Raw genomic sequence first — 72,089 nt, forward strand, 5'->3', positions numbered from 1 at the left:
TAGAGTTCCGCCAATTGAGCTGCAGTGATCGATTCTTTGATAGGCAGAAAATGAGCCACTTTGGTGAGCTTGTCGATGACAACAAATATAGCATCATTGCCACGCTTGGACTTTGGAAATCCAGTCACGAAGTCCATCTCAATGTGGTCAAACTTCCATTCTGGAATGGCAAGAGGTTGGAGGAGACCAGCTGGCCTTTGGTATTCTTCCTTCACTCTTCTGCAGACATCACATTCATTCATGAGTTGAGCGATCTCGCGCTTCATTCAAGTCCACCAATAAGCTTGCTTAAGGTCCTGATACATCTTCGTGCTCCCAGGGTGGATGGAGAGGAGAGAATTGTGAGCCTCGTTCATGATCACTTTACGAAGTTCACCTTTGGGCACAACAATACGATCCTCGAAAAAGAGAGTGTCCTTATCATCAAGGCGGTAGCACTTGTACTTGGACTGACTCTTCGCAATCCCAATCTTCACCTTTTTCACCATAGCATCAAGATGTTTGGCTTGGCGAATCTGGTCTTCTAAGGTAGGAGAGACTTGAAGGTTGGCGAGGAGACCTTGAGGAACAACTTGCAGATTAAGTTTGCGGAAAGCTTCACAAAGCTCGGGTTGATAAGGCTTGAGAACCAGACTGTTGCAGTAGGCCTTTCTGCTCAAAGCGTCGGCAATCACATTGGCCTTGCCTGGAGTATACTCAATACTCGGATTATACTCTTGAATCATTTTGACCCATCGAGTTTGCCTAAGGTTGATATTAGGCTGAGTGAAGATGTACTTGAGACTCTTGTGATCAGTGAAAATATCCACTTTTCTTCCCAATAGAAGATGTCTCCAAGTCAACAGAGCATGCACAACTGCCGCCAACTCGAGATCATGAGTGGGGTAGTTCTTCTCATTAGGCTTCAACTGGCGAGATGTATAAGCAACAACTTTCTTCTCTTGCATCAAAACTGCGCCAAGACCTTGGAGAGAGGCATCACAAAAGACCTCGTACGGCTTGGATTCATCAGGCGGAGTCAGAACTGGAGCAGTGATCAATTTCTCTTTCAAAGTGTTGAAAGCAATATCACACTCCGGAGACCAAGCGTACTTGACGTGCTTCTGAAGAAGATTTGAGAGAGGCTTCGCGATCTTAGAAAAGTTTTCAACGACTCTTCGGCAATAGCTTGCGAGACCGAGAAAACTGCGGAGTTGCTTCACGTTCTGAGGAGGTTCCCAATTCACAATTGTAGACACCTTCTCAGGATTCACGGCAATGCCCTTGGCAGAGATGATATGACCAAGATAAAGAACCTCATCGAGCCAAAATTCACACTTGGAGAACTTGGCGTAGAACTGATGTTCCCTGAGCTTATCAAGAACCAAACGCAAATGCTTGGCATGATCTTCCTTGTTCTTCGAGAAAACCAGAATATCGTCGAGATAGACCAAAACGAAGTCATTGGTGTAGGCATTGAAGATGAAATTCATCATGCGAGAGAACGTCGGAGGAGCGTTGGCGAGGCCAAAAGACATGACAGTGTATTCATATGAACCAAAGCTTGTTCTGAATGCTGTCTTGGGAATATCTTCTTCACGAATGCGAATCTGGTGATAACCCATACGGAGATCAAGCTTCGAGAATATTTGGGCACCTTTGAGTTGTTCGAATAGCTCATTGATATTGGGAAGTGGGTATTTGTTTTTGATGGTCTTCTTGTTCACTGGACGGTAATCAACACAAAGTCGGTCCGTTCCATCCTTCTTCTTCACAAAAAGAACACCACAACCCCACGGAGAAGAACTAGGCCGGATGAGACCCATTCTTTCTTGCTCATCGAGTTGCTTCTTCAGCTCCTTCAACTCTTCAGGTCCGAGCTTGTAAGGGCGCTTGCACACAGGTTCCGTGCCAGGCTCAAGTTCAATAACGAATTCAACTGGCCGGTGCGGAGGCATTCCTGGGAGCTCTTCTGGAAAGACGTCTTGATATTCGCAAACAACTGGAATTTGCGAGATGGCATCCAATTCACCCTTCTCATTGAGAGAAAACAGACGGATAGTATTATCCCGAGCGGCAAAGATAATTACATCCTCAGACGAATGAGTCAATTGAATCTGCCTGGCTGCACAATCAAGCTGAGCCTTGTGCTTAGAAAGCCAATCCATCCCGAGAATAAGATCAATATCTGAGTTACCAAGAACCATTGGAGAAGCCAGAAACTTGAAATCACCCATCGATATAGAAATATCCGGAACTTCGTAGTTAGCAAGCAAGCATCTACCCGGAGAGACGACTGCTAATGGCTTATGCATAACTTGAGAAAACCACCCATGCTTAGATGCAAAAGGTCTGGAAATGAAGCAATGCGATGCACCCGTGTCAAAAAGAACTTTTGCGGGAATATCATTAACAGGAAGGTTACCCATGATCACATCTGACGAGTCCTCTGCCTGGGCTGCATTCACCATATTGACCTTGGCGTACTTGGGGTTATGCTTGACCACAGCTGTACTTGCCGATCTGACAGGAGGAGGAGGAGGAAGACGCCTCTGGTTGAAACACTTGTTGGCATAGTGACCCTTCTGTTGGCACTTGTTGCATGTGACCTCTGAAAGTGGACGGTGATACGGAGCACTCGATCTTGGAGCTTGAGACGAATTCTTGTTCTGAAAGCCAGGGTTGGGTGGGTGGGAAGAACCATTGCCACCTTTACTCTTTTGCTGATACGGCTGACGGAACGGAGGAGGAGGAAGCCAAAACTTCTGCTGCTTGGCCACTTGAGTAGAGGAAGAAGGAGTAACATCTCTGACTCGCTTCCTGGAAGCATCACACCTCAACTGAGCAGCCTCTTGCTTCAGTGCCATGTTGTAGAACTCATCGTATCTCAAGGGCTCGAAGAGGACAAGAGCGAGCTGAATATCTTCTCTGAGACCACCCCTGAACTGGTATATCATGCTCTTCTCATCAGGAACATCCTGCTTGGCAAAGCGGGCGAGCTTCTGGAACAACTTGTTGTAGTCATAGACAGACAAAGAGACTTGCTTCAGATTGCGGAATTCCTCATGCTTGCTTTCAACCACGCTCTGCGGAATATGATGAGCTCGGAAATCTCGACGGAAATCATCCCAAGTGATAACACGTCCACCTCTGGAATCCTTGTACTGCTGGAACCATTCTGCAGCTTGATCTTTGAGTTGGAAGGAAGCGAACTTGACAAAGTCCTCAGGCCTGACGTTACTGCACTCGAAATGCTTACACAGATCCACAAGCCAATCGTTAGCATCGGTTGCCTCAACAAGATTGCTGAAAGTCTTTGGCCCGTTAGCAAGGAACTGGTTGAGTGTAGCAAAGTGACTCTGGTTGCTGCCTTGATTCCCTTGACTGCCTTGATTGCGCTCTTGGAGAATTTGCATGATCAGCTGAGTGTTTGCATTGGTTGCGGCCATCACAGCTTGCCATGCCTCTGGAGGAGGTGGAGGCGGTGGCGGATCAGGATTCGGAGTCGTGCGCGTTGGAGGAGCCATCCTGAAGAGGTTGACCACCATTAGCACATTGACAGATAAATATTGAAGCAGAATCCAACGGAATGAAAATTGCAACATATAGTCTTCATATCCGAACAAATTCCTCTTCAAATGGTCACATGTCCATAAATTGTGAAGCCACGTAAAATTAAGGTAGTGAAATAAATCAACAAGGTACGGATCAAGAACGAATAATCGGTAAGAAATCCCAATCTCAAACCAATATCCGTGGAAGAAGAACTAGAGCTACTAGAATTCTCACCTATGAAACTCCCGAACCTTTCCGGTTATGCAATCAGGTGTTGGGGATACAGGGGAAGCATAATATCTCACCCAAACTAGCAAATCCTACATCCAGCTGTATCCATCCTTCAACACATAACCAAGAAAACTTCGGAAACCATCTACCTCAACCTTCGAAAAGCATCCGTTATACAAGTTATGGCGATACTCCCGAACTCCCGCCCCAGTACTGGGTGGCGTCGAGGTTATCTCACCAACGAACTGCATAAAAGATATTTTCGATGTCGGCGGACATATCTCAAGTATTCCAGAATTGCAACGATAAAATTATGATGACAACACCTCAGAGCTCAACTCCCCGGGACACTTCCACTAAACCCCTGATAGGAGGCACCAAGACAGTGTTCTCATCATAAGCCATCGGAACGATTCCAAGATACTCGCGTGATCCTAAAAAAAAAATTTGTGAAATTTGAGAAGAGAAGAGTCAAAACTCTACGTCAGGATGCCTTACCAGAGCGATGAGGAGACTGGGAAGTAAAAAAGAATTCCTAAGCTCTCCGATATATAATTCCTAAAGACTCAAAACATTTTTCTAGACACAACTCGACTGCTAAAAAGATCAAGCAATGGGGCTCCTAAGGTCGGGGAAGGCTCTGATTACCAACTTGTAACACCCTCGATGCGACTATAGCTCCCACGTGTCGAGGCACGACTTAGAGACATAATCGCATTGAAGGCATATGTCGCAAGTTAGACAATCTTCACAACATCCCATGTAATATGAATAATAAAGGGGAGAACATAGTTGGCTTACACTCGCCACGTCACACAAGTACATAAATAACATTACATCATCCAAAACACTCATGGCCCGACTACGGCGCCAAAATAGAAGAAAACCCAACATGCGACACGGTCCTAATCACCCCGACTGGGCACCACTACTGATCATCGGGAAAGGAAACATAATAACGCTGAGAGTCCTCATCGAACTCCCACTTGAGCTCGTAATCGGCACCTGGAGCGGAATCACCTGGACCTGCATCTGGAGTTATAGTATCTGTGAGCCACAGGGACTCAGCATTCTCGCACCCTCACGATCAAGACTATTTAAGCTTATAGGTATGGCAAGGTAAAATATGAGTGGAGCTGCAGCAAGCGACTAGCAAGTATGGTGGCTAACTTATTCGCAAAAGAGAGCGAGAAGAGGAGGCAAAGCACGAGCGAGAATCTAGAAGAACAACCTGCGCAAGCATTACTCCAACACCGTGTCCACTTCCCGGACTCCGCCGAGAAGAGGCCATCACGGTAACACACACAGTTGATTCATTTTAATTAATTAAGGTTCAAGTTATCTACAGCCGGACATTAACAAATTCCCATCTGCCCATAACCGCGGGCACGGCTTTCGAAAGTTCAATCCCTGCAGGGGAGTCCCAACTTAGCCCATGACAAGCTCTCACGGTCAACGAAGGAATAGACCTCCTCCCAAGACGATCCGATCAGACTCGGTATCTCGGTATCTCAAGACACTTCGACAGGTTAAAACAAGACCAGCAACACCGCCCGAATGTGCCGACAAATCCCGATAGGAGCTGCACATATCTCTTTCTCAGGGCACACTCGGATTGTCTAAACTTCCGGTAGGCCAGCCTAGAGTTTCCCCTGGTAGCCACCGGCGGCTGACGATTTGGACCAACACTCAGAGGAGCACTGGCTCGGGGGGGTTAAAATAAGATGACCCTTGAGTCTGCAGAACCCAAGGGAAAGAAAAGGCTAGGTGGCAAATGGTAAAACCAAGGTTGGGCATTGCTGGACAAGCTTTAATCAAGGCGAAATATCAAGGGGTTCCCATTATAACCCAACCGCGTAAGGAACGCAAAAATCCGGGAACATAACACCGATATGACGGAACTAGGGCGGCAAGAGTGGAACAAAACACTAGGCGAGAAGCTGAGCCTTCCACCCTTTACCAAGTATATAGATGCATTAAGATAACATAGCAATATAATGATATCCCAACAAGTAAATAAAAGATGTTCCAACAAGGAACGGCCTCCAATCTTCACCTGCAACTAGCAACGCTATAAGAGGGGCTGAGCAAAGCGGTAACATAGCCAATCAACGGTTTGCTAGGATAATGGTGGGTTAGAGGTTTAACATGGCAATTGGGAGGCTGACAAGCAAAAGGTAGGCATCGTAGCATTGGCATAGCAAAGAGCGAGCAAACTAGCATAGCAAAGATAGTAGTGATTTCGAGGGTATGATCATCTTGCCTGCACAGTTGTCAGAGTTGACTGGATCCTCACAAGCAAACTCAACGGGCTCCTCGTTAGCGAACTCGTCTCCCGGCTCTACCCAAACAAGACAAACAAGCAACAAGGATACAATCAACCACGTGCAAGACCAAGCAATATGATGAAATGATGATATGCTATGCGGGATGCGATGCGGGATGCAAAATGCAAGATATGACAGGAAATGCATGAACCTTGCCTCACCTTGGAATTCCAAGGGTGCCACTGGAAAGATGAGATTAAATCGCTTGAAAACGATATAAAGAACGCCGGAATCGGAGTTACGGTTTGGAAATGGCAAGCGATTCAAAATTGACTCCGGTCTGCGATTTACAGCAAGTAGGCATCTAAATGCAATGAAATGAACATGCTACAGCTACCAAACATGACAGAAAAATACATGGAAGGGATGCAAACAAGATGCTTAACAAAAGACTAGCACTGAGACACGGCCAATTCATCCATTATGAGGTTCAAACAAGCATGGAAAAAACGCAAATGCAAAACAGATTCCAGACTTAGTGAAATTAACACTTGTCTGAAATTTCAGATCACGAAGCCCTCTTTGGAGCAGCAAAACAACATGATATATGACCTGATTAAGACAAGTAAGAACATGGCATGGAGCTACTCAACAAGCTTAACAAAAGACCCAAAGTGACATAGGGTCAAAATGGTTCACAAAATATACTAACGGGCACACGAACATAGCAAAAACATAATCAGTTTTCAGACTTAGTGAAAACTGAGACATGCTGAAATATAACTCACGAAGGCATGTAAACGAGCTCGGTGCACTCACCATGGTGCAAGTCATGGCAAGGCAAACATACATCCATAAAGAAGGCACAAAATTCTAGCTAGACATGGCAAGAACAATGGCATATCATGCACGGATCAACTATAACAACGCCGGCAAAATCGCAAACGAGTTGACGATCTGCCCAGATTCACCACGAAGCAAAAGTAGAGCTCGATTGACTCAAGATAGGGTGCTCCATAAATTCAAACAAAGACATGGATGGATAGATCATAACATGATTAACAAAACTCCTTTACTGATCATCCTTAAAAGAGGCACGGATTACTAGAAAACAAGCTGAACATATGGCATCATGAACTAAATAATCCCAGACTTAGTGAAAACAACTGTCTCTGAAAACAGATTTCCCGGGTGCCTCACTTTGCAAGCTTGCACAAGTCACCACACACATCCTAAAAATGCACGGGTTGCACCTCTGGAAAGAAGACAAAATGCTTAACAAAACATATGAAGGACTCACAGGCATATCATGCACACATTAATCATGGCAAAAATGACAAAAGTCTAAGATGAACTACCAGATCTGACAATTAACTCACGAAGCCTCCTTCTAACAGCATTTTGGGCATCAATAGGAGCTCAAATGAAAATGATGCAATGGAATGAAATGATGTACTCGTCGAGGCGAACATTTTGATATACTATATGTCCAAATCGGAGCTACGGATGCAAAGTTACGGCCGGTCAAAGTAGGCATAAAAAATTAGGGTTCGGAGGGAAAGTCAACCGAGATTTTTCCAGATCCAGATCTGCACTGTTCACCGGCGCGAAAAACGATGATGGCCGGCGTTGAGGACGGCGGCGGCCCGAGTAGGAGGGGTCGCCGGGCGAGGAGAGGCCGGCGCGCGCCGGCCGGAGCACCGAGGCGCGGCGAGGAGGAGGCGGCGGCCGGGCGGTGAGGCAGCGGTGGACGGCGGCAAGGCGGCGCGGCGAGGTCCGGCCGGCTCTGGGCGGCCGGAGATGGCGGGGCGGCGGCGCCGGCCACCGGGCGCGAGGATGAGGGGCGGCGGAGGCGCGGGTGCCGGGCGGCGGCGGCTCGGGCTCGCGGGGGCCTCCCGCGGGCTCGGGCGGGCCGACGGCGGCGGCGGTGGCGCCTGCCACATGTCAGCACGCGAGAGGGCGGCGGCGGTGTCCGGCCGGGTCGGACAATGTCCGGCGCGGCGCGGGGGCGATTTTAGGGTTTCGTGGGGGGAGGAGAGATCCAAAAATTCGGGGGGTCTATTTATAGGCATAAGTGGAGCTAGGAGAGTCCAAATGAGGTGCGGTTTTCGGCCACGTGATCGTGATCGAACGCTCTAGGACATGGAGCAGAGTTTGGTGGGTTTTGGGCCAAATTGGAGGGGTGTTGGGCTGCAACACACACGAGGCCTTTTCGGTCCCTCAGTTAACCGTTGGAGTATCAAACGAAGTCCAAATGATACGAAACTTGGCAGGCGGTCTACCGGTAGTAAACCAAGGCCGCTTGGCAAGTCTCGGTCCAATCCGAAAATGTTTAATCCCCACACACGAAAGAAAGGTAGAATTAACCACCGGAGGAGAACGAAACGCCGGAATGCAAAACGGACAATGGGGAAAATGCTCGAATGCATGAGATGAACACGTATGCAAATGCAATGCAAATGATGACATGATATGAGATGCATGACAAAGACAACAACACACGAAGACAAAGACCCGAACCCGAGAAAATAAATATAACTTAACGCCGGAAACGGCAAGAGTTGGAGTACAAATTGGGAAAGTTACCTCCGGGGTGTTACAACCCGCCACCGCTGCGCCCTCCGGAATCAAACTACCACAGCCTGCGGCTTCGATCCGCCGCGTACCAAGAAGCATCTCCAAGAAGGCATGCGATGCCGACGACGCTGCTGCCCAGACGAGTCCCAGGGTTTCCCCCGACACGTGGAGGGAAGTGGGGTATGGCTACCACCGACACCCTCCAGGAAGGAATGGTGGCACCCGCCGGTGTCACCGCATCGGAGCCAGACGAACCGGCAAGGATTTCTCCCACACTTCAAACCGCACTACCCAACCGGAGCTGTCCAGCCAAACCACCGCCCAACACCATGCGCCATCATTGTTGCGCCGCAACCCACGTTGTCTCACGGTGAGCACCACCACGAGGCCAAGAAAGACCGGAGAGCAGTGCTAAGCGATGGGAGCAGCAGCACCGAAGCCGAGCGGGAGGGAATCACCTCCACCGTAGTCGTGCGAGAGGCTCGGGCCACCGGCACCGTCGCGGTCGCGGTCCGGACACGGCAGCAGGGCCTACCAGGCCACCCCTGGCCCGGCCAGGCCCGAAACGGGCCCGTTAAGCCCCGCCGGCCACGCTGCAGCAGGCCGGGGTCGTCGCCGCCAGCACCCAGCACCCAGATGTTTGTTATGAAAAAGTTTTGGTACATTTTGACTTTTTCTGAATTTTAAAAAAATTAAATACGTAACCAGGTGTAATTACCACCTTGTTCCAAAGGGTATTTTCCCTTGAAGCTGCCGATACGAACCTCAGAGTCCAAGGAAGAATCCACCAACCATGCGCATCCTCTATAACACTAAGCTCCCTAGAAATGAAGGCATCTCATTCATTTGAGGTCATCAATATAAAATTGGGTCACCGATTTTGACCGGATCAGCAATCTCTCACTTAATTATTTTAATTCACTATGCTCTCTAATTTTAGAGCTCTCTCATTGCATTCTGAAATTCAATTGGATTTGTTCATGATTTCCCCGTATAGTACATGTGATACTTTAGCTCCAATATAGTACATGCAGCCACCACCGTAGAAAATTCCTCCATATAATTATGAGTTGATTAGCAGGCAACACAAAATCATACCGCGAAAGGCCCAGCAAAACACCGTGTTATATGAATAAAAAGTAAAATACACTCCATCGTCTTCCCCACTAACCAAACCAAATACTCACTTCATTCCCAAATATAAGGTATTAGTTTATTAAAAAGTCAAATTTCTTTAACTTTGATCAAGTCTAGAGCCAAAAATATCGACATACATAATATTAGATAAATAAAATATGAAAATTCATTCATTATGAATGAAAAAGCCATATTTGATATTATGGATATTGATATGTTTCTACTGAAATGTGGTCAAACTTACAGAGGTTTGACTTTTCAAAAATATTTTAAAATAGATGAAGTAAATAAATTATAAAAATCCAATAACATCAACGGTACAGCAAAGCGCGCACAACCCTTCTAGTACCATGATGGTGTCCGCCCCAACCACAACTGCTGCACAACCTCCTCTGGCAGTCACCAGTGTACTATGCCTACCTCGCAGCTCTCCTCAGTCTCATACCGGACTTGGCTCTTGGACCAGAACACTGTCGTGGGGTTGAAGTGCCTCACGTCAACATAGATAATTGATGTCTTGACACGCCTTGATCCAAAAGTTTGCACCCACCCATGGGCAATGAATGCAAAACTAGTGAGTTGCTCACTGAAATACTCAACCATATCGTTCCTCTATTGAATACATATCAACCCACTTAAATGTGAAATCGAACATTGTCAATTATAAGAAAATAACATTGATTTTCTCTAGCATGGCACAAAGTCTTGTTAACACTGAACATCATTAATAGAAGGATGTTGACCTCAGGCTGTCCATGAAGAAGCACATAAATGTCAAGCTATTCTCCGATCTTAGCAACTTTGCTAATTTCCTACTTAATGGCACTGGTGTGCTCCTCCTCGGAGATCATGAACTCTTGTCAGTGTTAGAAAAAATATAACTACCAACAAAACAACCATCCTCTTCTTCCCGACATAAGAGCTACACGAATCTGCCAAGAAACTAAAACTCTTGCATTGATCAGTAATGGTGGTTGCAGCCTAATGGGTTTTTATACAGGACTTAAGACAACTACAATTTCATTTAATTAAAAAAAGAACCACATATAAACTAATTACTTTCCTATGGACTGCTCAGAATATAATGGTGATAGTCTGATGCTTACCACTCGCACTCCCGCTTGCCCCACTCAGAACCTGGACTGGCTGGCGGACTAGTATCTGGATGGTTTTCTCTCCACGCTCGCCATGTACACTGTTCAGTTTTGACATGTTCAATGTTCATGCAATTGACTCCGGTAAGAAACATATTTGACTTGCGGTTTTAACTTTTAATAGAAACGAACACCAAAAATAGAATCGTACGGCTAACTGAATTTTCTTGGCACAAACCACATATTTACGTAGCAATAGAGATTCAGATCCAAGTTGTTGCCTTGAACATAATCTTTGATGGGCTCGCACCTCCTGACCATCTACATCTTGACAGAACTTGTTCATAAGGTGGAAAGGTGCAGCTACTTCTGGAATTGAACACTGAACACCTAATGATTTGTGCAATATGAGTCCAGTATTTTGTTGTTTTGTCTGAAGTACAACTTGTGGAATTGCTAAGTTGAACGGCTGGTAACATACCTAACTTGTCATTTCAAAATTCTTGTGATCTTGATCGAAAGGGTAGGTACCAACAAACATCGCAGAAAGGAAGGCTCCACATCCACACATCATCTATTGGCATACAAAGACAAATTAGTAGTGCTTCAGCAAATAAAACATAAAATATATAAACGGTTGCGCCTAAATGCTATGCACCACTCATGACAACAAAAGGTGGATGTAAGATTCAGAAAGCAAGTAAAGCTTTTATGGCCTAAAAAATGAAATAATCAGGCAACATATGGCAGAGTATGCACGAGACAGTTTAAAGCACAAAGAGAATGGATTATACCTTGCGACCATATAGATGAGAAATATATGCCAGAGTCCCAACAGTTGATGTTGGTTCGGAATGATGAACCCATGTGGAAGCCCATTAACATACAGTTGCAACATATACATTTTTCAGTTAACCTTCGGTAATTATTTTGCTGATAGTGGAACCCGGTCCATTGATTGGATCATAAGGAAAAAAGGAAAATATTTTGCTGGGTTCATTCTTGCTCACGATAGTCACGATTCTTCAAAACAAACGTCTGCATTCACATGAGAGCTAAACACTAAAACCCTGTGTATACGCAAATATTTATTTTCTTCTCACGTTCGCCCCAGCTAACCATATCATACTAATGCATATCCATGGTGGCAAGAAGAAACGATATTCATATTAGCAAGGTCATAAATAGACATGCATGTGGTGTCCTTCAACATCTTTAGCCATGTTTCCATCATAACAGGGAATAGAAACATCACCTATGACAGAAACAAGATAGTCCAGGGTTGCCATTTGGGTCGAGTGTTTTTTGGAAGATACACAATGTTAGGAAACTTTGTACACGGATAAAAAGCATCCTTGTGCACATACACTATGTTAGGAAACTTTGTATTCGACGCAGTTAATCTTTTTCACCATCATAGATTTCACCTGTAGCAATATATATCCGAGTGTGCCTGGGAAACAAGAGCTTTCATCACTAATATTGTTCTTCTATAGGTGTAAGTACAGTGTGTTGCTACGGAAGAAAGAAAAGTCAAATCGCAATGACAAACTACATGTTAGAGATAATTGGCTTCGCTCTCTGGCTGTGTTAGGCAAAAGGTTTTGACTGGATTAACAGAGCAGGCTCCTGACATTGTAAAATTAGCCATAAGTAAAAAGGTTAGAAGCCCTCCAATTGATCATTGAAAATCTCTTGTTTGAAGATGTCAAGTCGTCTGTATGTAGAATTCTTGCTCTCTTTCTCCACTCCCAAAATATTACTGCATGCAGACCAAGTTATTGTGGGGATTAATGCTAGCCTTGGTTTCCTCTGATTCAAAGACTCAAACTCTTCAGGATTACCATGCACTTTGGATTCAGAACCAACAAGGCTACATGGAAAATCGCCAACAAGATCCAAACTGAAAGCTTCCCAGCATACCACTGACCACCGCCAAAATTTAACCAATCTTATAATGGAGAGCACAGTTTATTGAGTGAATTGCAAAAAACATCGACATTGAAGGTTAGGATTGCAGAAACCACAATTCTACTGTTTTTTGCCAAAAACCACTAATTCCGAGGCTAATTTTTTGCATAAAACACTAGCCAATGGCTTAGGTCGTTTTGAGCATGATTATGACAGGTGGGCCCCGCTGTACAGGGTGATATGGCAAACAAAAAAATTAATTACATCCTGATATAATTTTCTTTCGCAAGAAGACCCCTGAAAAAAAGCAATAGGGTCCTCCGTGCTCTTCATCTTCCACTGGTCCGGTGGTGGACGCCGGCGGCCACTCCCTCCCCGTGCGCGGCCGGCGCATATGCTGCTAGCTCCGGCGGCGAGGCACAGGGGAGGTCCGGCATGGTCGGGGACGGGCAGGACGGCTCGATTGCCTGGCTGGCGGAGGCGAGGCAGTGGTCGGGTTCAAGCATCAGGGTTCGCTGGGCGGACCGTCAACGGCGGCGGTGGCTCGATTCCCGGCCGGATCCCGCCGGAACCGGTGCGGGTCGACACGACGAGGCTGGGGAGTGGCTGGTTTGGGCGTGAAGGTCCCTGGGTTGGTGGCGCCGGCTCCTTGTCCAGTCAACAACGGGGGCGGCGACGAGCACGACTGGAGTACGCCTGTGGAGGAAGGGTGCACGACGACAGCGGTGGGTGTCTCTGCGACGACGGACGGCGCCGGTTCCGGCTGCCAAGCTGGCCTCGACCCGCACGCCGGCGAGCTCGAGCGCGCCGGCTCCTTGATCCAGTCAACGACGGGGCAGCACGGCGACGACGGGGATTGGAGTGCGCTGGTGGAGCCAGGGTGTACGTCGACCGCGGTGGGTGGCTCTGCGGCGACGGACGGCGCCGGTTCCGGCTGCCACGGCGGCCTCGGCCCGCACACTGGCGAGCTCGAGCGCGCCGGCTGCGGAGGCCGTTGCTGCTCTGTGTCGCGAAGTCGCGATTCCCTCCTCTTTCTTTTTTCTTTTATGAAAGAGGTAATTACAGCAATGATGCCTAAACTTGTCATCAATGTTCAGTTTGGTGCATGAACTTGAAGAATACGCTGATTTAGTGTAAAAACTTGGTTCTTTGATGCAAATACGGTTCGAATCATGTTTGCATACGTCCACGCTGCTGACTAGGATGCCAACGTGGTCGTGGGACCCAATGTCAGCGAGTGCCATCGCGCACAGAGGCGTGTGGCCGCGCGGCTGGGTGAAATATTACGAAAACCCCCTTCGTTCTGTTTATTTTTTGCACATAAGCCGTGAACCTCGATCCCCTTTCCACCGCGGCGGCGCGCTCAAGTAGGCAAATAAAAAGGACGGCGGTGAGGGCCTCCTTCATGACCATGTTCTTCACCAGGCACACCGGTTGCGCAGCCGGCACGCCCTACGCCCTGCCGCGGTGCTCGAGGCATGCCGCGTTGAAGCCGTCCGTGCTCAGCGCCAGTGCGTCCAGGAGCATGTCCGCCGGCTGCCACAGCTCGTCCGCCGGCTTGTGCAGCGGCAGCACGTGCGCCTTTGCCCACGGCTCCAGTTGCTGCAGTACCTCCAGCCTCTACGAGGTAAGGTACCTCCTCCGTTCCTCCTCATCCTCCCGCCGCTCGGCCATTGGTCCTCCTCTGCTACTCACATGCTCCTACACCTGTCTCAAGGGCGATTTGTGTGGTAGTGTGGGCACAGAGATGCGCCTGCTCGAGGTGTATGCAATGAAGGTGTGACACAGGGTCATGGTTTTTGGTGTGACAGTATGAGGTAACATTGGATCTGAATTCAGGAGGTCCTCTTAATTTTGTGGTTTGTGATAATTTGAGTAGATCACATCAGTTATTACTGGAGCCTCTTATTAGTGTGTGAATTGTTTATTAACAGGATGAGAGAACTTGTGGTTATGCCAAATGGATCGACAAACCATGGCAGGGAAGGGAGAGAAGTGTGATTGCTAATCTTGCTAGCAAGAAAGAGGTTCTGGAGAAGAAGCTGAAGGAGAAAGATGGTGACATAGAAGCTGTGAAGGAGAAGCAGAGAATGGAGAAGAGAATGATTGCAATGGAGATCAGTTGCTATCCAGAGATAGGATGATAATGTTGTGCTATATTAATGTATTTTGGTTTAGTCGCAATCATGTTTGCAATGGCTGGCAGGTCCTGATGCATTTTGTTTTAATGTATTTTGGTTTAGTTGAGACAAAATTAGTATTTTGATGAACTTAATGAGATTTACTACTGAAATGCTTGGTCTGTGTATTGAAAGAAAATGGCAATTCGAGATGTTTTGTTTCCTGTACTGCAGTTTCAGATTAATGTCAATTTCATGTACAACAATCTCCTGTACCGAATCAATCTCCTGTATCAAATTGAAATTATTGTTCCATGTACCTGTACATCAAACATGATTGAATCAAATGATTCATGTACTACAGTAGTATATCATAACTAAATTTTTACAGCACCAATTGATATTCAGTGCCAAATTTTGACAACAATTGTGTGAACATCATAGCTAAAATTTGACAGCAACACAATGATATTCGGTGCAAAAATTTTAAATTTTGATAGCAAGAAAGTGATATTCAGTGCCAAATTTTGACAACATTTTTGTGGTCATCACAACTAAAGTTTGACAGCAAGACAGTGATATTCAGTACCAAATTATTGACCGCAACACTATAAATAGGTCTAGTACATAACATGACAGCCAAATACTTAAGTTCAAGGTACATCACATCCAAATGTTCATTACATTAATAATAACAAGTCTGGTAATCAAAATAGTCCTCTAAGCAAAAGATCAAGTTCATTGATGAACTTTGGTGCATTTTCATCAAGTTCAGACATGAATGGTCAGCTAGCTCTGCTTCATAGTCACATGATGTATCCTTCTCTCTGTGATCATCCACTTCTTTATCTATGTTTGTCTCGAACAAATCATCGTCCCCATCTCTATATCAAAGTCACTATCATAGAAATCCTCATCAGTCTCTGAATCTGCTGTTGCTGCGTCTACTCCACCTTCCTCCTCTATTTCTTCATCACCACAACCTGATGATGATCCTTCCCCAAATAACCTCCTTCCCCTCCTATCATTTGGCACACTTCTTTCCTCATCTTGGATATTTTTATCATTTAGCATAATGTCATCTCTCATAACTCTGTTAAGTGTCTCTCCATGGTCTACAATCAGCAACAAATTCTTGTGCTCTGTAGTTGCTGCTATCATTGCAAGGATGTCGGCAGCACACTTTATCTCTCTTAGTCCATCACTCAATGTCTTTCCCGGCTGACACCAAAACACATCAAGCTTTACACTCTTTCTGTCATACCCTAGCTGCTGTAGAAAATCATCAATCCATAAAATGGACCAAGTATCACTGTCACAGTTGTTAAACCAGTCAACTTCATAATCCTTGTATGTGTTGTTGCTGTCAGTTCCACAAAAGAAGCCTCTGCGGTGAATCTGAACTCAGAAAAGACCATCAAAAGCACCTGCAATGCAAAGAAGAAGTAATTAGTTCACTCTTACCTCAGCTTACAACACACAATTTAGTAAACAAAACAAAATTCAGTTAACTCTGAATGATGTTAACTTTAGTTAATAATTCATTTAGCATCAGTAAATATGGATAAATAAGTGGTAAGAACACTATCTTAACAGCATAGAATTCACTTCATAAAACACTTGCAGTAAACAACCCAAAATTGATAAAACAAACAAATTATTGGCAGAGAGTCTCCCGCTGTGTTGGTACGATAGACTCACACACGCACACAGGTTGCTCGGTGGAATTTCTGGAATAAACAAGGAAGATCTAGCAGAGTAAGAAACAGAGCACACATACACACGAGCAACCTTTGGTACGAATGCCTTCCGCTTTTTTCTGCCTACCAACTAATGGTTAGGGTCTGGGCAGGAAGAGATTCAGCTCGTCTATCAGGATGATTTTATGCCCCATGTCAATGAATGAAAGTCCGTTCTTTCGCAGATAATGAAAAAGAAAAAAGTGCCACAGGATGGATGGCTGTCATGGGGAGGAAGAGGTTCCTAGTGGTTCAGACGAGTTCTTGTCTTTACAGAGCAGAGTAGGGACATCTGAAGGCTGAGTGGCTCTGCAGCTATGAGCTACGGGTGTGATAAATTAAGGTAAGGCTCAATTGCATAATGCACACCAAAGATCTCTGTAAGCATATGCCAGGAGTTAATCTTCCATCATATAAAGAATGTGTACCAAAGATTTGAAGGCAACATCATATACGGGTGTGTATGTCTGCTCTGTTTCTTACAAAATTGTCCAGGCAACAAATGCCCTTTGCTTGCTGGCTGCTTACAGAAACTCACCCAACAAGTACTGACTAGCTTACACTATGCACGTACATACATGGTCACTGATCAAAATTGAGTGTGTACCTACTAGTCAAAATTCAGTTAAGCAAGTGTCAAAAAATTCAGTTAAGCGTCCAACATTCAGTTAAGCATCTGTCAAAAAGTTCAGGAATGCTACTGCCATCAAGTTTAGTAATGCTACTGTTAAATTTTCAGTATACCTACTTCATATTTCTAATAAGATCAAATCGACCATCCTCTATGTCATCAAATCTGCATTTTTTTGTCCATCACAAATACCAAAAAAGAGGTGCCTTTCTAACCCACGCATTACCTAAGAACAAACATCAGTTTCAAATCCTAAAGTGTCATCGCGCATTAGGGGAATAACCTAAACACAACTAAGAATCATCACAGCAGCACCATGACATACAGATCCTAGTTCCTGTCGCGCCATACATACATTTAAAACCCTACAGAAACCAGGAGACAGAGGGGCAGAGGAGACGACGCAATTCTCACCATATGGAGGAGCTGCATCGCCGAGAGCTCGCCGACGAGGCGCCGCCATTCGCGCCCGCGACGATCAATGGTGCCGTCACGATCCACCCAGGCGGCGGCACCGAACGATCGAACTAGGAGAGAGACGACGAGAAGAGCCCGGGGCAGATCATGACACAGGCGGGATGTTAGGATATGGGCAGGCTGCTGTGTCCCACCGGCTCAGGGGCTTATGTGCGAAAAATAAACAGATCAAAGGGGGTTTCTGTGATATTTCACCCAGCCGCGTGGCCACATGCCTCTGTGCGTGATGGCAGTCGCTGACATTGGGTCCCGCAGCCACGCTGGCATCTAGTCAGCAGCGCGGACGTGTGAAAACGTGATTCGGACTGTATTTGCACCAGAAAGCCAAGTTTTTGCACCAAATCGGTGTATTCTTCAAATTCGTGCACTAAAGTGAACATTGGTAGCAAGTTTAGACACCATTGATGTAATTACCTCTTTATGAAAAGATGATTTTATCTTTCTTATGCCCATTTACAGTTTAGTCTATGATGTTCTATCTATTTTGTGATCTGTTATGTCCTGCCACGTCACCCTGTCCATCGGGACCCACTTGTCATAATCGTGCTCAAAACGACCTAAGCCATCGACTAGTGTTTTTTGCAAAAAATTAGCCTCGAAATTAGTGATTTTTGGCACAAAACTGTAGAATTATGGTTTCTGCAACCCTAGCCTTCAATGTCGATGTTTTCTGCAATTCACTCCAGTTTATTAGTGGAGTGGATTTGGATGTGCCACTGATGCGTGAACCGCACAGTCACAATCACTACCAATAGTTGTTGCCATTCTACAGGGAACAAGTAAGAGAGCAATCATGTGAACAAGCAGGAGATCGAGCAATCATGTGAACAAGCATGGGAGCAATCGCGTAAGGTAGGAGCCTATGATCGTTACTTACTTTTGATGCCATCAGCTTGCTCCCTAACCATTGTGGCCCTCGCCACCGCGTCATGCATCATCTCGAACCCGCGCCTCTCCAGAACTTCTCCGTGTCAAACTGAAGGCTTCACAACGGTCAACGGGCCACCTGCAAGCCGTCGATGGTGGTGGCGTACGTTGATGTCTTCTCGTTTGCCATTGTCGCCGCATGCAGCACCAAAAGATGGGTCGGCGCCGCCATCAGATGGGCTCAGTAAGGGGATCAGCCCAGGCTGTTGCTGTGGCAGAGACGAGCAGATCGTACAAGGGCGGCGTGCATGGGCTGCGCGACGGCGACCGGGACGAGCGTCAGACGGCGATGGAGATGGATAGTTCATCGGGGCAGACGACTGTGAGGGCGAGGACGGCGGCGGGGGGATTTTTCTCATGAGATCGAGAGGAGGGATCGGGAGCCAGAGGTGGGCGAGACTGGGGATGTGGGACGTGGGACGGAAGTGGATCGTGGTTTTTTTTTTTTTGCTAAATCGCGTGAAGGAAGGCTGCGAGGGAACGTGGGCTGCTCCTGCGATCTTTTCTAGCGCGCGGTCGTACGAGGGAAGATAGAACCGTCACGACGTTTGATCCTGCTTTAATAGCAGAGATGTATAGAGTTTAACCGTGATTGATTCTTTCATATAAGGTCATTACTAAATAACTTGTCCCCGCATGAAAAGTTGTGACCCGTTCAGTTTTTTTTCCATTGTATGGGAAATTAGGCAAAAATAAACCAATGAGAGGGGGGTGGAAGGGGGACGGAAAAAAATCAACGAAAGTGGTGGGACGAAAATAAACCGTGGATGCTATTCACCAACTCAGACTTTTGGAGTAGAGGTTGGGCTTTTGCGTCACTGACACATGCATAATTTTAACCGAATTTTCATACTAATTTATATTTATATCCTGGATGCTTGTAGCCAGTCGGAGGTTGTGCGTGGATGGATACCCGAAAGGCCGGCCACTGGTAGTGGGGTTAGGACATGATCATGGCAAGTTCATAAGTGGAGAAAGTGAAGCCTCTGAATTTGCTTGCCAAGGAGCATATATAGCACGTCTGTTTGTTGCCATCAGCTTCAGACGTCCGGTCGTTCATTTCATTGCGGTGCAGCAACATGTGTATGGCTATGATCCATCTTGTAGGAGTACTACATGATAGTATTTGACCTCTGCGCTGCGGTACAAGTGTCTGGCGTGTTTCAGCTACCAAACGTAACGCGGAATTGCGGCCACTGTCCCCCACAAAAAGAAAAAGAAAACCACTGTCAGCACTGCACTTGGTGCCACCAGTTGGTCAGTAGTAATGCCAAGTGATTAGAGCATCTTCAGCCGTTGGCCTCCCAGGGGCGCCTAAAATCGCCCCAGCCGCCGGCTCCAGGGTCGCCCTCAGGCGCGAATAAATAAAGAAAAAGTATACCAAATTTCGGCATAGTTGGGCGAAGTTCGGCTAAACACGACAAATTTTGGTCAACTTGGGCATATATTTGAACAAAGTTCGCTGATTTTCATTACATAGCAAAATATATAATAAACTAATCTAAAAGAAAATTGCTGAACACCGAGTAGTCGCCGTCGTCGCTGCCATCCTCGTCGTCGGCCTTCTCCTCCTTGACGCGGGCGCCCCTGCTGGACCCGGCGTCGTCATGGCGGACTGGTGGCGGCGGCGCGTCGTCGTCGTCGTTGATGACGACGACGACTCCTTCGTCGCGGCCCCGGCGGCGCTCCGCGAAGCGCTGCAGGGCGGCGCACTGGCGCTCCATCGCCATCTTGAGGGAGTCCTGGCGTGCTCATTCAAGGGTCGCGTCGTCGTCGCGCTCGACCTCGCCGTGCTCCGTCTTCACAGCGGCGAGCCCCGGCTCTGCCTTCACCGGCGCGAGCCCCAGCTCCGTCTTTGGCTTGACGAAGCGCAGAGGAGGAGCCGACGAGGAGGCGCGCCGGCCGCCCTCGTTGATGACGATGCCGACGCTGCGAGTGCGCCGGCCGAGCGGCGACTCCGTCGCGGGCTCGGCCTTGACGCCGAGCAGCGCCGGAGTGCCGGAGGAGTGCGAGGAAGAGCGCGAGGAGGAGGAAGAAGAGGAGGAGCCGAACCTCCTTGGCGCCCATGGCCCGTCGCGTCGGTGGTGCGCCTGGGCGGCCGCCCTCGCTGGGGGTACGCCATCGGCGGGTCGTTGCCGCCCTCGAGGTGCGTCAGCACACCCTCGAGTGTGCGGCCGGGGACGCCCCACCACAGGCGGCGCCGCTCGCTGTTCTTCATGCCGCCGACCACCGCCGCGCCGTTGCTGGACGCCAGCCGCTGCTGCTGACGGTGCTCGAAGTACGCCGCCCAAGCCGCATGGTTGTTGGCGGCATACTGGGGGAGGGAGAGTTGGGCGTCGGTGAGGGAGGCGCGCACGACGTCGACCTCCTCGGCGAAGTACCCGGGTTTGGCCACGGTGTCGGGCAACGGGGGAATGGGCACTCCTCCGTTGCTGAGCTTCCAGCTCGTCGGCCCAACGCGCATGTCCGGCGGCGCCGGGATGTTTGCCTGGAACAGGAACCAAGACTCTTGTTCGCGGAGCGAGCGGCGGCCGAAGCCGTTGGCCGCCGCCTCATCTCCGAGGAAACGCTCGACCATCGGGAGAGGGAGGGAGAGCGAGGACTCGACGGCGGTGCTTGGGAGAGGGGGCTCGGCGGCGGCTCTCAGGAGAGGCAGAGCTCGACGGCTAGGGCGGCGAGGGCTAGGGCTGGTGTGGCGAGGGAAGCCGCCGGCTTTATATAGCCGTGCCGCGCCCGTGTGTACACGTGCGAGGGAGGGGAGGCGTCGGCGCCGCCCGTGAGGAATTAATGATAAGGCTGACCGGCGGCAGCCTTGCCATTGATTCCCCGCAGGAAACCGAGGCGTGGGGGAAAGACGACGCGCGGTATCGCTGATGCGGTAGGCCCGCGGCTCTTTCGCGTCAAAACCGCTCGCCCCGGCGTCCCCGAGCGCTCCAGTGCGCCGGGTTCGGCCTGAGTCCGCTCGCACTAATTTTGACTCAGGTCGATGAAAATCAGACTCTTAAGGACGCGACTGAGCTGATTTTTTTACACCGACATGAAAAAATCGCCTGAAAAGGCCTTTCTAAAGACGCAGCTGGAGATGCTCTTAAAAGCTCAATTGCTGGTGCTGGAGAGGTCCAGCAATGTCTACAGCTATAAAAGAAAACGAAATGACTTGAGTGGACACTCGGATAGATTCAATGGAACCTCAGAGAGAAAGTCACGGATTTAAACCACATCGCTCTCGCCGCACTGCACTGCCTCCTCTTCCCCAATAATTCATTCATTCAACCTCATCTTCCACAGCGATCCGTCCATCCCGTCGAGCGTGCTGCCTTTCTTTCTGACATCTACATCCACACCACATCGCTGAAATGTCTCTGTGGATGTGTGATCCGTTTTTCAGGACTCGGTCTTGTGATTTGAAGCTAGTTTTAATGTGTACTACAAGGTCTAGACGTGCATGCAGTTGTATCATCTAATCTACGGGTGTGATGGTGTTGCATCGAGCCTTTATGCGCTGTGCTGTTAGAGCATCTCCAGCCGCGTCTTCAATAGGTCCCTCAGACCATTTTTTCGACGCCGGTATCAAAAAACGTCTTAGTCATGTCTCAGGACGTCGAAAAACACCGGTTCGGTCCTTTTTTCCGCCCGGCAGTTACAGACCGAACCCGACGCACTGGGAGACAATTGGGGGCTCCGGCGCAAGGGAAAAGCGCGGCTAGCCCACGCCGTCAGGGGAAAAGTCAAGGTTTTCTTCCCCGACTAGCCTCCCACCCCCCATGCCCTCAGTCACCACTAGCTATATCCCGGCGCCGTCCGCCGCCCTTCACCGCTAGATAGCTATTCCCCGCCGGAAAAAATAGCAGAGCTTCGCCGCGGCAGCCCCTCCAACAGTAGCTGGGCGTTTCCGGCCGCGGAGGGGCAGTTTAGCGACGGGTACACGCCCAACGGGCGCAAAGTCTTCGGCGATTTGCCTGCCTCGGCGATGGACTCAGATGACGAGGAAGCGCTCGTCGCGCTGCTGGAGGAGGAAGCCGAGGCCGACGTCCAGGAAGAAGAGCATCTCATGGTGCTCGTCGCCCTCGCCCAGCTGCTGGCGAGCAATGAAAAGCCGCGGTGAGGTGGCTCGACGTCGGGGCGGGTGAAAGCAAAGAACCGGCATCATCTCAAAGGCTACTGCATGCTCTACTTCGACTACTTCGCCGATGCTCCACTTCACGGCGAGAAAACATTTCGGCGCCGTTATCGGATGAGCCGAAAGCTCTTCCTCAGGATTGTGAATTCCATCCGGGAGTTCAACAACTACTTTAAGTGTAAGATGGATTGCACCGGCGCCCTTGGATTCACCTCCATCCAGAAGTGCACGACAGCGATAAGGATGTGTAACGCCCTGAGACCGATGTGCCAGGTGTCTTCCAGTTATTCGTTGTTGTTGCCTTGTCATTGCTTGCGTGTCATGCATTTCATATCATGTCATCATGCACATTTCATTTGCATACGTTTTCGACTCATGCATCCGAGCATTTTCCCCGTTGTCCGTTTTGGAATCCGGTGTCCCTTTCTACCTCTTTTCGTGTGCAGGTGTTAAACGTTTTCGGATTGGACCGAGACTTGTCATGTGGCCTTGGGTTACTACCGGTAGACCGCCCGTCAAGTTTCGTACCATTTGGACTTCGTTTGATACTCCAACGGTTAACCGAGGGATAGAAAAGGCCTTGTGTGTGTTGCAGCCCAACACCCCTCCAAAGTGGCCCAAAACCCAACTAAACCCCCTCCATCATCTAGGCTGTTCGATCACGATCGCATGGCCGAAAACCGCACCTCATTTCGACTCTCCTAGCTCCCTCTACCTCTATAAATAGGTCTCTCCCCGAATTTTTCGCAGATGAACCCTAACCCCGCTCCTCTCATGCCACCGGACATGTCCGCTCGCCGGCGGACGAGTCCACCCAGCCGGCCACATCGCCGAACCAATCAGCGCTTGCCACGTCAGCCCTCCCGCCGCCGCCGGCCAATCCCGCAGCGCCACCTGGATTCCTCTCTCTCCTCCAGCCGCCGCGGCCCGCGGAGCCCGTCGCGGGCCCGGATCCCCGCCACCGCGCCCGTTCTAGGGTTCCGCTCGAGGGGAGGAGCCCCTCGACCCTGCAGCCTTCTGCCGTCCTCACCGGGGCCCGCTGCGCCGTCGCCGGTGACCTCTCAGGCGAGATCTCCGTCGCCTGACCTTCTTCCTTCCCCCACTCTCTCTCTCATGCCCTCTCTCTCCCTCGCAGGTCAACCACCGCCGTGGGTTCCTGCAGCCTCGAACTCCATCCCTCGCCCGCGGACGGGATCCGCCGGATCCGAGCCGCCGCGGTCCGTTCCCGCCATCCGCCGAAGTCCACCGCTGGAGCGCTGCCCCACCTCGCCGGAGATGCGCCGCTACCCCCTGCTTTCCCTCGATCCCCTCTGGATCGAGGAGGACGACGCCAGGCGCCATCTCCCGTGGGCCCCGCGTACGACCCAGTCAGAGCCAGCCCGATCTGCTTCCTCCCCCTCGTCCTGGCCCAAGGCCCATGGTGAGCTACGCCTCTAAATCCCGCCCGAGCGTCTTATAGCTATCCTCCGCGCATCCGATTCCGGTGATCTTTATATCGATTTCGACCGAAATCAACTCCTCTTTCCAGTGGCACTCTTGGATTTCCAAGTTGAGGCCAGTTTCAATCTTTTCTTTCCAAATCATGCATATGCATCACATATCGCTTCCCGCATATCCTACCATGTTTTGCATCATGTTGCTTGAGCATTGCACGTGGTTGATTGTGTTCTCCTTTGCTTGTGTTCTTGCTTTGGGTAGAGCCGGGAGACGACTTCGTGATCGAGGAGCCCGTTGAGTATGTTTACGAGGTTCAAGCTTTCGTTTTCTCGAAGAACTTTGCAGGCAAGATGACCATACCCTCGAAATCACTTCTATCTTTGCTTGCTAGTTTCTCGCTCTTTTGCTATGCCTATGCTGCGATACCTACCACTTGCTTATCATGCCTCCCATATTGTTAAGCCAAGCCTCTAACCCACCTTGTCCTAGCAAACCGTTGTTTGGCTATGTTACCGCTTTGCTCAGTCCCTCTTATAGTGTTGTTAGTTATAGGTGAAGATTGGAGCTTGTTCCATATTTGGAACATGGTTATTTTGTTGGGATATCACAATATCTCTTATTTATATTAATGCATCTATATACTTGGTAAAGGGTGGAAGGCTCGGCCTTATGCCTGGTGTTTTGTTCCACTCTTGCCGCCCTAGTTTCCGTCATATCGGTGTTATGTTCCCGGATTTTGCGTTCCTTATACGGTTGGGTTATAATGGGAACCCCTTGACAGTTCACCTTGAATAAAACTCCTCCAGCAAAGCCCAACATTGGTTTTACCATTTGCCACCTAGCCTTTTCTTTTCCTTGGGTAGGCCTGCCCAAGGGTCATCTTTATTTAACCCCCCCGGGCCAGTGCTCCTCTGAGTGTTGGTCCAAAATGGGCAGCCCGCGGGGCCACCTCGGGGCAACTCGAGGGCTGGTTTTACTCGTAGCTTGACCTATCCGGTGTGCCCTGAGAACGAGATATGTGCAGCTCCTATCCGGATTTGTCGGCACATATGGGTGGCTTTACTGGACTTGTTTTACCATTGTCGAGGATGTCTTGTAACCGGGATGCCGAGTCTGATCGGATTGTCTTGGGAGAAGGAATATCCTTCGTTGACCGTGAGAGCTTGTGATGGGCTAAGTTGGGACCCCCTGCAGGGATTGATCTTTGGAAAGTCGTGCCCGCGGTTATGGGAAGATGGGAATTTGTTAATGTCCGGTTGTAGAAAACCTGAAACTTAACTTAAGTAAAATGCATCAATCGCGTGTGTAGCCATGATGGTCTCTTTCCGGCGGAGTCCGGGAAGTGAACACGGTGTTGGAGTTATGTTTGAACGTAGGTTGTTCTAGGATCACTTCTTGATCATAGTTTCTCGACCGTGCTTTGCCTTTCTCTTCTCGCTCTCATTTGCGTAAGTTAGCCACCATACATACTGGTGCTTGCTGCAGCTCCACCTCATACCTTTTACCCTATCTATAAGCTTAAATAGTCTTGATCGCGAGGATGTGAGATTTCTGAGTCCCCGTGACTCACAGATTACTTCCAAAACCAGCTTGCAGGTGCCGATGATACCGTGCAGGTGACGCAACCGAGCTCAAGGAGGAGCTCGATGAAGATTGCGTTCGTTATGTTGTTCCGTTTTCCAGTTGATCAGTAGTGGAGCCCAGTTGGGGCGATCGGGGATCTGTAGCATTAGGGGTAGTCTTCTTTTACTTTGGTTCCATAGTCGGACCTTGATTGTATCTGGATGATGTAATATTTTATTCATGTATTATGTGAAGTGGCGATTATAAGCCAACTATGTCCCCTTTTCCTTATTCATTACATGGGTTGTGTGAAGATTACCTCTCTTGCGACATTGCCTTCGATGCGGTTATGCCTCTAAGTCATGCTTCGACACGTGGGAGATATAACCGCACCGAGGGTGTTACAAGTTGGTATCAGAGCCGACCCTCACGGTTACACGGATGGTTGCGGACAGGTGCGTGGTCATGTTGTTCATGACGTTTGTGACCCGTCGTGGCACACGGCATGGCACATGTACCGAACTGGAAGCACAGGCGTATGTGCCAAGAGGGAACGTTCCTGTGGCCCGACGAGGACGTCGGTTCCTCTGAGTGGGGGTGTATGTGATGGCCTGGCTTATTAGGGATGATAGACTACTCATGTCAATAAGGAATTCCTTCTTTTCCGGGAGCCCATTCGGACAGAACTCCAAAGTTAAGCGTGCTCAGCTTGGAGTAGTGTCAGGATGGGTGACCGACCGGGAAGTTGCTCCCGGGTGCACATGAGTGAGGACAAAGTGCGCAGAAAAGACTAGTATTGATCTGTGGGGCCAGTCTAGATCCCGCCAGGAGTAACGACCACCGGCGGGTGTGTCTGGGGCGTTACAGGATGCTTGCATACGGAGTTCCCGGTGATTCACTCGACGACTATGGGCGCATGGCCGAGTCCACCAGCATAGAGTGTTTCTACAAGTTCTGTCGGGCAGTGGTGGCCGTGTTTGGACCGCAATACTTGAGAACACCCAATGCGGAAGACACTGCTCGGATTCTAGCACAGAATGCAGCAAGAGGATTTCCTGGGATGCTTGGAAGCATCAACTGCATGCATTGGAAATGGAAGAATTGCCCATTTGCTTGGCAAGGGATGTACAAAGGCGCCAAAGGTGGTTGCAGTGTGGTACTTGAGGCGGTGGCCACACAGGACCTCTGAATTTGGCAATCCTTCTTTGGTATGCCAGGAACTCACAATGCCATCAACGTGCTGCAGTGCTCTCCTGTCTTTGCCAAGCTTGTTGAAGGTCATTCTTCTCTGATGAACTTCGAGATCAATGGGCGGCACTACAACAATGGGTACTATCTAGGTGATGGCATCTATCCGAGATGGTCAACATTTGTGAAGACGATCTCAAACCCTGTGCCAGGAGGCAAGAACGTCTGGTTTGCGAAGGTTCGGGAGGCTTGCAGGAAGGATGTCGAGCAAGCATTTGGTGTGCTTCAATCTCGATTTGCTGTTGTCCGGTACCCCGCTCAGACCTGGTCGAAAGATCAAATGTGGGAGATTATGACTTGCTGTGTCATCTTGCACAACATGATCATCGAGAGCGCGCAAGAAGACCCAGTGTTTGACACTGAACCATACTACAGGTAGGGTCCTCTAGCCGAAGTTGATCACTAGCTACCGGCAACCTGGACTACCTATCTCAGTATGTGTCAGAAGATCCGAGACCCACAGGTGCATCATCAACTGCAGCAAGATTTGATAGAGCACCTATGGAAGGCTCAAGGGCCACGCCGGGCGCGACGTGTGATGAAATATGAGTTTTTATTTGTTGAACTACATAATTTGTATTGAACTATTTGTTATTGAAGTATTTGATATTTATGTGATGAAATATGTAATAAAAAAATATGTGAATAATTGAACGCCGAACAACGGCGAACCACGTTAAATATAGGCCTATTGTCGCCCATATGAGCCCTTTATTCGTCGAAATAGGAATAAAAAGTGGGCCAACATCAACACCTGAGGCGAGCTGAAGACGATGACTGAATGCAAAATCGCCACAACGCCGATTGTATCACCGGCTTGCTCCAAGGAACGATTTTTTATGCGTCCTAAGGGGCGAAACTCGGCTGGAAATGCTCGCCCAGGGAGGAATTTATGTCCGACAACAGCCCAGCCCAGTTGTCGAAAAGGACAAACCGAGAAGATACAACTAACCTTTTCGTCATCACAACACTGGCAAATAAACTGAATTTTGCGTCTAGAATGTGTGGACACGACTTTCACTGAAAATTGGGGACCGGCCCAGCATCACACAGCCTCATGGACGGTGGCTCCTATTTGCCCCCTTAAGCGCGCTGCTTATAGCCATTTCTGGTTACATGGCACAACACTTCGTGGCAAATTGAGCCAGCCCATGTAGGATATTTTTTTCCACTGGTTTCCTTCCCATGAAGAATCTAGAGGTTTTTATTCTGTTTTTTTCTAGCATGGGTTTTGCTCGGTTTTCTATCTTTTTTTTTGTTTCCTTTCATTTTTTACTTTATTTTTTATTTTTGTTTTACGTTTTTTTTCTTTTCACTTCTTTATGTCAAATGTGTAAACTTTTTCCAATTTGAAAATAATTTTCAAATTTTTGAATATTTTCCAAATTTCATGAACTTTTTCAAATCCATGGACTTCTTTTTAAAGTTTTGTGATTTTTTCCTAATTCGTCTTTCATTTTTGTAATATTTTTTAAATTACGACCATTTCCAAGTCATGAACTTTTGCCAAAAAATTCGAACTTATAAACTTTTTTCATTGTCATGGACTTTTTAAAATTATGAACTTATCAAAGTCGTGATCTTTTTCAAATTCATCATTTTTTACAAAATTATGAAATTTTTCTAATTATGAAACTTTTCACATTGTGTGAACTTATTTAATTTTTTTGAATGTTTTTCATTTTCATGAACTTTTTCAAATTATGAACATTTCGAAGCCTCAAATTTTTGTAATTTTGTAATTCTTTTTCAAATAATGAACTTCTTTCATTTTCGCGAACAATTTTCAAATACATGTACCTTTTGTAAACCATTAAACCATTTTTTGAATTCTTCAATTTTTAAAAATTTCACAACCTTTTTTGAGAAAAGTCAACAATCAGTGGTCAATGCCTGCGACTCAACTGACCGGGTTTTACTTTTGTTACGAAAAGTGACCTGGCTTTAGTGAGCTAGAAAGGAAAAATGGCCACACGAGCAAACAACCAAAAGCGAACTATTGTTCAGTCGCGGCCAGCGTAAGCACACGAGCGTCAGCGTGCAATTGGGCACTGAAGGCACTGCATAGGTGCTCCCAGGGTAGGTCGAGAACTCCTCTTCGGCCAAATCAAAAAAATTAAAGAGCACTCTTTGCAAAAAGGTCACTTCCACCTTTCTATATGCATCACTTGTCGTAATCTGGGAGTTTTCTTTTTGTAGATTCGTTTATTCAAATCGTTTTATCTCTTAACCCATGTATCCAAATATCAAATAATTTTCACCATTGGATTCCTCGTGCCGAGATCTTCAAAACTAGATTTCATGTTGATAGATTTTGACGAACTTTTTCTTCACGAGAAAAAACCGAACGAAAAAACCAAATCGGGAGCATATTTTTTTCCTTTCCGGAAGAAAATCCATGCCTCCACGAGAAGTAAATATGTGCCTCTCGCGAAAAAAAGAAAAACCCGTTCTTCTCCGTTTTCGAGAGGCACGAGTGTGCCTCTTGCGGAAGGGAGAAAACCTTTTCCGTTTCCAAGAGGCACAATTGTACCTCTCCTAGAAGGAAATAAATGAGTTTTTTGCGCAAAATTTATCTTTCAAGGTTTTTTTTTCAAAACCTATGAAATACCGGAGGAAAACCAAAAAGGCAAAAAAACCCATCTACCTAGCCGAAAACGCGTGCAGAAATAAAGAAAATCAAAGATCGGAGGAAGCGCCCAGAGCGCAACATGTGGCGCAACTAAGAGAGCGCCAAGTGGCACGCTTTCATCCCACCCCAGGGTCAAACGATCGACTTAGATTTGAAATAGTTTGCCTGTTTGAAATGTTCAATTTTTTTCAAAAAACCATGTATTTTGGGAAAGTTTGCAAGTTTGAAAAACGTTCACGACTTATGGGAAAAAGTGCATGAACTTCAAAAACTTTAAAAAATTTCAAAGAAAAGTTGAAATTGATGAAGAAGAAAAAGGAAAAAAAAGAAATGTATAGGAAAAAACCGGCTGGAAAACAAGGTCATAAGTTTCCGGAAGATTGATAAAACCAAATTGTGTAAGCAAAAACAGGGCCAGGAGCTTCCGATAGGTGGGAGCAACTAGTTGGCGAGCGTTCCTCCAGGAGCCTCCCAACAATTACTTGGGGTGGGATGAGAGCGTGCCAAGTGGCTCACTCTCAGCCGCCGCCATGTGTCACGCTCTGGACGTTCCTTCTGAATTTATTTATTTTTATTTTTACGCACACGTTTTCAGCTTTTTAGATTGTTTTTTTTGACTTTTCGGTTTGTCACCGTACTTTCTAGCTTTTCAACCAAAAAAAACTCAGGAAAAAAAGTTTTGCGTGAAAAAATGTGTTTTTCTTTTTTTTTCTTCCGTGAGAGGCACGATATTTGCTTCCGCCAGAGGCATGGTTTTGCTTTCGCGAGGGGCACGGCCGTGCCTGTCGGAAAAAAAATATATCATGTTTTCTCTTTTTTTTTCATGAAAGGCACGGTTTTGCTTCCGTGAGAGGCACAGAAATTAAAAAGACGTGTTTTCTTTTTTTTCGTGAGAGGCACGGTTTTGCTTCCGCGAAAGACACGGCCGTGCCTCTTGAAAACGGGGGAAAACGTGTTTTCTTTTTTTTTCCAGGAGAGGCACGATTTTGTTTCCACGAGAGGTACAGCCGTGTCTCTTAGAAACGACTTCCGGAAAGGGAAGAAAAACATGCTCCCGGTTCGTGTCCGCTTTTTTCATGATTTTTTTCATTAAAATCTATCAACATGGTAATTTTAAAGATCGCAACACGTGGACTCCAATGGTGAAAACAGTTTGAGATTTCGACGCACGGTTTCAGAGAAAAAACATTTTAAATAAACAGATCTATGAAAAAACTTCTCGGTCGCGATAAGTGACGCACATGCACTATGCCACTTGTCGCAACAAGAGAAGTGGGAGTGATCTTTGAAAGAAGTACTCCTACTGATTTTCGAGATGGAGGTGGCATGTGCTCGCCTGCAGGAGTTTTATAGATAGGCCTGGCCTAACAGCACGAGGCTAGCGTCCTTCACGCACATATTCTTTCCTTTTCGAGCGTTTTAGTTATGTTTATATTTTTTATTTTTAGTAATTTTAAGTTTTAATTTATTTTTTTATTTCAAAAATATTATATTATTTCAATAATGAAAAAGTGTTTATCACCACAAGTAACAAAATATTCATCCACTATAAAAAATGTCTTTGTCAATTTTAGAAAAATATTCGTGCCATTAAAAAAATCGTCACCTTATAAAATGTTCATGCATTTCAAAAATATGTTCATGAAATTTATAAAAAATGTGTGCAATGTAAAAAGTTGCCTATTTTTGAAAAATGGTTTGGAACATTTAAAATAATGTCCATGGAACTTTAATAAAAATTTCATGCATTTCAAAATATATATAAGCAAAATTTTGGAAAATGGCTATACAATGTAAAAATGTCACCGTAACTTTTCTCAAAAGTTTTGATGATTAAAAAATAATTTTGTGACAAACACTTAACATATGTTTTGCATGTTTAAAAATAATCAATATCTGTTAAATAATTTCACCGTGTATTTAATGTTCAATGTGCATTTGATAAAATGTTCAATACGTAATTCAAGAAAAATGTTCAATGTGTATCTGAGAAGTGTTCAACCTTTAGACAAAAAAAAATGTTCAACCTGAATTTGGAAGAGGTCAACGTATATTTGAAATGTGAAGAAAAATGGAAACAAAAAAAATTAAAAGAAAAAAGGGAAAAACTAAAGACCAAACTAACTAACTAGTAAACACCGATAAAAGCACATAGAAATAAAGAGAAGATATAGCTGCTTGGAAGCTCTCAAAACTACTCTAGGAAGCTCCATTATTGGGCCAAGTTGTTAGCAGAGTGCCAGAGGCGATACATGGGTACTTTTCGTAGTAAGCGAGCTATAGCCCTTATGTTGTTCGTGGAATATCAAAGAGAGTGATTATACAATAGAGGACTAATGGACGAGAAGTGCATGAATGAACCCAAGTACATATGAACCTAATTTGAAAAACACATTTCTAAATTCTAAAAAAATCTGGAAAAAAATTGCACGGCTACGTCTTCATGTTCTATGTGTGTGCGTAAAGTTTTTTAAAAAATAACTTTTTTTGTGGCCTATGCAAAAAAGACAAAAAATTATGTCGTGGAACACTATTTAGATGCACTGAAATTTGTCTTTTTTGCAGAGGCAAAACAAAAAAAATATTTTTTCATAAAAGTTTGTGCCGCGTACACACATTTGCGAACATGTACGCGTGACATTTTCTTTTAATTTTTTTGACATTTTAAAACATGCTTAAAATGCATTTTATGAAAAGTGGGTGCATATGCCCATGGGTTCAGATGATGCCCTCTTACTAATGGACCTCACATAGCATACTCCTATCCCGCCAAGTTCCACCTAGCCTATTTTGGCCATTAAACACAATGCAACTAATCAGCGGGTGCCCCCCTCCCCCACTTCCTATGAGGGTGGAAGCTTAGCAACAAGGCACACATATAGTGTGATGGCGACACGTAAAGCGCATAGTAAGCCTAAGTAATGTGGGCACATGTGTACTTCACCTTGTACGAGCACGATTTTCTTAACGCATGTGGAAGCACATCTTAGTTTACTACGGACCATAGGTCACTATAGTTTGGGAGCACACACTACTATGTTAGTTCATTTTTGGAATATTGATGACCCATAAGTATAGGAGATCAAATGTAGTCTTTTTGATAAGTAAGAGTGTCGAACCCAGCGAGGAGCAGAAAAAAATAACAAGCGGTTTTCAGTAAGGTATTCTCTGCAAGCATTGAAATTATCGGTAACAAATAGTTTGGTCGCAAGGTAATTCGTAACAAGTAACAAGTGACAATAGTAATAAGTGTGCACCAAGGTAGCTCAATCCTTTTTATAGCAAAGGACAGGCCGGAATGTTCTCTTATAGTAAGCAAAGCGTTCTCGAGGACACATGGGAATTCATCTAGTCACTTTCATGTTTATTTGATTCGCGTTCGCTACTTTGATAATTCAATATGTGGGTGGACTGGTGCTTGGGTGTTGTTCTTACTTGAACAAGCCTTCCACTTATAATTACCCCCCCCCCACTCGTAAGCATCCACAACTATGAAAGAAGAATTAAAATAAATCTAACCATACCATAAAACATATGGATCCAAATTAGCCCCTTACGGAATAACACATAAACTAGGGTTTAAGCCTCTGTCCCTTTAGCAACCCATAATCTACTTATTACTCCATAATGCCTTCCCTTAGGGCCAGGTATGGTGAAGTGTCATGTAGTCGACGTTCACATGACACCACTAAAGGAAGCAACAACATACATATCATCAAAATATGGAACGAATACCAAATTCACACGATTACTTATTACAAGACTTTTCTCATGTCCTCAAGAACAAAAGTAACTACTCACAAATCATATTCATATTCAAGATCAGAGGTGTACTAAATATCATTAAGGATATGAACAAATAATATTCCACCAAATAAACCAACTAGCATCAACTTACAAGATGTAATCAACACTACTAGCAACCCACAGGTACCAATATGAGGTTTTGAGACAAAGATTGGATATAAGAGATGAACTAGGGTTTGAGATGAGATGGTGCTAGTGAAGATGTTGATGAAGATTGGTCCTCCCACGATGAGAGGATCATTGGTGATGACGATGGCTTCGATTTCCCCCTCCCAGAGAGAAGTTTCCCCAACGGAATCGCTCCACCAGAGAGCAAAAGTGCTCCTGTCCAGGTTCTGCCTCGAGAAGGCGGCGCTTCATTCCAAAAGCTTCTCTCTGATTTTTTTCTAGGGCAAGTGGCATCATATAGGAGAAGATGGGCCCCGGAGGACTGCGAAGGGGGACACAAGCTCGGGGGGGGGACACCAGGCTTGTTGCTTCCTGGTGGGTCCCCTGATGGTATTTCTTCCGCCAATATTTTTATATATTCCAAAATAATTCTCCGTGAATTTTCAGGTCATTTGGAGTTGTGCAGAATAGTTGTCTCCGTTGTAGCCCTTTCCGGTCTAGAATTCCAGCCGTCGGCAACCTCCCTCTTCATGTAACACTTGCAAAATAACAGAGAAAAGGCATCAGAATTGTATCATAAAGTGAAATAATGACTCAAAATATAATAAATAACATTAGGAAAACATGATGCAAAATGGAGGTATCAACTCCCCCAAGCTTAGACTCGCTTGTCCTTAAGTGAAAGCCGAAATCGATAATCATGACCACACATTTAGAGAGAAAGGTGTCGACAAAAACAAAATATGAACATGAAAGCATCATGATCATTATTATAACAGCAATGTATCATCATAAAACTTCTCATGAATAATCGTTCACAAGATAAAGTATGACTCAGAAACATCATTGAAAACTAACAAACTATGATCTCAGTCACTGAAGCGATTACACTTTATCATATTATCAGAAAGAGTCTATGTAAGAGCTTTATTTAGCAAGTTCACATACTCAACTATCATTTAGTCTTTCATGATTGCTGACACTCGCGGCATACTTATGGAGCAAAAGTTTCAGCCAGACACATAGAAAGATAGGGGCTTATAGTTTTGCCTCCCAACTTATTTACCTCAAGGGTAATGTCAACAATAATAACTTATGATCACCTACATTCAACTGGATATATATGCCTAGATCTTTCCCCACCACATGAAGCTTGCGAAGAGAGAAAATAAAATGGAATAGAGAGAAGAATACTATTGACTCTTGCATAAAAGTAAATACATAAAGTAAAATATAGACCCTTCGTAGAGGGAAGCAGAGGTTGTCATGCGCTTTTTTGGATGTGCAAGCTCTTAATGTAAAGGAACGTCACTTTATATTGCCCCTTGTGATAGCAACCTTTATTATGCGATATGTTGCTTTTATTTCTTCCCATCACAAGTTCTTACAAAGCTTATATTCCCTTACAATAAAATATCATACATATTTAGAAACATTTTTTATTGCTTTTGCACCGATGACATCTTACTTGAAGTATCTTATTCAATACATAGGTAGATATGATGGACTCTCATGACATGAAACTGGGTTTAAGGGTTTTGTGATGCACAAGTAGTATCTCTAATTAGTGCGGATTATTGGCTAGCAAAATATAGTGATCAAGCTGTAACGCCCTGAGACCGATGTGCCAGGTGTCTTCCAGTTATTCGCTGTTGTTGCTTTGTCATTTGCTTGCGTGTCGCATCTTGTCATGTCATCATGTGCATTGCATCATCATGTTTTAAAACCTGCATCCGTCCGGGTTTCCCAGTTCCTTCCGTTGTCCATTCTGAGCCTAGACACACTCGCACGCGCCCGCGGCATGTCCGAAATAGTATTTTATAAGTGGCCGGAAAATGTTCTCGGAATGGGTTGAAAGTTGGCATGCGGTGTTGTTATGTTGTAGGTAGGCCGCCTGCCAAGTTTCATCGCATTCAGAGTTCGTTTGATGCCCCAACGGATAACTATAGCGACATTATAGTCGGTCAAAACGTCGCACGTTTTCGGTCTTCGAAAACAGTTGCCGGGCTGCACTCTTCTCCTCTCATCTCAGCCCAACCTCTTTTCGCAACCCACTTGCAGCCCACCTAAATCCCCCCTCCGTTGCGGACCGTCAGATCACGATCGGAGGCTTCGAAACGCTCCTAAAGTCCCCCAAACCCACCAAAACCCTAGCCCCTTCCTATTTAAGCAACCCCCTTGCCATTTTGGGCCTCCCTAGCCCCTAAACCTTCCCAAACCCTCCTCCCACCTCTCAGCCGGCAGCCACCTACCCCCCCTCCACAATTTCAGCACCGGTCTATCCCGCCGCCGCCACTTGGCGCGCCCTTGTTGCTGCAGCGTCGCCGCGAGCCGTCTCCAGCCAACCCGCTCACAGAACCTCACCTCCCAGCCGCCACCTGCAGCCATCCCTAGCGCGCCACCTGTCCCCTGCCTCGCCCCCCGCCGCCGCGGCCCGCCCGAGCCCGAGGTCAGCCCGCCGAGCCCATCTGGAGCCACCGTGAGCCCGCTTCGCCTCCCCGTGGCTCCCGAAGCGCGCCCGCACCAGCGCGTTGCGCTCGCCGGCCTCCTCCCGCCGGAGTCGCCGCCGGCGACCCTCTCCGCTCGGGTGCTCTACATTGCCACCAGTTTGACCTCACCCTGACCCCGTCTCCTCCATCTCCGTTTCTCTCCCTGCTCCCTAATCTCCCTCCTCTCTCTGCCTCGAACAGCAGCGCTGCCGCCGCCTTGGATCTCCGGCGAGCCCAACTGGCCGGATCCTGTCACCCACGTCGCCACCGCGGGTTCCGCCGGCCGGATCTGGCCGGGAGTGGCCAGATCCGCCTTGCCTCGCCTGCCTGGCCTCCTCCAGCCCCGCCGCGAGCCCACTGCTGCCGCACCGTTGCGCTTTCGTTGCCGGAGTCGGCGACGCCTCCGCCCCCGCTGGCGAACCGCCTTGGAACGGTTCGTCCGGTTCACCAGCCCGGTCCACCTGAACTTGTAAACCGCTCCGGACCGCCCGGGGTTTTTATTTTGCAGACTCCACCGACCGTCCTGTAAGGCCCAATGTGAGCAGCCCAGTCCCAGCAGATCTGGCCCATGTCATGTTTTTTTCCGTTCCACGAATTTGTCCGTTTTTCCGGCGAATTACTGTTTTACAGAAAGCCCCCTAAACTTCATGCATGTAATAACTTCACAACCGTGCATCGAATCTAAATAATTTATACATGAAACTTGCTTAGAATTTTGTCTAGTTTCATAATATGTATCTTTCATCCATGTTTAAAATATTTAAAATGATGTTTGGTTAAATTTGCTCCTATGCCATGTTAAAATGCCTTAATTCATAACTTTTTAACCGTAGCTCCAAACCTAACAAATTTTATATGTAAATGGGGGTAGAAAAATGCCTAGTTTAACATGGTGGCATCACTTTGCATGTTTAACAACTCTAAAATATGGTTTAGGGCAGAACAGGACCAAACCTAATATATGCACATGGGGATTTACCGGAATTGTTGTTCGTTGTTTCCGGCCTCATTTAAACTTGCCTAGATAGGTAGTTTTCTTTTGCTTCACCCTCTTGCCATGTTTAACAACATTTAATATTGTTGGGTACATAAACGAGATCGAACTAAATAACTTGATGTGGTGTTTCGTCAATATGCAACCCGTTGCATATTGAGCCCCACTTAACTTGTAGGGTTGCTTGTGCATTTTGCCATGCCATGCCTCTTTAAACCGGACATGCATCATACTTGATTGAGCATCATGCCATGATTATGTGTTGGTTGTTTACTATGTTGTGTGCTCCTTTCCGGTGTTGCATTTTCGGGTTGGTTTCGGTAACGTCGCGTTTGTGAGGACCCGTTCGACTACGTCCGTTTGCCTTCTTCATGGACTCGTTCTTCTTCCTTGCGGGATCTCAGGCAAGATGACCATACCCTCGAAATCACTTCTATCTTTGCTTGCTAGTTGCTCGCTCTTTTGCTATGCCTATGCTGCGATACCTACCACTTTCTTATCACGTCTCCTATATTGTTGTACCAAGCCTCTAACCCACCTTGTCCTAGCAAACCGTTGATTGGCTATGTTTACCGCTTTGCTCAGCCCCTCTTATAGCGTTGTTAGTTGCAGGTGAAGATTGAAGTTTGTTCCTTGTTGGGACATGGAGATGTTGTTCCTTGTTGGAACATGTTTACTTGTTGGGATATCACCATATATCTTATTAAATTAATGCATCTATATACTTGGTAAAGGGTGGAAGGCTCGGCCTTATGCCTGGTGTTTTGTTCCACTCTTGCCGCCCTAGTTTCCGTCATATCAGTGTTATGTTCCCGGATTTTGCGTTCCTTACGCGGTTGGGTAATAATGGGAACCCCTTGACAGTTCGCCTTGAATAAAACTCCTCCAGCAATGCCCAACCTTGGTTTTACCATTTGCACTAACAACCTACCACCTTCCCTTGGGTTCTGCAGACTCAAGGGTCATCTTTATTCTAACCCCCCGGGCCAGTGCTCCTCTGAGTGTTGGTCCGAACTGAGCTACCTGCGGGGCCACCTCGGGGAAACTTGAGGGTTGGTTTTACTCGTAGCTAGTCTCATCTGAGTGTGCCCTGAGAAAGAGATATGTGCAGCTCCTATCGGGATTTGTCGGCACATTCGGGCGGTGTTGCTGGATTTGTTTTAACTTGTCGAAGTGTCTTGTAGAACCGGGATACCGAGTCTGATCGGAATGTCTCGGGAGGAGGTCTATTCCTTCGTTGACTGTGAGAGCTTGTCATGGGCTAAGTTGGGACTCCCCTGCAGGGATTTGAACTTTCAAAAGCCGTGCCCGCGGTTATGGGCAGATGGGAATTTGTTAATGTCTGGTTGTAGACAACATGAAACTTAACTTAATTAAAATGCACCAACCACGTGTGTAACCGTGATGGTCTCTTCTCGATGGAGTCCAGGAAGTGAACACGGTGTTGGAGTAATGCTTGACGTAGGTTGTTCTAGGATCACTTCTTGATCATAGTTTCACGATCGTGCTTTGCCTTCTCTTCTCGCTCTCATTTGCGTATGTTCAACCACCATATATGCTAGTCGCTTGCTGCAGCTCCACCTCATACCTTTTACCCTACCTATAAGCTTAAATAGTCTTGATCGCGAGGGTGTGAGATTGCTGAGTCCCCATGACTCACAGATACTTCCAAAACCAGTTTGCAGGTGCCGATGATACCGTGCAGATGACGCAACCAAGCTCAGGAGGAGCTCGATGAAGATCTTGTCCTTTATGTTGTTTCGTTCTAGTCGATCAGTAGTGGAGCCCATTTGGGGTCGATCGGGGATCTGTGTAGCATTTGGGGTAGTCTTCTTTTATTTTGGCTCCGTAGTCGGGCCTTGATTGTATCTGGATGATGTAATGCTTTATTCTTGTATTTGTGTGAAGTGGCGATTGTAAGCCAACTATGTATCTCTTTCCCTTATGTATTACATGGGTTGTGTGAAGATTACCTCACTTGCGACATTGCTTTCAATGCGGTTATGCCTCTAAGTCGTGCTTCGACACGTGGGAGATATAGCCGCATCGAGGGCGTTACAAGTTGGTATCAGAGCCTTCCCTGACCTTAGGAGCCCCATTGCTTGATCGTTTTTAGCAGCCGAGTTGTGTCTAGAAAAATGTTTTGAGTCATTTAGGAATTATATATCGGAGAGTTTAGGAATCCTTTTACTTCCCAGTCTCTTCATCGCTCTGGTAAGGCATCCTGATGTAGAGTTTTGACTATTCTCTTCTCAAATTTCACTAAATTTTTTTTAGGATCATGCGGGTATCTTGGAATCGTTCCGATGGTTTTGTGACGAGAACATTGTCTTGGTGCCTCCTGTCAGGGGTTTTGTGGCAGTGTCCCGGGGAGTTGAGCTCTGAGGTGTTGTCGTCATAATTTTATCGTTGCAGTTCTGGAATACCTGAGTTTAGTTTCGCCGACATCGAAAATCTCTTTTATGCAATTCGTTGGTGAGATAACCTCGACGCCACCCAGTACTGGGGCGGGAGTTCGGGAGTATTGTCATAACTCGTATAACGGATGCTTTTCGAAGGTTGAGGTAGACGATTTCCGAAGGTTTCTTGGTTATGTGTTGAAGGATGGATACAGCTGGATGTAGGATTTGCTAGTTTGGGTGAGATATTATGCTTCCCCTGTATCCCCAACACCTGATTGCATAACCGGAAAATTTCGGGAGTTTCATAGGTGGGAATTCAAGTAGCTCTTAGGATATATCTTTCCGACGGATATATGATATGAAATTGGGGTTCGACGTCTAGTGGTCCGCCTATCCACGGTCGGTTTTACAGTGGTCTCGTTGTGTCTTAAAGAGTCCTTGGCTATGCCGACTCGGGGACGCTTCGTATGTCATGTGCACTGCCTTGTATATGATGGTGCTGTACGATCGAGCCCGTGTAGGCCCCACCACGAAAACTTCGGACGAAATCTCTATCATATGTTTGTTCCGACTTATTTTGCAAGCCAATCCATTGTTTTGTTTTGAGTTGTGGTATTCGAGTTGCTTCAGAGACAAATGTGGATTCCATCCCTTTTCTAAGCGGTGTTCTCATATTTCTATGTGAATACTAATCCTTCATGATAATTGAGATTGTCATGTTAATCCTTTTCAACCGGTGTGCTTCTCTTTAAGTGGATCCGATCATTTCAACATCCGCAAGATCAAGTATCAGTTCTTCTCAATGGTGTTTGTTTCATCTGTCTCCAAGTTGCCTTTGTTTTTCCCGCCCACCCACCCTTTGTTTCTTCAAGGACTCAGATTTTGTTCATTAGGTATCCATTTTATTCTTGTGAAGTCTCTCCATTCTTTTCCTTCAATGTTCTTATCTGGTGATTCTCATGAAGATTCTAACGGAATCTCAAGTTCATCATTATTCATTCTCTTTCTTCTCCGATGGAACTAATTCAAGCTTTGTTGATCATATCCTTCCCTCATTTCAAATGCCTTCTCATACCGGTGCACCTCATAATATTTCATTTCTCGATATTCAATTCTTACGGAGTGCTCAAGATATCTCGAAGATTCATGTGTTCACTCTGCTTTCGTTCAAACTTTTTTTTTCGAGGATGTAATCTCATTCAAGCCTTTTAATTCAACCGGTGCTTTCTCTCTTTTAAATCGTTCTATAGTGTTTTCTTTTGAGTGGGCCCTAACCCACAGGTATTTTCCCAAGATCTTACCTGACTCTTCTTATTTTCCCGGAGGTAACCTCAATTTCATTTCGAAGTTTAACGTAAGAATGATATATCATCAGTCAAATGTCTTCTCCAAGATCTGTCAAAATCTTTTCATCGTGGGCTCAACTTTTCCATTCTTCATTCCGGAGTGCCTCAATAATTATTGGTGGTGTTTCTCATCGTAATTCTCAGATTTCGATGACCGAAGAAGAGTTTTCCTCAAAATCTTAACCATTCTCTCAGAGATGCGTAGTTCAAGCTTGTCGCCATCCTCTCATAATTGTTTTCCATTGTGAGATTTCTTTTCACTCATCCGGTGCAAATTCAGGAGTCTTTTTAGTCTGATTCTCCGGAGGCCATCATCTCATTATTATTCATTTCAGCTGGCAGCTCACATTCTCCAAATCTTACCGGGGCATCGTTCGAATATCCTCTAATCAGTTCATGATCTCTTCGTTCCCATGGATCTAAACCCTCTCATGTATCTTCGTTCATTTGCTAATTTTCCCGGTGTTTCTTTATCTTTACTTCGTTCATTTTCAATCCCACCGGTGTTTTGTTGAAGACCTTATCAAGTTGTCGATATCTCTCTTAATCCTTTTCAACGAGAATAAGTAGTATGCCAAATCCATTGCTTGCCATCAATCTAAATTGGTGAAGGATAAGCATAATGTAATTCTTATTCTTGTCTCATAGAGTTTATTCAATTCCCGTTTTCCGGAGTGGCTCATCATACTTATTCTTGGTTTCAAGTGCTCATCTTTCTTTCCCGGAGTTCCAAGCTCAAATTATCACGGAGATCCATCTAAATCATTACAAGGTTTCACCTTGTGTTTTCAACTTCTCTCTCTTTTCGTTATCTTTTGTTTACCGGAGTTCTTCATGAAGGTTCTACATGATGGTTCATCAAGGATTTATATTCCTTCTCTAAACGTTCATCAACTTTCTTTTCAGAGGAGCTCAAGCTTTCTTCATATTGTAATCCGGAGTGCATTTTTGTCTACTGTATCATTGGAGGTGGTATTATGTCATTCTTGATAATTTGAGTTCATGTTTTCATGATTCACATGTTGTCAAGATTGGGATATTTTAAATCCATCAATCTCGTCATTGGAGTCATCTGGGTTATATTTCACTAAAGCTTTCCCTAAGGATTGTTGCTATTAATGGTGATAATATATGATCATAGTGCTTCATCTATCCTCCCGGTGAAATAACTTTCTCGTCTCCTTGTCCATATCAATTCAATTCTTCTTCCCGTGAGTGGCAGGTTGTCACCTCATAATCTAAGATGTATTCCATACGACCATATCAAGATTATTCTTTTCGTTTTTGGTGTTCCAACAACTCTGTTCGACCCTTCTCCTAAGGATGCCTTCTCAAACTCTTTTTATGACAGAAGTTGGCATTTGCTTCTCCATTCTTTTATTTCAATTATCTATATTCTATTCTTTCGTTCTGGAGGCATTGTGATGTTGCTCTCTTCAACCCATCTTCTTGTTTTGTCAGGATCGTGTTCTTTTCTTGGTTTATCCATTTAACCGGAGTGTCATGCCCTCTTTTCAAGTTCTTCCCATTCTGTCAAGTTTTGGCTCCCTTCTCAACCGAAGTGCTGTCTGAAATCGTTCTTACCCCTTGTTACATTCATTCAATAGTTTTGGAGGCAGTGTGTTGTGATTTCATCAAGTATGTTCTCATCTGGCCAAGTTCTTATTCAATTTCTTTTCTTTTCAATCGGAGTGCTGCCCAAAGTTGCTCTTCCTTGTTTCTCTTTTCTGACGAAGACTGTTAACTTCATTCATCTCCATTGTATTCTTTTCTCAAATTGCCTTAACCTTTTCAAGGTTTTTTGGTTTCACTCGTTTGTCAAAGAAGCAACTTAGTTTTACCTCTTCTCTTTCTCTTCCGTTTTTCCCTCCGGTGCCATTCTAGATCTCGGGACGAGATCCTCTCGTAGTGGTGGAGTGTTGTAACGCCCTGAGACCGATGTGCCAGGTGTCTTCCAGTTATTCGCTGTTATTGCTTTTTCATTTGCTTGCGTGTCGCATCTTGTCATGTCATCATGTGCATTGCATCATCATGTTTTAAAACCTGCATCCGTCCGGGTTTCCCAGTTCCTTCCGTTGTCCGTTCTGAGCCTAGACACACTCGCACGCGCTCGCGGCATGTCCGAAATAGTATTTTATAAGTGGCCGGAAAATGTTCTCGGAATGGGTTGAAAGTTGGCATGCGGTGTTGTTATGTTGTAGGTAGGCCGCCTGCCAAGTTTCATCGCATTCGGAGTTCGTTTGATGCCCCAACGGATAACTATAGCGACATTATAGTCGGTCAAAACGTCGGACGTTTTCGGTCTCTGAAAACAGTTGCCAGGCTGCACTCCTCTCCTCTCATCTCAACCCAACCTCTTTTTGCAACCCACTTGCAGCCCACCTAAATCCTCCCTCCGTTGCGGACCATCAGATCACGATCGGAGGCTTCGAAACGCTCCTAAAGCCCCCCAAACCCACCAAAACCCTAGCCCCTTCCGATTTAAGCAACCCCCTTGCCATTTTGGGCCTCCCTAGCCCCTAAACCTTCCCAAACCCTCCTCCCACCTCTCAGCCGGCAGCCACCTACCCCCCCTCCACAATTTCAGCGCCGGTCTATCCCGCCGCCGCCACTTGGCGCGCCCTTGTCGCTGCAGCGCCGCCGGGAGCCGTCTCCAGCCAACCCGCTCACGCCACCTCACCTCCCAGCCGCCACCCGCAGCCATCCCTAGCGCGCCACCTGTCCCCTGCCTCGCCCCCCACCGCCGCGGCCCGCCCGACGCCGAGGTCAGCCCGCCGAGCCCATATGGAGCCACCGTGAGCCCGCTTCGCCTCCCCGTGGCTCCCGAAGCGCGCCCGCACCAGCGCGTTGCGCTCGCCGGCCTCCTCCCGCCGGAGTCGCCACCGGCGACCCTCTCCGCTCGGGTGCTCTACATCGCCACCAGTTTGACCTCACCCTGACCCCGTCTCCTCCATCTCCGTTTCTCTCCCTGCTCCCTAATCTCCCTCCTCTCTCTGCCTCGAACAGCAGCGCTGCCGCCGCCTTGGATCTCCGGCGAGCCCAACTGGCCGGATCCCGTCACCCACGTCACCACCGCGGGTTCCGCCGGCCGAATCTGGCCGGGAGTGGCCAGATCCGCCTTGCCTCGCCTGCCTGGCCTCCTCCAGCCCCGCCGCGAGCCCACTGCTGCCGCGCCGTTGCGCTTTCATTGCCGGAGTCGGCGACGCCTCCGCCCCCGCTCGCAAACCGCCCTGGAACGGTTCGTCCGGTTCACCGGCCCGGTCCACCTGAACTTGTAAACCGCTCCGGACCGCCCGGGGTTTTTATTTTGCAGACTCCACCGACTAGCCTGTAAGGCCCAATGTGAGCAGCCCAGTCCCAGCAGATCTGGCCCATGTCATGTTTTTTTCCGTTCCATGAATTTGTCCGTTTTTCCAGCGAATTACTGTTTTACAGAAAGCCCCCTAAACTTCATGCATGTAATAACTTCACAACCGTGTATCGAATCTAAATAATTTATACATGAAACTTGCTTAGAATTTTGTCTAGTTTCATAATATGTATCTTTCATCCATGTTTAAAATCTTTAAAATGATGTTTGGTTAAATTTGCTCCTATGCCATGTTAAAATGCCTTAATTCATAACTTTTTAACCGTAGCTCCAAACCTAACAAATTTTATATGTAAATGGGGTAGAAAAATGCCTAGTTTAACATGGTGGCATCACTTTGCATGTTTAACAACTCTAAAATATGGTTTAGGGCAGAACAGGACCAAACCTAATATATGCACATGGGGATTTACCGGAATTGTTGTTCGTTGTTTCCGGCCTCATTTAAACTTGCCTAGATAGGTAGTTTTCTTTTGCTTCACCCTCTTGCCATGTTTAACAACATTTAATATTGTTGGGTACATAAACGAGATCGAACTAAATAACTTGATGTGGTGTTTCGTCAATATGCAACCCGTTGCATATTGAGCCCCACTTAATTTGTAGGGTTGCTTGTGCATTTTGCCATGCCATGCCTCTTTAAACCGGACATGCATCATACTTGATTGAGCATCATGCCATGATTATGTGTTGGTTGTTTACTATGTTGTGTGCTCCTTTCCGGTGTTGCTTCTTCGGGTTGGTTCCGGTAACGTCGCGTTTGTGAGGACCCGTTCGACTACGTCCGTTTGCCTTCTTCATGGACTCGTTCTTCTTCCTTGCGGGATCTCAGGCAAGATGACCATACCCTCGAAATCACTTCTATCTTTGCTTGCTAGTTGCTCGCTCTTTTGCTATGCCTATGCTACGATACCTACCACTTTCTTATCACGTCTCCTATATTGTTGAACCAAGCCTCTAACCCACCTTGTCCTAGCAAACCGTTGATTGGCTATGTTTACCGCTTTGCTCAGCCCCTCTTATAGCGTTGTTAGTTGCAGGTGAAGATTGAAGTTTGTTCCTTGTTGGGACATGGAGATGTTGTTCCTTGTTGGAACATGTTTACTTGTTGGGATATCACCATATATCTTATTAAATTAATGCATCTATATACTTGGTAAAGGGTGGAAGGCTCGGCCTTATGCCTGGTGTTTTGTTCCACTGTTGCCGCCCTAGTTTCCGTCATATCGGTGTTATGTTCCCGGATTTTGCGTTCCTTACGCGGTTGGGTAATAATGGGAACCCCTTGACAGTTCGCCTTGAATAAAACTCCTCCAGCAATGCCCAACCTTGGTTTTACCATTTGCACTAACAACCTACCACCTTCCCTTGGGTTCTGCAGACTCAAGGGTCATCTTTATTCTAACCCCCCCGGGCCAGTGCTCCTCTGAGTGTTGGTCCGAACTGAGCTGCCTGCGGGGCCACCTCGGGGAAACTTGAGGGTTGGTTTTACTCGTAGCTAGTCTCATCTGAGTGTGCCCTGAGAAAGAGATATGTGTAGCTCCTATCAGGATTTGTCGGCACATTCGGGCGGTGTTGCTGGATTTGTTTTAACTTGTCGAAGTGTCTTGTAGAACCGGGATACCGAGTCTGATCGGAATGTCTCGGGAGGAGGTCTATTCCTTCGTTGACCGTGAGAGCTTGTCATGGGCTAAGTTGGGACTCCCCTGCAGGGATTTGAACTTTCGAAAGCCGTGCCCGCGGTTATGGGCAGATGGGAATTTGTTAATGTCCGGTTGTAGAAAACCTGAAGTTGACCTTAATTAAAATACATCAACCGCGTGTGTTACCGTGATGGTCTCTTTCCGGCGGAGTCCGGGAAGTGAACACGGTGTTGGAGTAATGTTTGACGTAGGTTGTTCTAGGATCACTTCTTGATCATAGTTTCACGATCGTGCTTTGCCTTCTCTTCTCGCTCTCGTTTGCGTATGTTTAGCCACCATATATGCTAGTCGCTTGCTGCAGCTACACCTCATACCTTTTACCCTACCTATAAGCTTAAATAGTCTTGATCGCGAGGGTGTGAGATTGCTGAGTCCCCGTGACTCACAGATACTTCCAAAACCAGTTTGCAGGTGCCGATGATACCGTGCAGATGATGCAACCAAGCTCAGGAGGAGCTCGATTAAGATCTTGCCCTTATGTTGTTTCGTTCTAGTCGATCAGTAGTGGAGCCCAGTTGGGGTCGATCGGGGATCTGTGTAGCATTTGGGGTAGTCTTCTTTTATTTTGGCTCCGTAGTCGGGCCTTGATTGTATCTGGATGATGTAATGCTTTATTCTTGTATTTGTGTGAAGTGGCGATTGTAAGCCAACTATGTATCTCTTTCCCTTATGTATTACATGGGTTGTGTGAATATTACCTCACTTGCGACATTGCTTTCAATGCGGTTATGCCTCTAAGTCGTGCTTCGACACGTGGGAGATATAGCCGCATCGAGGGCGTTACACAAGCACCATATATTAGAGGATTCATAACAATATAACTTCTGTGTGAATATAAGTAAACATAACTCATTACATTGTCTTCCTTGTCCAATGAAAACCGGTACATATGGATCACATGCAGACTACTCGCTAAGAAAGAAACTCCATGACCCCACGGTCAACCCGACAAACATACATAACGCGGAGCCACCATGACCCTTTGCACTTCCATATCACAAAGAAACCCCCAACGAGACCAAGGTTGAAGACAACAGACACCACCAAATTCACGGAGACGAGCCAATCGGAAATGGTGGCCGAAGAAAATGAGAATCATCCATTAAGCAACCGCGAATACCTTACCAATGACATCACTCTTCTAGCCTATGGTCTTGAGAGCATTCTTCACCTTCTCAAGTTTGCCCGTAAAAGCCTCCTCCATTAGGAGGGAATAAATCTCCTTGGTAGGCCCTGGGCTAGCTGCCTCCAAGCAGGCGAGCAAGTTGCGAAGCTTTTTCGTGAATGTTGACTACCATGATTAGATTCAAAACATAGGATATACTAGGAATTATTCTGGTTTTTCTTGTACTCCAAGAAGATCATGTACTGCTCTATATATGCCCATGATGCTCAAGCAATAAACATTGATTTCATCAATTCCTCTCTATATCTTCCAACATGGTATCAACCTAACCAATCCAAACCCTAGCCGCCGCCACCGCTTCTGCTCCGCGCCGCCCCTGGGGCGGTCGGTCTTCATGGCCGCCACCGGGGCCCCGTCGCCAGTAACTAAGCATATTTTGCCTCTTTTTGATTGTGATCGGGCATGTGATCCGGCACTGGTATGATTCGGCGCATTGTGTGGATCGGAGTACATTTGAATTCGAATTTACTAGCAACCATATACCGGCTACGGCTGGGTGGCAGCCTCCTGCATCCGTTTTTGCGGACTGGTCCTCCTGTCTACGGACGGATGCACAAGAAAAATTGCGATTTGCCGTTGGGGATGCCCTTACAATCTGTGTTGCATTTCACTCAACATTGATGATGCCCTACAAGAAATATGTTAATTGCAACCATCACTATTGGTCATCGAATGGTCATTGTTTGTGACCTTTTTGCGACCAAAAACAATTGGTCAAAAGCTGACCGTCTTTCATGAAACTTAATGACCTTCTTTCTGATACGGTCGTAGAAGGCAACGACCAAAATAAAAGGTTGTTGGTTCTACGACCTTTTGTTTTGGTCGTTGGCAGCCTTCCCAGGCTACGTCGGATCCAACGTGGCAAGCTGACGTGGTAAAATTGCGACCAATTGTATTGGTCGTTGATAAGAATCAGCCCGGTCCAATTCGGTGTTTATATGGGCCAAACCCAGTAATCCAGCCCATTTAATGTATTTTTTCCTGTTAAATTTGGCTGCACATGGGCCAAGCCCAATAATTCGGCCTTTTTGTTTTCTAAGCTGCATCCAGTGTTTTTGGGCATTAGCCTTTCTGTGGTCCATTTCTTTTCTGGGTCTCATCTATTTTTCTTTTGGGCCGAGGCCTTTTTTCAGTCAGTTTCCTTAATTTTCAGCCTTTCCTATGAATATTATTTTGTAAATGGCCTTTTGGATGCCAAATACTACTAGGTCCCTGAAGGAAATATGCCCTAGAGGCAATAATAAAGTTATTATTTATTTCCTTATTTCATGATAAATGTTTATTATTCATGCTTTGTATTAACCGGAAACATAATACATGTGTGAATACATAGACAAACATAGTGTCACTAGTATGCCTCTACTTGACTAGCTCATTGATCAAAGATGGTTAAGTTTCCTAGCCATAGATATGAGTTGTTATTTGATCAACGGGGTCACATTATTAGGAGAATGATGTGATTGACTTGACCCATTTCGTTAGCTTAGCACTTGATCGTTTAAGTTTACTGCTATTGCTTTCTTCATGACTTATACATGTTCCTATGACTATGAGATTATGCAACTCCCGAATACCATAGGAACACTCTGTGTGCTACCAAATGTCACAACATAACTGGGTGATTATAAAGGTGCTCTACAGGTGTCTTCGATGGTGTTCGTGGAGTTGGCGTAGATCAAGAATAGGATTTGTCACTCCGATTGTCGGAGAGGTATCTCTGGGCCCTCTCGGTAATGCACATCACTATAAGCCTTGCAAGCAATGTGACTAATGAGTTAGTTGCGGGATGTTGCATTACGGAACGAGTAAAGAGACTTGCCGGTAACGAGATTGAACTAGGTATTGAGATACCGAGAATCTCGGGCAAGTAACATACCGATGACAAAGGGAACAACGTATTTTGCTATGCGGTTTGATCGTCAAAGATCTTCGTAGAATATGTAGGAAACAATAAGAGCATCCAGGTTCCGCTATTGGTTATTGACCGGAGACGCGTCTCGGTCATGTCTACATAGTTCTCGAACCCGTAGGGTCTGCATGCTTAAAGTTCTGTGACGATCGGTATTATGAGTTTTTGTGTTTTGATGTATCGAAGGTAGTTTGGAGTCCCGGATATGATCACGGACATGACGAGGAGTCTCGAAATGGTCGAGACATAAAGATCGATATATTGGAAGGTTATATTCGGACACCGGCTAAGTTCTGGGGGTTATCGGATAAATACCAAAGAACCGGGAGGTTACCGGAACCTCCCGGGGGGTTATTGGGCCTTATTGGCCCAAGTGGAGGAAGAGGAGAGGCGGCCAGCTAGGGGCGTGCGGGCCCCCTAGCCCAAACCGAATTGGACTAGGGGGTCGTCCCCCTTTCCTTCTTCTTCTCCTCCCCTTCCTTCCCCTCTTCTACTAGGACTAGGAAAGAGGGGGCAATCCTACTTGGAGTAGGATTGCCCCCCTTGGGCTCCCCTCCTCCTCCTTGGCCGCCCCCAACTCCTCTCCCTCCTTTATATACTGGGAGGGGCACCCCTTGGAGGGACAACAATTGATCTGTTGATCTCTTAGCCGTGTGCGGTGCCCCCCTCCACCATAATCCACCTCGGTTATATCGTAGCTGTGGTTAGGCGAAGCCCTGCATCGGTAGCTTCATCAACATCGTCACCACTCCATTATGCTGACGAAACTCTTCTCCGAGCTCTATTGGATCGTGAGTTCACAGGACATCACCGAGCTGAACGTGTGTTGAAGGCGGAAGTGCCGTACGTTGGGTGCTTAGGATCGTTCGATCATGAAGACGTATGACTACATCAACCGCGTTGTTAGAACGCTTCCGCTTAACGGTCTACGAGGGTACATGGACGACACTCTCCCCTCTCGTTGCTATGCATCACCATGATCTTGCGTGTGCGTAGGAATTTTTTTGAAATTACTACGTTCCCCAACAGTGGCATCTGAGCCAGGTTTATGCGTAGATGTTGTATGCACGAGTAAAACACAAGTGAGTTGTGGGCGATACAAGTCATACTTCTTACCAGCATGTCATACTTTGGATTGGCAGTATTGTTGGATGAAGCGGCCCGAACCGACATTACGCGTACGCTTACGCGAGACTGGTTCTACCGACGTGCTTTGCACACAGGTGGCTAGCGGGTGTCAGTTTCTCCAACTTTAGTTGAACCGAGTGTGGCTACACCCGGTCCTTGAGAAGGTTAAGACAACACTAACTTGACAAACTATCATTGTGGTTTTGATGCGTAGGTAAGAACGGTTCTTGCTCAGCCCGTAGCAGCCACGTAAAACTTGCAACAACAAAGTAGAGGACGTCTAACTTATTTTTGCAGGGCATGTTGTGATGTGATATGGTCAAGATATGATGCTATATTTATTGTATGAGATGATCATGTTTTGTAACAGAGTTATCGGCAACTGGCAGGAGCTATATGGTTGTCGCTTTATTGTATGCAATGCAATCGCCCTGTAATTGCTTTACTTTATCACTAAGCCGTAGCGATAGTCGTAGAAGCAATAGTTGGCGAGACGACAACGTTGCTACGATGGAGATCAAGGTGTCACGCTGGTGACGATGGTGATCATAGCGGTGCTTTGGAGATGGAGATCAAAGGCACAAGATGATGATGGCCATATCATATGACTTATATTGATTGCATGTGATGTTTATCCTTTGTGCATCTTATTCTGCTTTGTTTGACGGTAGCATTATATGATGGTCTCTCACTAAATTTCAAGGTAAAAGTGTTCTCCCTGAGTATGCACCGTTGCCAAAGTTCGTCGTGCCGAGACACCACGTGATGATCGGGTGTGATAAGCTCAACGTTCATCTACAACGGGTGTAAGACAGTTTTACACACGTAGAATACTCGGGTTAAACTTGACAAGCCTAGCATATGCAGATATGGCCTCGAAACACCGAGACCGAAAGGTCGAGCGTGAACCATATAGTAGATATGATCAACATAGTGATGTTCACCATTGAAAACTACTCCATTTCACGTGATGATCGGTTATGGTTTAGTTGATATGGATCACGTGATCACTTAGATGATTAGAGGGATGTCTATCTAAGTGGGAGTTCTTAAGTAATATGATTAATTGAACTTAAATTTATCATGAACTTAGTACCTGGTAGTATTTTGCTTGTCTATGTTATTGTAGATAGATGGCCCGTGCTGTTGTTCTGTTGAATTTTAATGCGTTCCTTGAGAAAGCAAAGTTGAAAGATGATGGTAGCAATTACACGGACTGGGTCCGTAACTTGAGGATTATCCTCATTGCCGCACATAAGAATTATGTCCTAGAAGCACCGCTGGGTGCCAAACCCACTGCAGGAGCAACACCAGATGTTATGAACGTCTGGCAGAGCAAAACTGATGACTACTCGATAGTTCAGTGTGCCATGCTTTACAGCTTAGAACCGGGACTTCAACGACGTTTTGAACGTCATGGAGCATATGAGATGTTCCAGGAGTTGAAGTTAATATTTCAAGCAAATGCCCGAATTGAGAGATATGAAGTCTCCAATAAGTTCTACAGCTGCAAGATGGAGGAGAATAGTTCTGTCACTGAACATATACTCAGAATGTCTGGGTACCATAATCACTTGACTTAGTTGGGAGTTAATCTTCTGGTTGATAGTGTCATTGACAGAGTTCTTCAATCACTGCCACCAAGCTACAAGAGCTTCGTGATGAACTATAATATGCAAGGGATGCATAAGACGATTCCCGAGCTCTTCGCAATGCTAAAGCCTGCGGAGGTAGAAATCAAGAAGGAGCATCAAGTGTTGATGGTCAATAAGACCACCGGTTTCAAGAAAAAGGGTAAAGGGAAGAAGAAAGGGAACTTCAAGAAGAACGGCAAACAAGTTGCTGCTCAAGAGAAGAAACCCAAGTATGGACCTAAGCCTGAGACTGAGTGCTTCTACTGCAAAGGGACTGGTCACTAGAAGCGGAACTGCCCCAAGTATTTGGCGGATAAGAAGGATGGCAAGGTGAACAAAGGTATATGTGATATACATGTTGTTGATGTGTACCTTACTAGAGCTCGCAGTAGCACCTGGGTATTTGATACTGGTTCTATTGCTAATATTTGCAACTCGAAACAGGGACTACAGATTAAGCAAACACTGGCAAAGGACGAGGTGATGATGCGCGTGGGAAATGGTTCCAAAGTCGATGTGATCGCCGTCGGCACGCTACCTCTACATCTACCTTCGGGATTAGTTTTAGACCTAAATAATTGTTATTTGGTGCCAGCGTTAAGCATGAACATTATATCTGGATCTTGTTTAATGCGAGACGGTTATTCATTTAAATCTGAGAATAATGGTTGTTCTATTTATATAAGTAATATCTCTTATGGTCATGCACCCTTAAAGAATGGTCTATTTGTGTTAAATCTCGATAGTAGTGATACACATATTCATAATGTTGAAGCCAAAAGATGCAGAGTTGACAATGATAGTGCAACTTATTCGTGGCACTGCCATTTGGGTCATGTTGATGTAAAGCGCATGAAGAAACTCCATACTGATGGACTTCTGGAATCACTTGATTATGAATCACTTGGTAATTGCGAACCATGCCTCATGGGAAAGATGACTAAAACGCCATTCTCCGGAACAATGGAGCGAGCAACAGACTTGTTGGAAATCATACATACTGATGTATGTGGTCCGATGAATGTTGAGGCTCGTGGCGGGTATCGTTATTTTCTCATCTTCACAGATGATTTGAGCAGATATGGGTATATCTACTTAATAAAACATAAGTCTGAAACATTTGAAAAGTTCAAAGAATTTCAGAGTGAAGTGGAAAATCATCGTAACAAGAAAATAAAGTTTCTACGATCTGATCGTGGAGGAGAATATTTGAGTTACGAGTTTGGTATACATTTGAAACAATGTGGAATAGTTTCACAACTCACGCCACCCGGAACACCACAGCATAATGGTGTGTCCAAACGTCGTAATCGTACTTTACTAGATATGGTGCGATCTACGATGTCTCTTATTGATTTACCGCTGTTGTTTTGGGGTTATGCTTTAGAGACAGCTGCATTCACGTTAAATAGGGCACCATCGAAATCCGTTGAGACGACGCCTTATGAACTGTGGTTTGGCAAGAAACCAAAATTGTCGTTTCTTAAAGTTTGGGGCTGCGATGCTTATGTGAAAAAGCTTCAACCTGATAAGCTCGAACCCAAATCGGAGAAATGTGTCTTCATAGGATACCCAAAGGAGACTGTTGGGTACACCTTCTATCACAGATCCGAAGGCAAGACATTTGTTGCTAAGAATGGATCCTTACTAGAGAAGGAGTTTCTCTCGAAAGAAGTGAGTGGGAGGAAAGTAGAACTTGATGAGGTAACTGTACCTGCTCCCTTACTGGAGAATAGTTCATCACAGAAACCGGTTCCTGTGACACCTACACCAATTAGTGAGGAAGCTAATGTTGATGATCATGAAACTTCAGATCAAGTTACTACTGAACCTCGTAGGTCAACCAGAGTAAGATCCGCGCCAGAGTGGTACGGTAATCCTATTCTGGAGGTCATGTTACTTGACCATGACGAGCCTACAAACTATGAGGAAGCGATGATGAGCCCAGATTCTGCAAAATGGCTTGAAGCCATGTAATCTGAGATGGGATCCATGTATGAGAACAAAGTGTGGACTTTGGTTGACTTGCCCGATGATCGGCAAGCCATCGAGAATGAATGGATTTTCAAGAAGAAGATTGACGCTGACGGTAACGTTACTGTCTACAAAGCTCGACTTGTTGCGAAAGGTTTTCGACAAGTTCAAGGAGTTGACTATGATGAGACCTTCTCACCCGTAGCGATGCTTAAGTCCGTCCAAATCATGTTAGCAATTGCTGCATTTTATGATTATGAAATTTGGAAAATGGATATAAAGACTGCATTCCTGAATGGTTTTTTGGAAGAAGAGTTGTATATGATGCAACCTGAAGGTTTTATCGATCCAAAGGGTACTAACAAAGTGTGCAAGCTCCAGCGATCCATTTATGGACTAGTGCAAGCCTCTTGGAGTTGGAATAAACGTTTTAATAGTGCCATCAAAGCATATGGTTTTATACATACTTTTGGAGAAGCCTGTATTTACAAGAAAGTGAGTGGGAGCTCTGTAGCATTTCTAATATTATATGTGGATGACATATTGTTGATTGGAAAAGATATAGAATTTCTGGATAGCATAAAAGGATACTTGAATAAGAGTTTTTCCAATGAAAGACCTCGGTGAAGCTGCTTATATATTGGGCATCAAGATTTATAGAGATAGATCAAGACGCTTAATTGGACTTTCACAAAGCACATACCTTGATAAATTTTTGAAGAAGTTCAAAATGGATCAAGCTAAGAAAGGGTTCTTACCTGTGTTACAAGGTGTGAAGTTGAGTAAGACTCAATGCCTGACCACTTCAGAAGATAGAGAGAAAATGAAAAGTGTTACCTATGCTTCAGCCATAGGCTCTATCATGTATGCAATGCTGTGTACCAGACCTGATGTGTGCCTTGCTATTAGTTTAGTAGGGAGGTACCAAAGTAATCCAGGAGTGGATCACTGGACAATGGTCAATAACATCCTGAAATACCCGAAAAGGACTAAGGATACGTTTCTCGTTTATGGAGGTGACAAAGAGCTCGTCGTAAATGGTTACGTCGATGCAATCTTTGACACTGATCCGGACGATTCTAAATCGCAAACCGGATACATGCTTATATTGAATGGTGGAGCTGTAGTTGGAGCAGTTCTAAACAAAGCGTCATGGCGGGATCTACATGTGAAGCAGAGTACATAGCTGCTTCGGAAGCAACAAATGAAGGAGTCTGGATGAAGGAGTTCATATCCGATCTAGGTGTCATACCTAGTGCATCGGGTCCAATGAAAATCTTTTGTGACAATACTGGTGCAATTGTCTTGGCAAAGGAATCCAGATTTCACAAGAGAACCAAGCACATCAAGAGACGCTTCAATTCCATCCGAGATCAAGTCCAGGTGGTAGACATAGAGATATCCAAGATACATACGGATCTAAATGTTGCAGACCCGCTGACTAAGCCTCTTCCACAAGCAAAACATGATCAGCACCAAGACTCCATGGGTGTTAGAATCATTACTGTGTAATCTAGATTATTGACTCTAGTGCAAGTGGGAGACTGAAGGAAATATGCCCTGGAGGAAATAATAAAGTTATTATTTATTTCCTTATTTCATGATAAATGTTTATTATTCATGCTAGAATTGTATTAACCGGAAATATAATAAATGTGTGAATACATAGACAAACATAGTGTCACTAGTATGCCTCTACTTGACTAGCTCATTGATCAAAGATGGTTAAGTTTCCTAGCCATAGACATTAGTTGTTATTTGATCAACGGGATCACATCATTAGGAGAATGATGTGATTGACTTGACCTATTTTTTTAGCTTAGCACTTGATCGTTTAAGTTTACTGCTATTGCTTTCTTCATGACTTATACATGTTCCTATGACTATGAGATTATGCAACTCCCAAATACCGGAGGAAAACTTTGTGTGCTACCAAACGTCACAACGTAACTGGGTGATTATAAAGGTGCTCTACATGTGTCTCCGATGGTGCTTGTGGAGTTGGCATAGATCAAGAACATGATTTGTCACTCCGATTGTCGGAGAGGTATCTCTGGGCCCTCTCGGTAATGCACATCACTATAAGCCTTGCAAGCAATGTGACTAATGAGTTAGTTGCGGGATGTTGCATTACGGAATGAGTAAAGAGACTTGCCGTTAACGAGATTGAACTAGGTATTGAGATACCGAGAATCTCGGGCAAGTAACATACCGATGACAAAGGGAACAACGTATTTTGTTATGCGGTTTGACCGATAAAGATCATCCTAGAATATGTAGGAACCAATATGAGCATCCAGGTTCCGCTATTGGTTATTGACCGGAGACGTGTCTCCGTCATGTCTACATAGTTCTCGAACCCGTAGGGTCCGCACGCTTAAAGTTCTGTGACGATCGATATTATGAGTTTTTGTGTTTTGATGTACCGAAGGTAGTTCGGAGTCCCGGATATGATCACGGAGATGATGAGGAGTCTCGAAATGGTCGAGACGTAAAGATCAATATATTGGAAGGTTATATTCGGACGCCGGATGAGTTCTGGGGGTTATCGAATAAATACCGGAGAACCGGGAGGTTACCGGAACCTCCCGGGGGGTTATTGGGCCTTATGGGCCCAAGTAGAGTAAGAGGAGAGGCAGCTAGCTAGGGGCGCACGCCCCCCTAGCCCAAGCCAAATTGGACTAGGGGGCCGGCCCCCCTTTCCTTCTTCTTCTCCTCCCCTTCCTTCCCCTCTCCTACTAGGACTAGGAAAGAGGGGGAAATCCTACTTGGAGTAGGATTGCCCCCCTTGGGCGCGCCTCCTCCTCCTTGGCTGCCCCCTCCTCCTCTCCCTCCTTTATATACTGGGAGGGGGGACCCCTTGGAGGGACAACAATTGATCTGTTGATGTCTTAGCCATGTGCGGTGCCCCCCTCCACCATAATCCACCTCGGTTATATGGTAGCAGTGCTTAGGCGAAGCCCTGCATCGGTAGCTTCATCAACATCGTCACCACTCCATCGTGCTGACGAAACTCTTCCCCGAGGTCTACTCGATTGTGAGTTCGTGGGACGTCACTGAGCTGAACGTGGAGGTGCCATTTGTTCGGTGCTGAGGACAGGTCGATTGTGAAGACGTACGACTACATCAACCGCTTTGTTATAACGCTCCCGCTTAACGGTCTACGAGGGTACGTGGATGACACTCTCCCCTCTCTTTGCTATGCATCACCATGATCTTGTGTGTGCGTAGGAATTTTTTTGAAATTACTACATTCCCCAACAGTCCCACTTGTCAGGTTCTAATTAACGATAGCCCAGGTTTCAATTTCCACAATTTGAAACAATTATTTCAATGAGAACAGTAAACAGATGAAAATTAACAAAACACATGCCAATTTTGGCTAATAGCACAATCTTTACATCGTTCATTTCACCAACATACTATCAAAACATATGACAATTACTACAAATATACTTCTGACTTCTTCACTTTGAGGCTAGAGCTCTTGTAAATGTTCATAGAGGCTGAATGAAGCAGCATCACCTTGTTGAGCAGCAGATTATCAGCATCATCCCAGGTTGGATCAGCTCAGCAGAGCATCCCCGGTCGTTGCCATGACTTGAGCAGCAACATCTCAGGTTGATAACTGGATCCTGCAGCGAGCAGCAGCAAATCTAGCATTCCTGCAATAGCAACAGTACAACAATCATATCACACAACAAGGATACCCCCTATAAAGCAACACATATTCTACAACATTTTGACTACAGGTTGCAAATTCACAGGAGATACGCATATAAGCGTTGCAGCATATGCATTGTAGACTTACTGCTCATGACCATAGTGTCATACATAGATTGCACCAGATCTTATATGTTGCCATGTATGCGTTGTATATTATGTCTGTTATAAGACCGCAAATTTACATAATTAAAAATAAAATTAATTAGACACACCGACACTGATAATGAATGTGGTGGCCAAAATATATGTTAATGCATCCAGTGTTTTTGGGCCTTAGCCTTTATGTCGTGGAATTGTCACGGCAGATGTCCTAGTGAAAGGACTTAGTCGTGGAGCCATCGCAACTAGGAAGCTTAAAGGGGTTAATCGGGACAAAGGACAGGAGAGGTTTATACAGGTTCGGCCCCTTGCGGTGAAGGTAAAGCCTAGTCCAGTTGTTGTGGTATTTCTAGGTTTCGATGACCAAGGAGCAAAATACGCTAGCTTGGCTCTCGATATGTTGTTTTCTTGCCCTAAGCCACCGCCGGGTCATCCCCTTATATACACGGGTTGACGCCTGGCGGCCTACAGAGTCCCGGCCGGCTCATACAACGTGTCCGGCTCGGTGACTTCTTTTACATGCCTTACTTGACAAGTCTTACTGATACATGGCGGTTTACAATTATGGGCTTTAATCTGCCTCTGGGCTTGGGCCCGCTACAAGTCTTATAATGAACCGTCGCCTTGTATACTCGTTGGGCTTCTTTGAGGAACCCGCCATTAAGATTGACCCGAACCCTCCTGGGCGGGTCATACCTGGTAATCATATCCCCAACATTAGACCCCAGGTTGATTTGAACTCTGTTCTTGTCAATCTCTAACACTTAGACAAAATCCATATTCTGCCGTTTGTAAAAGCTCTGTAACCCGTCATGACGTCATCTTCAGAAAATTTGGAAATCTGCCTTGACGTCTGTTGGGGAACATAGTAATTTCAAAAAATTTCCTACGCACACGCAAGATCATGGTGATGCATATCAACAAGAGGGGAGAGTGTTGTCTACGTACCCTCGTAGACCGAAAGCGGAAGCGTTAGCACAACGCGGTTGATGTAGTCGTACGTCTTCACGATCCGACCGATCAAGTACCGAACGTACGACACCTCCGAGTTCAACACACGTTCAGCCCGATGACGTCCCTCGAACTCTGATCCAGCCGAGTGTTGAGGGAGAGTTTCGTCAGCACGACGGCGTGGTGACGATGTTGATGTTCTACCGACGCAGGGCTTTGCCTAAGCACCACTACAGTAATATTGAGGTGGACTATGGTGGAGGGGGGCACCGCACACGGCTAAAGGATCAAACGATCAATTGTTGTGTCTATGGGGTGCTCCCTGCCCCCGTATATAAAGGAGCAAGGGGGGGGGGTGCGGCCGGCCAGGGAGAGGGCGCGCCAGGAGGAGTCCTACTCCCACCGGGAGTAGGACTCCCCCCTTTCCTTGTTGGAATAGGATTCGGGAGAAGGAAAGAGAGCGGGGGAGAAGGAAAGAGGGGGCCCGGCCCCCTTGCCCTAAACCAATTCGGTTTGGGACTTGGGGGGGGGGGCGCCCCACACTCCCCTTGCTTCCCTCTATTTCCACTAAGGCCCATGTAGGCCCATTAAGCCCCCGGGGGGTTCCGGTAACCTCCCGGTACTCCGGTAAAATCCCGATTTCACCCGGAACACTTCCGACATCCAAACATAGGCTCCCAATATATCAATCTTCTTGTCTCGACCATTTCGAGACTCCTCGTCATGTCCTTGATCACATCCGGGACTCTGAACAACCTTGGGTACATCAAAACATATAAACTCATAATATAACCGTCATCGTGCGACCCTACGGGTTCGAGAACTATGTAGACATGACCGAGACACGTCTCCGATCAATAACCAATAGCGGAACCTGGATGCTCATATTGGCTCCCACATATTCTATGAAGACCTTTATCGGTCAACCCGTACAACAACATACGTTGTTCCCTTTGTCATCGGTATGTTACTTGCCCGAGATTCGATCGTCGGTATCTCAATACCTAGTTCAATCTCGTTACCGGCAAGTCTCTTTACTCGTTCCGTAATACATTATCCTGCAACTAACTCATTAGTTGCAATGCTTGCAAGGCTTAAGTGATGTGTACTACCGAGAGGGCCTAGAGATACCTCTCCGACAATCGGAGTGACAAATCCTAATCTCGAAATACGCCAACCCAACAAGTACCTTTGGAGACACCTGTAGAGCACCTTTATAATCACCCAGTTACGTTGTGACATTTGGTAGCACACAAAGTGTTCCTCCGATAAACGGGAGTTGCATAATCTCAGTGTCATAGGAACATGTATAAGTCATGAAGAAAGCAATAGCAGTAAACTTAAACGATCAAGTGCTAAGCTAAAAAAATAGGTCAAGTCAATCACATCATTCTCCTAATGATGTGATCCCGTTGATCAAATAACAACTAATGTCTATGGCTAGGAAACTTAACCATCTTTGATCAACGGGCTAGTCAAGTAGAGGCATACTAGTGACAATCTGTTTGTCTATGTATTCACACATGTATTATGTTTCCGGTTAATACAATTCTAGCATTAATAATAAACATTTATCATGATATAAGGAAATAAATAATAACTTTATTATTGCCTCTAGGGCATATTTCCTTCAGTCTCCCACTTGCACTAGAGTCAATAATCTAGATTACATAGTAATGATTCTAACACCCATGGAGCCTTGGTGCTGATGATGTTTTGCTCGTGGAAGAGGCTTAGTCAACGGGTCTGCAACATTTAGATCCGTATGTATCTTGCAAATTTCTATGTCTCCCACCCGGACTAGATCCCAGATGGAATTGAAGAGTCTCTTGATGTGCTTGGTTCTCTTGTGAAATCTGGATTCCTTTGCCAAGGCAATTGCACCAGTATTGTCACAAAAGATTTTCATTGGACCCTATGCACTAGGTATGACACCTAGATCGGATATGAACTCCTTCATCCAGACTCCTGCATTTGCTGCTTCCGAAGCAGCTATGTACTCCGCTTCACATGTAGATCCCGCCACAAAGCTTTGTTTAGAACTGCACCAACTGACAGCTCCACCGTTTAATGTAAACACGTATCCGGTTTGCGATTTAGAATCGTCCGGATCAGTGTCAAAGCTTGCATCTACGTAACCGTTTACGATGAGCTCTTTGTCACCTCCATAAACGAGAAACATATCCTTAGTCCTTTTCAGGTATTTCAGGATGTTCTGGACCGCTGTCCAGTGACCCGCTCCTGGATTACATTGGTACCTCCCTGCTAGACTTATAGCAAGGCACACATTAGGTCTGGTACACAGCATTGCATACATGATAGAGCCTATGGCTGAAGCATAGGGAACATATTTCATTTTCTCTCTATCTTCTGCAGTGGCCGGGCATTGAGTCTTACTCAACTTCACACCTTGTAACACAAGCAAGAACCCTTTCTTTGCTTGATCCATTTTGAACTTCTTCAAAACTTTGTCAAGGTATGTGCTTTGTGAAAGTCCAATTAAGCATCTTGATCTATTTCTATAGATCTTGATGCCCAATATGTAAGCAGCTTCACCGAGGTCTTTCATTGAAAAACTCTTATTCAAGTATCCCTTTATGCTATCCAGAAATTCTATATCATTTCCAATCAGTAATATGTCATCCACATATAATATCAGAAATGCTACAGAGCTCCCACTCACTTTCTTGTAAATACAGGCTTCTCCAAAAGTCTGTATAAAACCAAATGCTTTGATCACACTATCAAAGCGTTCATTCCAACTCCGAGAGGCTTGCACCAGTCCATAAATGGATCGCTGGAGCTTGGACACTTTGTTAGATCCCTTTGGATCGACAAAACCTTCTGGTTGCATCATATACAACTATTCTTCCAGAAATCCATTCAGGAATGCAGTTTTGACATCCATTTGCCAAATTTCGCAATCATAAAATGCGGCAATTGCTAACATGATTCGGATAGACTTAAGCATCGCTAAGGGTGAGAAGGTGTCATTGTAGTAAATCCCTTGAACTTGTCGAAAACCTTTTGCAACAAGTTGAGCTTTATAGACAGTAACATTACCGTCAGTATCAGTCTTCTTCTTGAAGATCCATTTATTCTCAATTGCTTGCCGATCATCGGGCAAGTCAACCAAAGTCCATACTTTGTTCTCATACATGGATCCCATCTCAGATTTCATGGCCTCAAGCCATTTTGCAGAATCTGGGCTCACCATCACTTCTTCATAGTTCATAGGTTCATCATGATTTAGTAGCATGACTTCCAGAACAGGATTACCGTCCCACTCTGGTGCGGATCTTACTCTGGTTGATCTACGAGGTTCAGTAGTAACTTGATCTGAAGTTCCATGATCATCATCATTAACTTCCTCACTAATTGGTGTAGGCGTCATAGAAACCGGTTTCTGTGATGAACTACTTTCCAATAAAGGAACAGGTATAGTTACCTCATCAAGTTCCACTTTCCTCCCACTCACTTCTTTTGAGAGAAACTCCTTCTCTAGAAAGGATCCATTCTTAGCAACGAATGTCTTGCCTTCGGATATGTGATAGAAGGTGTACCCAACAGTCTCCTTTGGGTATCCTATGAAGACACATTTCTCCGATTTGGGTTCGAGCTTATCAGGTTGAAGCTTTTTCACATAAGCATCGCAGCCCCAAACTTTCAGAAATGAAAACTTTGGTTTCTTGCCAAACCACAATTCATAAGGCGTCGTCTCAACGGATTTTGATGGTGCCCTATTTAATGTGAATGCGACCGTCTCTAAAGCATAACCCCAAAATGATAGCGGTAAATCTGTAAGAGACATCATAGATCGCACCATATCTAGTAAAGTACGATTACGACGTTCGGACACACCATTACGCTGTGGTGTTCCGGGTGGCGTGAGTTGCGAAACTATTCCGCATTGTTTCAAATGTAGACCAAACTCGTAACTCAAATATTCTCCTCCACAATCAGATCGTAGAAACTTTATTTTCTTGTTATGATGATTTTCAACTTCACTATGCAATTCTTTGAACTTTTCAAATGTTTCAGACTTATGCTTCATTAAGTAGATATACCCATATCTGCTTAAATCATCTGTGAAGGTGAGAAAATAACGGTATCCGCCACGAGCCTCAACATTCATCGCACCACATACATCTGTATGTATGATTTCCAATAAATCTGTTGATCTCTCCATAGTTCCGGAGAACGGCGTTTTCGTCATCTTGCCCATGAGGCACGGTTTGCAAGTACCAAGTGATTCATAATCAAGTGGTTCCAAAAGTCCATCAGTATGGAGTTTCTTCACACGCTTTACACCGATATGACCTAAAAGGCAGTGCCACAAATAAGTTGCAATATCATTATCAACTCTGCATCTTTTGGCTTCAACATTATGAATATGTGTATCACTACTATCAAGATTCATCAAAAATAGACCACTCTTCAAGGGTGCATGACCATAAAAGATATTACTCATATAAATAGAACAACAATTATTCTCAGATTTAAATGAATAACCGTATCGCATCAAAAAAGATCCAGATATAATGTTCATGCTCAACGTTGGCACCAAATAACAATTATTTAGGTCTAATACTAATCCCGAAGGTAGATGTAGAGGTAGCGTGCCGACCGCGATCACATCGACTTTGGAACCATTTCCCACGCACATCGTCACCTCGTCCTTTGCCAGTGTTTGCTTAATCCGTAGTCCCTATTTCGAGTTGCAAATATTAGCAACAGAACCAGTATCAAATACCCAGGTGCTACTGCGAGCTCTAGTAAGGTACACATCAACAACATGTATATCACATATACCTTTGTTCACCTTGCCATCCTTCTTATCCGCCAAATACTTGGGGCAGTTCCGCTTCTAGTGACCAGTCCCTTTGCAGTAGAAGCACTCAGTCTCAGGCTTAGGTCCATACTTGGGTTTCTTCTCTTGAGCAGCAACTTGTTTGCCGTTCTTCTTGAAGTTCCCTTTCTTCTTCCCTTTACCCTTTTTCTTGAAACCGGTGGTCTTATTGACCATCAACACTTGATGCTCCTTCTTGATTTCTACCTCCGCTACCTTTAGCATTGCGAAGAGCTCGGGAATTGATTTATTCATCCCTTGCATATTATAGTTCATCATGAAGCTCTTGTAGCTTGGGGGCAGTGATTGTAGAACTCTGTCAATGACACTATCAACCGGAAGATTAACTCCAGCTGAGTTAAGTGATTATGGTACCCAGACATTCTGAGTATATGTTCACTGACAGAACTATTCTCCTCCATCTTGCAGCTGTAGAACTTATTGGAGACTTCATATCTCTCAATCCGGGCATTTGCTTGAAATATTAACTTCAACTCCTGGAACATCTCATATGCTCCATGACGTTCTAACGTCGTTGAAGTCCCGGTTCTAAGCCATAAAGCATGGCACATTGAATTATCGAGTAGTCATCAGCTTTGCTCTGCCAGGCGTTCTTAACGTCTGCAGTTGCATCAGCAGCAGGCCTGGCACTCAGCGGTACTTCCAGGACGTAATTCTTCTGAGCAGCAATGAGGATAATCCTCAAGTTACGGACCCAGTCCGTGTAATTGCTACCATCATCTTCCAACTTTGCTTTCTCAAGGAACGCATTAAAATTCAACGGAACAACAGCACGGGCCATCTATCTACAATCAAACATAGACAAGCAAGATAATATCAGGTACTAAGTTCATGATAAATTTAAGTTCAATTAATCATATTACTTAAGAACTCCCACTTAGAAAGACATCCCTCTAATCTTTTAAGTGATCACATGATCCAAATCAACTAAACCATAACCGATCATCACGTGAAATGGAGTAGTTTTCAATGGTGAACATCACTATGTTGATCATATCTACTATATGATTCACATTCGACCTTTCGGTCTCGGTGTTCCGAGGCCATATCTGCATATGCTAGGCTCGTCTAGTTTAACCTGAGTATTCTGCGTGTGCAAAACTGGCTTGCACCCGTTGTAGATGGACATAGAGCTTATCACAACCGATCATCACGTGCTGTCTGGGCACGACGAACTTTGGCAACGGTGCATACTCAGGGAGAGCACTTTTATCTTGAAATTTAGTGAGAGATCATCTTATAATGCTACCGTCAATCAAAGCAAGATAAGATGCATAAAAGATAAACATCATATGCAATCAATATAAGCGATATGATATGGCCATCATCATCTTGTGCTTGTGATCTCCATCTCCAAAGCACCGTCATGATCACCATCGTCACCGGCGCGACACCTTGACCTCCATCGTAGCATCGATGTCGTCTCACCAATCTTATGCTTCTACGACTATCGCTACCGCTTAGTGATAAAGTAAAGCATTACAGGGCGATTGCATTGCATACAATAAAGCGACACCCATATGGCTCCTGCCTGTTGCTGATAACTCGGTTACAAAACATGATCATCTCATACAATAAAATTTAGCATCATGCTTTGACCATATCACATCACAACATGCACTGCAAAAACAAGTTAGACGTCCTCTACTTTGTTGTTGCAAGTTTTACGTGGCTTCTACGGGCTTAGCAAGAACCGTTCTTACCTACGCATCAAAACCACAATGATAGTTTGTCAAGTTGGTGCTGTTTTAACCTTCACAAGGACCGGGCGTAGCCACACTCGGTTCAACTAAAGTTGGAGAAACCGACACCCGCCAGCCACCTGTGTGCAAAGCACGTCGGTAGAACCAGTCTCGCGTAAGCGTACACGTAATGTCGGTCCAGGCCGCTTCATCCAACAATACCGCCGAACCAAAGTATGACATGCTGGTAAGCAGTATGACTTATATCACCCACAACTCACTTGTGTTCTACTCGTGCATATGACATCTACGCATAAAACCTGGCTCGGATGCCACTGTTGGGGAACGTAGTAATTTCAAAAAATTTCCCACGCACACGCAAGATCATGGTGATGGATAGCAACAAGAGGGGAGAGTGTTGTCTACATACCCTCGTAGACCGAAAGCGGAAGCGTTAGCACAATGCGGTTGATGTAGTTGTACGTCTTCACGATCCGACCGATCAAGTACCGAACGTATGACACCTCCGAGTTCAGCACACGTTCAGCCTGATGACGTCCCTCGAACTCCGATCCAGCCGAGTGTTGAGGGAGAGTTTCGTCAGCACGACGGCGTGGTGACAATGTTGATGTTCTACTGACGCAGGGCTTCGCCTAAGCACCGCTATAGTAATATCGAGGTGGACTATGGTGGAGGGGGGCACCGCACACGGCTAAAGGATCAAACGATCAATTGTTGTGTCTATGGGGTGCCCCCTACCCCCATATATAAAGGAGCAAGGGGGGGGCGATGGGAGTAGGACTCCCCCGTTTCCTAGTTGGAATAGGATTCAGGAGAAGGAAAGAGAGCGGGGGAGAAGGAAAGAGGGGGCCGGCCCCCCTTGCCCTAAACCAATTCGGTTTGGGCCTTGGGGGGGGGGCGCCCCACACTCCCCTTGCTTCCCTCTATTTCCACTAAGGCCCATGTAGGCCCATTAAGCCCCCGGGGGGTTCCGGTAACCTCCCGGTACTCCGGTAAAATCCCGATTTCACCCGGAACACTTCCGACATCCAAACATAGGCTTCCAATATATCAATCTTCATGTCTCCACCATTTCGGGATTCCTCGTCATGTCCTTGATCACATTCGGGACTACTAACAACCTTCGGTACATCAAAACATATAAACTCATAATATAACCGTCATCGTAACGTTAAGCGTGCGGACCCTACGGGTTCGAGAACTATGTAGACATGACCGAGACACGTCTCCGGTCAATAACCAATAACGGTACCTGGATGCTCATATTGGCTCCCACATATTCTACGAAGATCTTTATCGGTCAAACCGTTCAACAACATACGTTGTTCCCTTTGTCATCCGTATGTTACTTGCCCGAGATTCGATTGTCGGTATCTCAATACCTAGTTCAATCTCGTTACCGGCAAGTCTCTTTACTCGTTCCGTAATACATTATCCTGCAACTAACTCATTAGTTGCAATGCTTGCAAGGCTTAAGTGATGTGTATTACCGAGAGGTCCCAGAGATACCTCTCCGACAATCGGAGTGACAAATCCTAATCTCAAAATACACCAACCCAACAAGTACCTTTGGAGACACCTGTAGAGCACCTTTATAATCACCCAGTTACGTTGTGACGTTTGGTAGCACACAAAGTGTTCCTCTAGTAAATGGGAGTTGCATAATCTCATAGTCATAGGAACATGTGTAAGTCATGAAGAAAGCAATAGCAACATACTAAACGATCGGGTGCTAAGCTAACGGAATGGGTCATGTCAATCACATCATTCTCCTAATGATGTGACCCCGTTAATCAAATGACAACTCATGTCTATGGTCAGGAAACATAACCATCTTTGATCAACGGGCTAGTCAAGTAGAGGCATACTAGTGACAATCTGTTTGTCTATGTATTCACACATGTATTATGTTTCCGGTTAATACAATTCTAGCATGAATAATAAACATTTATCATGATATTAGGAAATAAATAATAACTTTATTATTGCCTCTAGGGCATATTTCCTTCAACGTCATCTTTAACGGATCCTTATCTTTAAATGCTTTCCGAGAATCGAGGCGTCCATTTAGCTGGATACTCATTACTTTGGTCTTCCTCGATTTTTGCACCTGCCCGTTCACCTATCTCCTTATAAATAGGCATGGCCGGTCTTTCTTCTTCTTCTTCTTCCTTCTCTCGCCACCTCTCTGCCTCTCGAGCTCCGCCGCCGCCTCAACACTCACCGTCGTCCTCAACGTTGGCCGTTGCATCACCCTGAGCTCGTCCAGAAAAAACAGCGGCGATCCCCCGCAGTAGCTCTGCATCTGTAAGCTCTTGCTTTTTCACCCCTTAGATCTGCATTACGCTTCATGAGTTTTCTTTCTTGTGTTCTTCACTGTTCATCGTAGATTCCTTGCAACTTCTCCACCGCACCCTCCTTTGATCTAAGAGAAGTGTAGAACCTATGCGGCTGTTGTTTTACATCCATTTTAGATGCTAGCAGATCCCTTTATCTTGTACAAATGCCTCTTTAGAGCTGGCGAAGTCCTCTGTGCTGGTTTTTTAGGTCTAAATTTATTTTTATTTTCTGAACCATCTTGATCCAGAATAATAACAATAGCTTGTGAAACTTGTTTGTCTCAGCACTTAGCCAATTCTATTTCTGGCAACCTTCGAATATCTTTAGTCATGGCGGCTTATCACGCCGGCTCACTTTTCCTTTATATGTCATTAGCCCTTACTTAAGTCACCATTACTAATTTGTACTATCATCATTTAACCTGTAATTCCACCAATAATTTGAACCGGCATATTACTTTCTTTTTAGTTTGCCCTTTTTCATCATGCCGTCAAAAGCGCCAACGGTCTGCAACTGGGTTCCTTCCACAGTCACTTAGGACACCTTGAAAGATTTTGTCATGATCGGATATTTGTCGGCGAAGACTATTATGTCCTATCGTGCTCCTGACCCGGCCGAAGAACGGCCTCAGCCCAAAGACGGTGAAGTTATCGTTTTTACTGACCACATGAATCGTGGTTTTTCACCACCCGGCTCAAAGTTCTTCAGAGACGTTCTGCATTTTTCAAGCTTCACCCACAAGATCTTGGACCCAACTCGATATCCAATATCTATAATTTTCAAGTCCTCTCTGAGGTATATCTTCAAGAAGAACCGACTGTGGAGCTCTTTAGAGAGTACTTTTATTTGAACCACCAGAATGAGTGCACCAGCGGCCCTAGCTTGGAACTTGGCGGAATCTCGATTCAGCGTCGACAGGGTGCTGTCTTTCCTTTAGTAGTGTTACCAAGCCATCCCAAAGATTGGAACCAAACTTGGTTCTATTGCCAAGACATGTCACCAGCTGACGAAAAACCACTACCGGGTTATCGCGCGGAGAGTCTTAATTCTAAGTTTGTGATCCCTGACAAGCTTACTGCTACTGAACAGAAGAAGCTTATCCCATCTATCAAAAGGATTCAAGCCTTATTGGGAAATGGCTTAACTTGAGTTGACCTGTGTTGGGGAACGTAGTAATTTCAAAAAATTTCCTACGCACACGCAAGATCATGGTGATGCATAGCAACGAGAGGGGAGAGTGTTGTCTACGTACCCTCGTAGACCGGCAACGGAAGCGTTGACACAACATAGAGGAAGTAGTCGTACGTCTTCCCGATCCGACCGACCCAAGTACCGAACGTACGACACCTCCGAGTTCTGCACACGTTCAACTTGGTGACATCCCTCGAGCTCCAATCCAGCCGAGTGTTGAGGGAGAGTTTCGTCAGCATGACGGCGTGATGACGGTGATGATGTTCTACCGACGCAGGGCTTCGCCTAAGCACCGATACGATATGACCGAGGTGGAATATGGTGGAAGGGGGCACCGCACACGGCTAAGGAATGATCAAGAAGATCAACTTGTGTGTCTTGGGGTGCCCCCTTGCCCCCGTATATAAAGGAGGGAGAGGGGGAGGTGTGGCCGGCCCTAGGGGTGCGCCTGGAGGAGTCCTACTCCCACCGGGAGTAGGACTCCCCCCTCTTGCCTTGTTGGAGAAGGAAAGGGGAAGGGGGAAAGAGGAAAGGGGGCGTCGCCCCCCCTTCCTCGTCCTATTCGGACTAGGGGGGGAGGGGGCGCGCGGCCGGCCCTCCTCTTCTCCCTTAGGGCCCATGTAGGCCCATTAACCCCCGAGGGGGTTCCAGTAACCCCCCGATACTCCAGTAAAATCCCGATTTTACCCGGAACGTTTCCGATATCCAAATATAGGCTTACAATTTATCAATCTTTATATCTCGACCATTTCGAGACTCCTCGTCATTATCGTGATCAGATCCGGGACACCGAACAACCTTCGGTACATGAAAACACAAAAAACCCTAATTACGATCGTCACTGAACTTTAAGCGTGCGGACCCTACGGGTTCGAGAACTATGTAGACATGACCGAGACACGTCTCCGGTCAATAACCAATAGCGGAACCTGGATGCTCATATTGGCTCCTACATATTCTACGAATATCTTTATCGGTCAGACCGCATAACAACATACATTGTTCCCTTTGTCATCGGTATGTTACTTGCCCGAGATTCGATCGTCGGTATCTTAATACCTAGTTCAATCTCGTTACCGGTAAGTCTCTTTACTCATTCCGTAATACATCATCCCGCAACTAACTTATTAGTTGCAATGCTTGCAAGGCTTGAGTGATGTGCATTACCAAGAGGGCCCAGAGATACCTCTCCGACAATCGGAGTGACAAATCCTAATCTCGAAATACGCCAACCCAACAAGTACCTTCGGAGACACCTGTAGAGCACCTTTATAATCACCTAGTTACGTTGTGACGTTTGGTAGCACAGAAAGTGTTCCTCCGGTAAACGGGAGTTGCATAATCTCATAGTCATAGGAACATGTATAAGTCATGAAGAAAGCAATAGCAACAAACTAAACGATCAAGTGCTATGCTAACGGAATGGGTCAAGTCAATCACATCATTCTCTAATGATGTGACCTCGTTAATCAACTGACAACTCATGTCTATAGCTAGGAAACTTAACCATCTTTGATTCAATGAGCTAGTCAAGTAGAGGCATACTAGTGACACTTTGTTTGTCTATGTATTCACACATGTATTATGTTTCTGGTTAATAGAAGTCTAGCATGAATAATAAACATTTATCATGATATAAGGAAATAAATAATAACTTTATTATTGCCTCTAGGGCATATTTCCTTCAGTCTCCCACTTGCACTAGAGTCAATAATCTAGTTCACATCACCATGTGATTTAATACCAATAGTTCACATCACCATGTGATTAACACCCATAGTTCACATCGTCATGTGACCAACACACAAAGGGTTTACTAGATTCAATAATCTAGTTCACATCTCTATGTGATTTACGCCCAAAGAGTACTAAGGTGTGATCATGTTTTGCTTGTGAGAGAAGTTTAGTCAACGGGTCTGCCACATTTAGATCCGTAAGTATTTTGCAAATTTCTATGTCAACAATGCTCTCGACTAAGCTACTCTAGCTAATTGCTCCCACTTTCAATGTGTATCCAGATTGAGACTTTGAGTCATCTGGATCAGTGTCAAAAACTTGCATCGATGTAACCTTTTACGATGAACCTTTTGTCACCTCCATAATCGAGAAACATATCCTTATTCCACTAAGGATAATTTTGACCAATGTCCAGTGATCTACTCCTAGATCACTATCGTACTACCTTGCCAAACTTAGGGCAGGGCATACAATAGGTCTGGTACACAGCATGGCATACTTTATAGAACCTATGGCTGAGGCATAGGGAATTACTTTCATTCTCTCTCTATCTTCTGCCGTGGTCGGGTTTTGAGTCTTACTCAACTTCACACATTTGTAACACAGGCAAGAACTCCTTCTTTGACTGTTCCGTTTTGAACTACTTCAAAATCTTGTCAAGGTATGTACTCATTGAAAAAACTTATCAAGCGTCTTGATCTATCTCTATAGATCTTGATGCTCAATATGTAAGCAGCTTCACCGAGGTCTTTCTTTGAAAAACTCCTTTCAAACATTCCTTTATTCTTTGCAGAATAAATCTACATTATCTCCGATCAACAATATGTCATACACATATACTTATCAGAAATGGTGTAGTGCTCCCACTCACTTTCTTGTAAATACAGGCTTCACCGCAAGTCTGTATAAAACTATATGCTTTGATCAACTTATCAAAGCATTTATTCCAACTCCAAGAGGCTTGCACCAGTCCATAAATGGATCGCTGGAGCTTGCACACTTTGTTAGCTCCCTTTGGATCGACAAAACCTTCCGGTTGCATCATATACAACTCTTCTTCCAGAAATCCCTTCAGGAATGCAGTTTAGACATCCATCTGCCAAATTTCATAATCATAAAAGCGAAAATTGCTAACATGATTCGGATAGACTTAAGCATAGATACGAGTGAGAAACTCTCATCGTAGTCAACACCTTGAACTTGTCGAAAACCTTTTTGCGACAATTCTAGCTTTGTAGATGGTAGCACTACTATCAGCGTCCGTCTTCCTCTTGAAGATACATTTAATCTCAATGGCTCGCCGATCATTGGGAAAGTCAATCAAAGTCCATACTTTGCTCTCATACATGGATCTCATCTCAGATTTCATGGCCTCAAGCCATTTCGCGGAATCTGGGCTCATCATCGCTTCCTCATAGTTCGTAGGTTCGTCATGGTCAAGTAACATGACCTCCAGAACAGGATTACCGTACCACTCTGGTGCGGATCTCACTCTGGTTTACCTACGAGGTTCGGTAGTAACTTGATCTGAAGTTACATGATCATCATCATTAGCTTCCTCACTAATTGGTGTAGTAGTCACAGGAACAGATTTCTGTGATGAACTACTTTCCAATAAGGGAACAGGTACAATTACCTCATCAAGTTCTACTTTCCTCCCACTCACTTCTTTCGAGAGAAACTCCTTCTCTAGAAAGGATCCATTCTTAGCAATATATATCTTGCCTTCGGATCTGTGATAGAAGGTGTGCCCAACATTTTCTTTTGGGTATCCTAT

The 72,089-nt window shown here is 45.6% G+C and overlaps 1 protein-coding gene, 1 long non-coding RNA gene and 1 pseudogene across 5 annotated transcripts; 1 reads left to right on the forward strand and 2 right to left on the reverse strand.

Annotated features, from left to right (window-relative positions):
* The first annotated feature begins 14,078 nt into the window (after window positions 1–14,078).
* Window positions 14,079–15,090, forward strand: LOC125507697 (uncharacterized). Of its 4 annotated transcripts, none has more exons than XR_007282936.2 (3): window positions 14,079–14,383; window positions 14,469–14,568; window positions 14,686–15,090. XR_007282936.2 is itself a non-coding variant. In XM_048672182.2 (3 exons), the coding sequence occupies exons 1-3, from the start codon at window positions 14,157–14,159 to the stop codon at window positions 14,750–14,752; spliced, it is 372 nt and encodes a 123-aa protein (XP_048528139.2). In that variant the 5' UTR covers window positions 14,079–14,156; the 3' UTR covers window positions 14,753–15,090. The 4 variants fall into 4 exon arrangements, 1 of the variants encoding a protein (XP_048528139.2); XR_007282938.2 differs by having other exon boundaries at window positions 14,486–14,568; XR_007282937.2 differs by having other exon boundaries at window positions 14,079–14,378.
* A 360-nt stretch (window positions 15,091–15,450) lies between these two features.
* LOC147967788 (uncharacterized) lies at window positions 15,451–19,169 on the reverse strand. Its single transcript, XR_015603874.1, has 2 exons — window positions 18,596–19,169; window positions 15,451–16,298 (listed from the first exon to the last, which is right to left on the reverse strand). It is a non-coding gene; the product is annotated as an uncharacterized LOC147967788 (long non-coding RNA).
* A 1,227-nt stretch (window positions 19,170–20,396) lies between these two features.
* Window positions 20,397–35,948, reverse strand: LOC147967789 (uncharacterized; annotated as a pseudogene).
* Window positions 35,949–72,089: the final 36,141 nt, after the last annotated feature.

Source organism: Triticum urartu, chromosome 5A (genome assembly GCF_056163025.1).
Source record: "Triticum urartu cultivar PI428250 chromosome 5A, HENAU_Tu73, whole genome shotgun sequence".
Taxonomy (NCBI): Eukaryota; Viridiplantae; Streptophyta; class Magnoliopsida; order Poales; family Poaceae; genus Triticum; species Triticum urartu.

Excerpts from the sequence above, each read along its gene's own strand:
- LOC125507697 (XM_048672182.2), top strand. The coding sequence starts at position 14,157 with ATGACCATGTTCTTCACCAGGCACACCGGTTGCGCAGCCGGCACGCCC. Across the intron at positions 14,379-14,485 it reads GTACCTCCAGCCTCTACGAG|TGTGGGCACAGAGATGCGCC; the intron begins GTAAGGTACCTC and ends TTTGTGTGGTAG. Across the intron at positions 14,569-14,685 it reads TTTTGGTGTGACAGTATGAG|GATGAGAGAACTTGTGGTTA; the intron begins GTAACATTGGAT and ends GTTTATTAACAG.